This window comes from Meles meles, chromosome 15 (assembly GCF_922984935.1).
Source record: "Meles meles chromosome 15, mMelMel3.1 paternal haplotype, whole genome shotgun sequence".
Taxonomy (NCBI): Eukaryota; Metazoa; Chordata; class Mammalia; order Carnivora; family Mustelidae; genus Meles; species Meles meles.
This window is the reverse complement of record NC_060080.1, coordinates 69,103,045-69,175,133: the sequence shown is the minus strand read 5'-3', so window position 1 is coordinate 69,175,133 and position 72,089 is coordinate 69,103,045.

The window sequence follows — 72,089 nt, the reverse complement described above, 5'->3', positions numbered from 1 at the left end:
TTAGAAAGTGACTCCATGGCAAAAAAAAAAAAAAAAAGGGCGCCTGGGTGGCTCAGTGGGTTAAAGCCTCTGCCTTTGGCTCAGGTCATGATCCCAGGGTTCTGGGATCGAGCCCCATATCGGGCTCTCTGCTCCGCAGGGAGCCTGCTTCCTCCTCTCTCTCTGCCTGCCTCTTTGCCTACTTGTGATCTCTCTCTCTGTCAAATAAATAAATAAAATCTTTAAAAAAAAAAAAGAACAAGATGTATTTCCAATTAAAACAACACACTGGTCTCAAAAAAAAGTGAATTTTTTTTAAAAAATCAAGATATTAAAGAGATTTGCAGAGTGATGAACATTTAAAAATAGCAATAGCAAAATGAACAAATACCAGTATATTCATATAATGGAGTTCTACATATGCAATAAAAGAAATGGTAGATACATAGATGTATAAACATATATATGGATATATATAGAATTTTTTTAATAATGTAGAGGAAAATTATGGATACATTGTGCTATTTAAATTAAAAACCCAAAATATTAGCTACATATTCTTCATGGAATCATAAATAAGTGGATTTTTTTAATAAAATACTTTCTAAAAACGAACTTAATAGCATAGTTATCAAAAAGAGACTATGTATTATCTAACCTCATGGAATAAGTTCTTTTGGAGAGCAGATCATATAGGGAAAAGAGGAAAAGAGTTCTTCAATTTTAAAGTATTTATTTTGTTACTGAGTGGCCTGAAGCAAATTTGCAAAGTTACCTCAGGATTTGGAGGAGGATGCTCAGTGTAGGTGCTCAGAACCTTGAGGATATGATACAGAATGAGTTCTCTAAACTTCTGAGGGAGTATGCTAAGGCTCATACTAGAGGTGCTAAAATACAGACACTTGAGACTGGAAACAACTGTTGCTGATGATGTGATGCTGACAAGAGCAGCCAACAGAATGGACATCCTTTTCTTGTCCCACCTTGTAGTCTTCCTTTGGGAACTCCTCATGCCAGAATGTAACCAGAGCTTCACTGAAAAATGGGTCTGTTATATGGCTGAGTCCCAGAACCAAAAGACAGAGTATAGAAAGTGTATTTATTGCTGAGTGATAATAGATAATTGATTGGCACTGTTTTGTAACTCATGCTGTCAGGATTGAATGAGACAATGTATGCAAAGTTCTGTCTCTGGCACATAGTTGACATTAATAAATACTAGCTGGTATAAATAATAATGAAATACTTAGCAAATATCTATAATGCAAAGCACCTCAGGAAGTCCTGTGGCTGACACACAAATGGCACCTAGCCTGTGTATCTATTGCTATATAACAAACTATCCTCAAAATACAGTGGCTTATAACAACAGTCATTACATCTCATGAGTTGGTAGGTCTGGAATTTGAGCAATACCCAGACGACTGACTCTTCTGCTCTGTCACTTACCAGGGTCAGTTGATGGTATTCAGTTGGTAGGAAAGCAATAAGATGACTTCACTTATTTGGTACTTTGACAAGAGATGTTTCTAAGAGAGGAAACAGAGGATTACAAAGAACCGTGAAGAAAATTGGGGGCCTCATGGAAATACTAATTATCCTGATTGTGTTTAATTATTTTATAGGTGTATACTACTTGAAAACTGATAGCAGTTTACATGGTTATATGTTATATGGGTAGTTTATTATACTTCAGTTATTCTTCAATAAAATTTTTAAATAAAAAGCTGAGAAAACCAGACATTACAAAATCAAAAAAAAAAAAAAAAGATCAGAATCTCTATTTCTTAACTGCCTGACACATGTCACTGTTTTCACTATGTTTTTTGCCTGACAACTCTTCAATCTCCTTTTCATAGGACAATTTTGTAATACTAGCTTTTAGAAAGATAGAAAGGTGTCTGTGTTTTCTCTAGAATGGTTAGTCAAAACCAATTTTAATAGTATAAAGGAATTTCTTTTAACTTCACCACTCATTATAGAGAATCTAAAATTTTTACATTAATTGGCAAATTTGGGGAGAAATCTGAAGTGTCTTTCATCTATTCATGCAGAACTATTTACCGTTTTTAGAGCTGTTACAGTTTTGTGACCTAAAAAGCAGGAATTCTGACAAATCTATTTTGTGTGATTCTCATCAAAAAGAAAAAATACGTGGTGTATTATAATTGCTTATGTTGCAATAGTGAATAGTCGTCTTATCCTTTCGTACCTAATGGATGAAAAAATTCTCCAGAGAAGGCAATCTCCTGGGCCCATAAATTTAAAACCTTTCCTTTTGCTCCGATAACCATGTGCTTTTGGTACTAGACATTATAGGTTATCTTCATGTCCTGTCATCAGAAGGACTTCTAGCTCTGCACCTCCTGTCTGGCATCTCACAGTGCCACATGCGTTGACTCATTGACTCGTGGTATGAGTATTTCTGGAAATGGTCTATGGAAACCACAATATAACTATTAATAACTTCACAATATAAGGGAGTGACTGCAAACCACAAAAATACATTCTGTTAAAACCAAGCCAAATTTATCTCTACCACTTATTCACCTCTCTGATCACCGAATCTTAGAAATACGTATGGCAACTCCAAAGTTACCTGACACACGAGAATGGTGATGGAGAAGAGATGGAGTGAGAAGAGATAGCAGACGTAACCATGTGTGGTTAAAATAGCTTAATTTTGCAAAATTTACATATATCCTATAATCTATAAACTATGTGTGTATATAGATGTATGTAATGGGTTATTTTAAAGCTGTCTCTTCACATATACCTCTTAGACATTTTTGTTTGTTTGTTTACTTGGAGAAGTACATGTATCCTGTGCACAGCTGGTTTCAAGAGTCCTGTTGGATACAAGCTGGGTCAAATTTGAGCCATAAAAGGGAATGAAAAAGTTTGGATTTGTTTTATGTGAACAATTTATACAACAAAAGCCTTTAAAGATGCTATTTATTCTTAGAATGCCCTCTTTTTCACACCAGTCAGAATGGCTAAAATTAACAAGTCAGGAAATGACAGATGCTGGCAAGGATGTGGAGAAAGGGGAACCCTCCTACACTGTTGGTAGGAATGCAAGCTGGTGCAACCACTCTGGAAAACAGCATGGAGGTTCCTCAAAATGTTGAAAATAGAACTACCCTATGACCCAGCAATTGCACTACTGGGTATTTACCCTAAAGATACAAACATAGTGATCCAAAGGGGCACGTGCACCCGAATGTTTATAGCAGCAATGTCTACAAGAGCCAAACTATGGAAAGAACCTATATGTCCATCAACAGATCAATGGATAAAGAAGATGTGGTATATATACACAATGGAATACTATGCAGCCATCAAAAGAAATGAAATCTTGCCATTTGTGACGACGTGGATGGAACTAGAGGGTATCATGCTTAACGAAATAAGTCAATCAGAGCAAGACAACTCTCTTATGATCTCCCTGATATGAGGAAGTGGAGATACAACATGGGGGGGTTAAGGGGGTAGGAGAAGAATAAATGAAACAAGATGGGATTGGGAGGGAGACAAACCATAAGTGACTCTTAATCTCACAAAACAAACTGAGGGTTGCTGGGGGGAGGGGGGTTGGGAGAGGGGGAGGGGGGTTATGGACATTGGGGAGGGTATGTGCTATGGTGAGTGCTGTGAAGTGTGTAAACCTGGCGATTCACAGACCTGTACCCCTGGGGATAAAAATACATTATATGTTTATAAAAAATTAAAAATAAAATAAAAATTAAAAAAAAAAGAATGCCCTCTTTTTTTCTACCTTCACATATATACACCCTATTGTGAAGAGGCTCACTTGAAACTAATCTTTAATCATCAAGCTTTTATTTTTAAGCAACAAAAACTTTGGCTGACTTAAGAAGACCGTGAATTTATTGAAAGAATTGACAGAAAGGTGGATAAACCTGGCTTGGAGAATAGGGGGAATTAAGGAGTTATGCAGCAAGGTCTATAGGCGAAAAATCGTAAATCATAAAATCAGTGAATTATGAAAAGTCATAAAATCAGTGTGGTGTGCACACTGCTGCTGCGAGGCCTTGCACTCAGCTTGCAAAACTGCCATATATTGTTGCTTGACCCTAGAAACTGCCATTTCTGCCCCTGAAAACTCTTTGATGCTGCTGCTGCTCTTGCTGTCACCTGCATCAAAGTATATTCCCCATGGTGCGTTCTCCTGTTTGGTGACTATCTCCTAGTTCTAAGTTCAGAAGTAGTACATTGTAGGTCAAGTGCTCATCCCTTTGAAACAAGGGAGATTAATAAATGAGCATCTGGCATTTTCAGCATCTGTAGTTAAAGGCAGGAACTCCCTTTTCCTAAGACTCACATGTGAGGAATTCCCCAAAAGCAAGAATGGGGCTCAGATTCTGGGCAAACAAACAAACAAGATGATAAATACCATATAACCACAAAAAACAGATTGCTTCTTGCACTTCTGGCCATTTTGGCCAGTGGTGACCTGGACATTTAGCCTTTTTTTCTTTGAAACAGAAAAGATAAATAGAAGATAATCTATAAAACAAATATAATCATAGACATAATCATAGCAGAGTTTTTAAATAAAAGTTTAGAAGCTGATTCTAACATTTATATGGAAATAAATAACCAAGTAATCAAAACAATTGACAAAGAATGATTTGGTAGAACTTACAGTACCTGATTTTAAGACTTAGTGGAGAGCTACGGTAATTAAGGTGGCAGTCAGTGCGGTATTGACCTAGCGTTGAAGAGATCAGTGGAACAGAAGAGAGAATTCATAAATTGACCCACATATATACACTTTAATTAATGCTTAACAAAGCTAAAAAGTAATTTATTGGTGAAAGAGAATTTTTAACAAATGCCAAAATAATGGGATAGTCACATGGAAAAAAGATATTTCACCCCTCCCACACTCCATATAGAAAAGTTAATTTGATATGTATCATAGTCTTAAACTAAAAAGCTAAATGCCTAAATTCATTAAAGAAAACACAGACGTGGGGTGCCTGTGTGGCTCAGTGGGTTAAAGCCTCTGCCTTCAACTCGGGTCATGATCCAGGGTCCTGGGATGGAGCTCCAAGTTGGGCTTTCTGCTCAGTGGGGATCCTGCTTCCCTTCCTCTCTCTCTGCCTGCTTCTTTGCCTACTTGTGATCTCTATCTGTTAAATAAATAAAAATCTTTAAAAGGCAAAAGAAAAAGAAAACACAGAAAGGATGCTTGGGAAGCTCAGTCAGTTAAGTATCCAACTCTTGATTTTGGCTCAGGTCATGATTGCAGGGTTGTGAGATTGAGTTCCAAGTCAGGCTCTGTGCTGGGCATGGAGACTGCTTAAGATTCTCTCACTCTCTCTCCCTTTGTCCTTCTCCCCCAATATGAAGAAAAGAAAAAGAAAATGTAGAAGAATATTATTATAACTTGGAGTCAAAGATTTGAAGCAGGATTCAAAAGACAAGAACCACAAAGGAAAAAGGTGAAAGTTAGACTTCATCACAATTAGAAATGTGTGCCCATCAAAAAAACATCATTTAGAAATGAATAGACAAGACTCATCCCAGGAGAATATATTTGTAAAGCCTATATCTGTCAGAAGATCTGGTAGCCAGGATATAAAATCAGCTTCTGAAACTAAACAGTAAAAAGTTAAATAACCCAGTAAACAATAGGTAATGGCTGTAAGAAATACTTCACAGGAACACATCTGAATGTCTATATATTGAAAAAGTGCTCACCAGGATTTGACATCACAGAAATGAAACTTAATTAAATGAAAATTAGAACCAGAATAATTAGCAGTGTGTACTCACTAGAATAGTTAAAAAGGGGAACAACCCAGAAATTCCACTGTTAGAAAATTTACTAGAGAGAAATTAAAGTGTATTTCCACAAAAACACACAAGCATTTAAGAGCATTGTTTTCATAATGGCCCCAAACTGGGTGTGACGGGTATTTTTATGTGTCAACTTGACTGGGCCACAAGATACTGTATACTTGATTGAACATTTTTCTAGATATGTCCATCAGGATATTTTTGGATGAGATTAGCATTTGAATAAGTAGACTGAATAGAGCAGATTGCCATCCCTAATGCAGGTGGCCCTCACCCAGTCCACTGAAGACCTGACTAGAACAACCTCAGTAAGGGAGAATTCTCACTCTGCCTATCTTTGCACTGGGACATCAGTGGTCTCCTGCCTTTTGACTTGGATCTCGACTAGAACTTACATTGGCTCTTCTGGCTCTCAGGCCTTTCAGACTCAGACTGGAACTACATGCCATTGCTCTCCTGGGTCTCTTTCTTGCCAACTAAAGGTATGACTTCAAAATGGGAAAATCTCACCTGGGCATAAACCTAACCAAAGAAGTAAAGGACCTGTACTCGAGGAACTACAGAACACTCATGAAAGAAATTGAAGAAGACACAAAAAGATGGAAGACTGTTCCATGCTCTTGGATTGGAAGAATAAACATTGTTAAAATGTCTATACTGCCTAGAGCAATCTATACTTTTAATGCCTTTCCGATCAAAATTCCACCGATATTTTTCAAAGAGCTGGAGCAAATAATCCTAAAATTTGTATGGAGCCAGAAGAGACCCCGAATTGCTAAGGAAATGTTGAAAAACAAAAACAAAACTGGCGGCATCACGTTACCCGATTTCAAGCTTTACCACAAAGCTGTGATCACCAAGACAGCGTGGTACTGGCATAAAAACAGACACATGGACCAGTGGAACAGAGTGGAGAGCCCAGATATGGACCCTCAACTCTATGGTCAAATAATCTTCGACAAAACAGGAAAAAATATTCAATGGAAAAAAGACAGTCTCTTCCATAAATGGTGCTGGGAAAACTAGACAGCGATATGTAGAAGAATGAAACTCGACCATTCTCTTACACCGTACACAAAGATAAACTCGAAATGGATAAAAGACCTCAACGTGAGACAGGAATCTATCAGAATCCTAGAGGAGAACATAGGCAGTAACCTCTTCGATATCAGCCACAGCAACTTCTTTCAAGATATGTCTCCAAAGGCCAAGGGAACAAAAGCAAAAATGAACTTTTGGGACTTCATCAAGATCAAAAGCTTCTGCACAGCAAAGGAAACAGTCAACAAAACAAAGAGGCAACACACGGAATGGGAGAAGATATTTGCAAATGACAGTACAGAAAAAAGGTTGATATCCAGGATCTATAAAGAACTTCTCAAACTCAACACACAAAAAACAGAGAATCATATCAAAAAATGGGCAGAAGATATGAACAGACACTTCTCCAATGAAGACATACAAATGGCTATCAGACACATGAAAAAATGTTCATCATCACTAGCCATCAGGGAGATTCAAATTAAAACAACATTGAGATACCACCTAACACCAGTTAGAATGGCCAAAATTAGCAAGACAGGAAACAACGTGTGTTGGAGAGGATGTGGAGAAAGGGGAACCCTCTTACACTGTTGGTGGGAATGCAAGTTAGTACAGCCACTTTGGAGAACAGTGTGGAGATTCCTAAAGAAATTAAAAATAGAGCTTCCCTATGACCCTGCAATTGCACTGCTGGGTATTTACCCCAAAGATACAGATGTAGTGAAAAGAAGGGCCATCTGTACCCCAATGTTTATTGCAGCAATGGCTACGGTCGCCAAACTGTGGAAAGAACCAAGATGTCCTTCAACGGATGAATGGATAAGGAAGATGTGGTCCATATACACAATGGAGTATTATGTCTCCATCAGAAAGGACGAATAACCAACTTTTGTAGCAACATGGACGGGACTGGAAGAAATTATGCTGAGCGAAATAAGTCAAGCAGAGAGAGTCAAGTATCATATGGTCTCACTTATTTGTGGAGCATAACAAATAACATGGAGGACATGGGGAGATGGAGAGGAGAGGGAGTTGAGGGAAACTGGAAGGGGAGATGAACCATGAGAGACTATGGACTCTGAAAAACAACCAGAGGGTTATGATGGGGTGGCAGGGGGGTGGGGGGGGGTGGGAGGTTGAGGAACCAGGTGGTGGGTAATAGGGAGGGCACGTACTGCATGGAGCACTGGGTGTGATGCCAAAACAATGAACACTGTTATGCTGTAAATAAACAAATAAAAATAAATATTAAAAAAAAATGGGAAAATCCCAAGGGCAATCAACACCAACATAGATTGTAGTATATTCATACAATGGAATACTACTCAGCACTAAAATGAAGTAAAGTACTGATGTCACAATAATATAGATTAATTTCATAATATTATCCTGAATGAAAGAAGTTGAACATACAGAGTACAGACTGAGTGATTCCATGTATATGAAGTTCCAGAGGAGAACTTGAAAGAAAAATAGCCCTAAATTATAGTAAAAGTGATCAAAATCAGAATGTTGTTGCTTCTCTAGGGTTATTAGAGTTGACTAGGAAATAGTGTAAGTGATTAATATGTTCTGTATTTTGATAGGAATGGGGGTTATACTCAAAAGTGTATGCATTTGTCAAATATCACTGAATGTGCATTTATAATATATATATCCATTGACTAGAATATATAAATATAATTTAAGAAACAACTGTGAAAATCAATCAGTTACAAGATAAAAGAAAAGGCAGAAACACATAGTGAAACCAGAAAAGGAAAGCCAGCTATGTTCAATGATTTCTTTCCTAGAAAACTATATGAAATAACATTTGTATAGCTTTGACTGACTTAAAAAGAACTCTCATGTAACCCTTAAACAACCCTTTTATAAGTTCCCTTTTATGGATCAAATTTCAGCATTCTTAAGTACCAGAAAGCTGGAGTTCTAATTCAGGATTTGTTCATATTAATTATCATAATATTACTGAAGTCATTTTCTCTTCTTTGGCTTTAACTTGTTTGCTTGTTTTTGTTTAAAATCAGGGTTTCCCAAAATGAGTTTTAAGCAACAGAGATTTCAAGAAAATGTAGTAAGAGTGACATTTAGAAGGAGAAGGACCAGAAGAAGTAGTGTTCTGAGGTTAAACATATTTGAAGTCATGAATAAAAGAAAAATATGTTTTCATTTCATCTCAGGTTTCCTCAGAAACTTTAATTCAGCAATAAAAGTGGATCTGGTCTACTTTCTATCAGTAACTCTTCTAAGTTCTTTGCACAAGTTAGTTTATTTAATCTTTATAATAAAAGGCTTAATTGTCCCTGTGAGTATGACCTTATGAAGTTATGTCATCTTAAAAACAAGAAGGCTGAGGCAGATTGAGGCAAATAATCATCAAAGGGCAAAATTGCTAGTAAACAGAGTTGGGACTTAAAACCTAGCAGTGGGACTCAATCCTGTGCCTATAAGCACCATGTTTCACAGAAGATGTGGCAAAAGATAAGAAGAATAATTATGTATCGAATTATCGAATAGGAGAAAGGAAGAAACTTTGTCAGCCTCTTGAAAGGAAAACCAGTTTTCAAGGGGAAATGTTTTCCAAAGGTTAGACAAGTTTTCTGTTGAGGGTTGGTGATGAACAATAAATTCAGAGAAAATCTTGAAAATGTACTAAAATCCCCAGTAACCGTAGAACAAAGTGCCAGAGATCCAGATAAAGTGTTTGGGAGTGCTGTGGGGTGGCATAGGGGATTGGCTCTGATTGGGAGACATCAGAAGCCGGATATGATGTGTATCTCCTGGGTGCTTCAGTCAGTTGGACGTCTGACTCTTGATTTTGGCTCAGGTCATGCTCTCAGGGGCATGGGATCCCTCCCTCCCACCCCCACATGTTCTCTCTCTCTAAAATAAATAAATCTTACAAAAAAAAAAAAAGGGCAGGACATGTTGGATGTTTCAGGGATGATGACAACTGAGAAGCGTGGCCCCTGGGTGGTAATTGATGAAACAGGTTGAGGAAGCTTGTTGGGGGATGGTTCAGAGGATCTCTAAGAGGAACAAACTGTCACATCTGGAGTGGGGATTCAGAATCCTTTGTTCACTGAGGTGATGACAGCCAGTCCTTAGACCAAATGCAGTAGGAAAGGCCAGCTGCTCCCTCCGGCTGTGCCTGGGCGACAGAGAAGATACAGGTGATACCATTTGAGAAATACAAACTTGAGAGGGCAGAATGAAAGAATGCAAATACTTTGGCTGACATTGCAGAGCTAGTTGGGAGGGAAAACAATGTGCAGCGCTGCCTTTGGAAGCAGCAGGCTTTTCATATTCAAAGTTCTGTAAGACAGTTGCTGGAAGGGAAATGTTTTTGTGATGAACTCTGAGGGCAAACAAGGTTCTGTGGGTTTCTTTATTATTCAGAAAGTAGGGGAGAAGATGATAAACAAGAATAGGAGAAAATCCCTGATAATCCACGATAGAGTTGGAATTCTGTGAGGCTGAAACGGGAAGAGGGAAGCATAGCAACATAGCTATTGATTATTCAGACTTAAAACTGTATTCATGGGAGTTCTGAGCTTCCCAGCACTTTGGACTGACGTCAGAAAGAAAAAGGGAAGGTAAAGGCATATTGAGAGAGCTAAATGCTTGGGCACAGTTGTCTCCCCTGTCTTACTCTCTCCAGAACCAGTTTCAGTCCATAGAGATTGTGTTTTCCTCAGTCAGCTCTAGACTGGGTTCAAGATTCTTGGGCATCTGAATCAGCCTGAATTTCTCCTGAAGATCCTTTCCAGGCCTAACTTGACCTGGAGACCTCTGAAGCTCATCTCATCTTGTTATGCCCGAGTTTTCGCATCTGAGAGATCACCAAGGAGCCAAACACCGATGCAAACACATGAGGGTTTATTTGACAAGCTTAAGCTTGGGCCCAAGTATACCCGACGCAGAGGTGTAGGGACTTGGACCCCGAGGTGACATGCTTAAGCTTGGGTCCAAGTATACCCGACGCAGCGGAGTGGAGTAGGGACTTGAACCCCAAACCAGATTACAGTAGAGTTTTTAAAAGCAGAGTAGGGGTGGACTCAGCGGTGGGTGAGGACAAAGGGGATTAGAGATGGCGTAAGTCTTTAAGGAATTTGGGAAGCAAGGTCTCCAGGACCTTGAGGGGCTAGCTATTGTTGGGAGAAAGGTTATTTATTACCAATAATAAAAATCTTCTCGTGAGACCCTTTAGATGTATATCAGTGGGCCATATGCTTGGGAATGATTCTCAACATGGTCTTGGAGGTTTAGAGATAAAGGAATTGTTAAAGTAGACTTACAGGATCCTGGTCAGACCTGTTGGGGTAGGGAGTTGGTCAGGCTAGGATTGTCCTTTAGCAAAATCTCAAGGTGAGAGCAATTAAGTCCCCAGGGGAGCGCCACTCTGTCTGTTTCAAGGGCTTGTCAATACCTGAAGAATTTTAATGATTTTCTTCTGCCTCTGTTTCCCACATCAGCTAAACTTGAGGTGGGATGGCCTTAATTTTCTCGGCCTCCACAATCTCTCCAAGAGTCATCCAAACTGGAAATGTATTAAGGTTAGTGAGAACCCTTTGAAACTCCATATATTAAATTTAGATGCTCTTTATTCTGTCACCTAACCATCAAGAGTATACAAACTGAACCTTGGATTCTTATTATTATCTATTTCCTGTTTCTAAAGACCAAGATTCTAAAAAACAAGAATCGTAGGCATTGGATCGATACTGACTTTCAGAAAATTATTGCCCTAAATATGTTTCGTAGGATTTGATATCTTATAAGAAATCTGTTTTCAAAAAGTGAAACATCTTCAAAATTACTCTAAACCCCCAAGCACATTCCTTCAACTGGAAGAAATTCAAATTTTCTCAAATTGGGTTCAATCTGAATGTTAGCAGAAGAGCATAGGAAAGTAACATGATCTGATTGAAATTGATGAATAACTCTTTTATTTTTAATCTAAGGAGGCTGATAGGAAAATAGATGGATTGAGAGTGAACAGAAACAAGTTAAAAGGATAATTAGGGATGGGAAAAGAAATAAATGTCATTCAGACCAGGTTCTTACTAAGGAAAATATATTGCAAATGTATTTGAAACATACATGAAAGAAAAATAGCCCTAGTAAAATTGAAGAGTGGAGAATTAAAGAGAATTTATCAGGAAATGGGGGATTTTATATCACTATTTCCTTTTTGCATTTAATGTGAAGTCAGAAAAAAAGAGCTGCCTAGGGCATAGAGCATATTTCTTAGCATAGCTCTGGAAGAGACCATTGTAAAAAAAAGATTGGAACATCCTAAGGCAAAGCTAGTGTAAGTACTAAGTCCAAATAACTGTGATTCATGACTCTGAAAGGACAAGAAAATAGGAAGAACAAAGTCATGCTTTGAATTAATTGCTTTTGCCATATCTCAGAAGCTAGACCAGTACGCTACCTGGCTCTTTTAAAGTGGAAATGATACGAGAAAATTATTCTTAATTGGCTTATGAGAAGGGAACATGAAATTGCAGATTGGAAATGGTTTTTTTGAATTTGGTGAGGTTAGAAGGAATTTCAAGATGTTACAGAAACAAAATAAGAAACAGAATGGGGACAGGGAGAAACCAGTTGATATCTTGCTAAAAATCACATAGTTTTATAACTGGAAAATGTTTTAGAACTAACGGACTCCAATTTTCTTACTATTTATAAGAGAGAGCAGAGTTCAGAGCTCTAATCTGGTTCCTTGGACTCTCATCTCATCAGCCTCTGGCCACTGGACTTTGCTTTCCTTTCTATCTTGGGGTCTCTGCAGAGGTAAGTAATAATAGGGTTCTTTGTGCAAGAAGATGCCTAGAAATCGTTGTTAGAAACATGCGTTCCCCAAAGCCTGTCCCTCAGCCCTTTATGCTCCTACTCTTCAGGGCAAAGTTAAATTTAACTTTTTTAATTTAATTAAAATTGAACAAATCCCCAAATCCAGTGTGTTAGTCATAACAGCCACATTTCAAGAGTTCAATAGCCACGTAGGGCTAGTAGTTCCCATATTGGCTAGTACAGAAAAAGAGCATTCTTGTTGTCACAGAAAGTCCTGCTGGAATCAGACAGCATTATGCAAGCAGCTGTGTTATATTCCAGTCTGTGTGGCTTTTAGTTGTAATTTTTACCTAAAATTAAAGCACCTTTTCTATTTTCCACAGAGTTGTCCACAGGAGTCAGGAAACATAAACATTAGTTTTTCCTCTACCATAAAACAATGGACTAGTGATGTCACCTGTATTGATCTCTTCTGTTTCACCTGCCTCATCTGTAAAACAGAGAAAATGATGCTTGTTGCTCTCACAGAGCTGTTGAAAGGGCCAGCACAGAAAGCTGAAAAATATCCTGTAATAATGAAGTTTATTACCAAAGTGATGATGATGATTCAAGAGGATGTCCTGTTTTAAAAACCCATTTTAAAGAAAACACGTGGGCTTGGCTTTTCTTTACTCCACTTTCAAAAATATTTGCTAATTTTGAAGTCCAAGGTACTACTGTACCTTGTACTGTTTTTAATAATGTTAAGAGTATCTAAGAAGCGATACGAGTCTTGCACATCCATTTCTTTTCTTAATAAATATATATATAAACTAATATTTAGATTAAGGGTAAGGGCCAAACAGGGTTAGAAACTGAGATCTGATGGGAAATTTTGGAGCTGACACACCAGCTGAAATTAAAATTGAAAAGGCTCTGATCTCACAGTACCCTATTAATGACTTATATTTGTTCCTCAATCCAGCGATCTTAATTAGGGAAAAAGCACAGACAGGGATGCTCCCTTTTCCCTCTGCACGTAACTGGCTCGCGGCGTTGACAATGACGCCAACAATGCAACTGGCCAATTACCTGCAAAACACTGCGACAGTGGCCCCTGATCCGAAACATCTGGAAGCTACTGGACCCTGGAAAATTGGCTTAAAGGCAGCTTTTAGCTAAAACTACAATCAGATACTTTGAAAGATTCTCTTTCTTCTTTTCCACTCATCCATCTGACATACAGCATCTGTCAGATCACGCTGGGTCGTCTCCGTCAGCCTTCCGCTCATCTTACAAGAGAGGCAGCTTTTGAGGGTTTTTATTTCTCATGAATTTCCCCCCATGAAAATGAAGAGGGTTGCTTCCTGGTTCAACATTTCTTTCTATAGAAGATGAGGAGCGAGTGTCTATCCACAGGAGGAGTGTGACTCCCTCAGGCTAACCAATACATATGATTGATCACAGACGTACCCTACACCATCAAGGATCTGCTCAGGAGGTGTGCATTAGTGCTTCTCCAACCTGACTAGGCACGGGAATCTCCTGGGGATATTGTTGAGGTACAGATTCTGATTCAGCAGGTCTAGGGTGGGACTTCAGGTTCTGCATTTCTGTTTGACAAGTGACCCTGATGCTGCTGGGCCATGGACCATATTTTTAGTAGTAAGGGTAGAAAGTATTAGAATAAACTTAACCATTTGAAGGGATGCCACAGGGTGATTTTCATGACAAATAAAAGCAGTACTAATCATATAACTTGTTTAGTTCTTTAAAATGGGATTTTTCACGTGTTATTTCAGAACACAGTACTGTGGAATTAGAGGCTATGGCTACATACTGCTGTTCACTGACCCAAAATTTAGTGGCTAAAAATAATAACATTTACTTCATTCACTGGCTTGACATTTGAGCGGGGCTCAGTGGGCACAGCTTGTCTCAGCTCCACAAGACATCACTGGGAGCAGCTGAAATGCTAGGGAATGTAGTCATCTGAAAGCTGCTCATTCATATGTCTGATGCTTGATGCTGGAAGACAGCAGTCACCTCAGCTAGAGCTGTGTCCAGACCATCTACACATGGCCTTTCCATGTGGCTTCTCGACTTCTCCACAGTATGACAGCTGTGTTCCAAGGATGGGTATCTCATGAGAATCAGGTAGAAGCCTAATAACCTTTTTATCATTTAACCTCGGAAGTCACATAGGGTCATTTGTGTCATAGTTACAGACCTGCCCATACTCAAGGAAGGGAAAGAGAGACCACAGTCCACATTGAAAAATAGTAACAATGCTCTTTAAAAAGAGCTTGTTTTATTGTGGGATACATTGGCTTGGCCACCTTTGAGAAATGCAATATTGCGACAAGTAATATCCGATTTTACTGATGAAGATGACTCACCATTAACAGGGGGATCACTCATGTAGGGTTCAGTTGGCATAAGACAGCTTAGGAGTTTGCTTAAAAATATTACTTGGATTTTTAAAAAGTGTAGAGTAGGGGCGCCTGGGTGGCTCAGTGGGTTAAAGCCTCTGCCTTCGGCTCAGGTCATGATCTCAGGGTCCTGGGATCGAGCCCTGCATCTGGTTCTGTGCTCAGCAGGGAGCCTGCTTCCCTTCCTCTCTGTCTGCCTCTCTGCCTACCTGTGATCTCTGTTAGTCAAATGAATAAATAAAAAAATCTTTAAAAAAAAAAAAAAGTGTAGAGTGGCATACACAGGTATCTATAATGAAGTGTAGTATTTAAGAATGTGGATTTGGGCCCCAGCTTCCCTATTTCCCAACTGTGTAATTTTGGACTAGCGGCCTAACAATTATTATCTTTGCTTTCCTTGTTGGTAAAAGATAGATTTTTTTTTTTTTTTTTTTTGTCTAAAACAGTTCTCAGCAGACTTGAATGAATTAAAGTTTGTAAAGGACCAAGTCTCCTGCCTGACTGATAACAAGTGCTTAAGAAATAATAACATTTTTATTACCATTGTCATTTCTACCGCTATTACCATTAAGAGAAAATAACAAGGCTTTTGTTTTTCTTTTTCATTATGGTAAATGCATTTCTGTTTTTCCCTTGCCCTTTATCCCATTATGATTAAACGATATCACTGGAAAAAAAAAAAAAAAAACCTGACGTAGGTTACAACTATCTGTTGCAGGAAAAAAGAAAATATGACAGCTTGAATGTTCTTTAGGAGTATTTGCTACATATGGAGCTTCAGAGAAAATACAGTTTTAGAATTGACTCTAAGATGCATATCTGTGCATTAATGCCTTGATTTAATTTCTAGCTCTTGATGGTAAGGACTATTAAACTATCTATTCATTCTGCATAGCACCTGGCGAGTGATCAGCATAGGTCAGGTGATCAGTAGATATTTATACATGTATTAACTAATTTTTAATTGCCATTCATTCTTGCTTTTGACGAAGGAACTCTTTAGTAGTGTTAGATAAATAATTAATGTAAGGGTGATTTTCCAAAATCATTACAAATCTAATTCTTCATTCCAGAGTTAATATTGTCTCACAGTGGTTATCTGATATTTTAGTGGTGTTCCTGGTTTTAATATGAAAACAGTGAGTGAGGAAGGGCTCACCCAACCCTCAGAAAACAGATAATGGATTCGAGTGAGGACAATTGCTCAGTCTTTGTTCACAGGTTCTTCAGTTTCTTCCAGCGCTACTGATGGCAAATTATGTAGATTCAAAATTCCTTGAAATAAAATGGGCATTGGTGACATATGGAGAATCTGTAATATCTGTGTGTGTTAAAAAATATCTCATTTGATGGTGAATTCGCTGTGCTGCAGGCATTTCTAATATCACTGATTTTGCTCTGGTCTCTCTTATATTTTCCTATTTGCTTGTAAGCAAATTATTTTGTTCCTCAAGAAGAAAAACAGAAAATGACTTCCCTTCTCTCACAAACACATAAATACACTCATAACTGAAAGCAGAAGAAAGAGAATGTGTGAGAAACAGCCAAAATTATTGTTAGCTCCTTGTACTTATTAACATATTGGAATATTTTTTTTAAAAAAGTGCCTCTGGGCCACCCACCTTCGGGTGAGAAGTCCTGTGATACCACTGTAATGGACTGTAAATACATAGGTGTCTGGCGGCTGGGTAGGACTGTATTTGCCAATTCAGTGAAAGAGAGTATATATATATATTTTAAAAAATAGCTGTTTCTGACAAGTTGCAGGGGGCTGTGAAGGATAGATCAAGTGCTTTTGTTCCTCTTACGTCTGCTTTTTCACTGGTCTCTAGCTGAGAACAATCTACTTAAAGAGTTACTTAATTCCTGTTCAAATCTAGAAAAGCAAATCTAAAAATCCCCTAAAAGCAAAATTATTTTACTCCTCTTTGTAGCATATGTTTTCTATAGACAGCTGAGCCAAATGTCAGGGCATCCTTATATGCCCATGAAATTTGAGGGGTTTAGAAATAATGACTTCTGAATTTGGAGAAATGATTTATTCCTTACTAGAAAACCTCCGTTGTTCCCCCTTTCAGATTATTTCTTTCACCGCATCATTTTGTCTGTTTTAGAGATAGTTAAATATATATAGCCTCCAACCCATCTTCCGTTTTTTGTAATTTGTAAATCAGTTTATTTACAGATTTTATGTTTTCTTTTTTTAACCCGTCTTTCTTAAAGTATGTTCTAATGAACACAGATCCATTGTTACATTAATTCGTATTACATGGGGAAAAAAATTGTTAGTGATGTGCACAGAGCCAGGTTAAAAAATAAATGTAAGAATTTTTGCTACAGTCCTTCTTGAGACTTTGATGTCCTAGAGTGTAGTGAGAACCTCCAAGAGTCTTTATCTTACCATGGAACCTGGCCCTTGCCTCTATTGAAACTATTTTTGGGGAAGGTTCCCAACCTACCAAGTCCAGGGCATGTTTAAAGATGCCATTATTGGAATTGTATTGAATTGACATCATCTAGTACTCTTCAATATTAAAATTGTGTTTCCCTTTGGGTCCTTGATACTAAACTCTTCTGATTCTATTGTATATCTTACCATATCATGTCTTAACTATATATGTCTTACCATATCATGTATGTGTACCTACCATGTCCTAACATATGTATCTTCCTCACAGACTATCGTTTTGTCCAGCATTAACTAGACCTGTTTCTCCAGGCTATCTCCTCAGACCACTTACCCTGTTGTTCTGACAACAGCTTGCATCTTCTCATCTGCTATAATGGTTAACTATAATCTGCTATAATCTGCTATATTATAACTATAATCTGCTATAATTTCCACATCCAGCTACTGCTAACATTTTGATCTTAATTCTACATGTCTTGGTTGCATTTCACATTCATACCCATCTTCATGATCTACTATCCATGGTACACATTTACCTTAATATACTACAGAAATCTCCAACTCATCATGTCTAGAAATCAATAAGCAGTATCTCATCCTGGGTCCTATCCTTTATCCAAACCTACTGATCTCTTGATATTTTCTGTGTCAACATCAGTGTCTTCTCAGTTAATCAAGTTAGAAACCTGGAATATATTCTTGGCTTCATCCATTCACATATCTCCCACACCTTATTGAATTTCAAATTTTACTCCAATTAAATGCGGTTGATTCTGATGCAATGTGCTAAATATTATAAACTAAGAAGGCTATGATAGCTAAGAAGGCTATCTGTTACAGAGGAAAGAAAAATCATTCTACCTTTATAAGGCTTTGTCCTTCTTCTTTGCTATGTCCATCCTAGTTTAGCCCATCTGTATCTCTTACCTGAATAAGTAAAATAGTTTATTTTCCCTTATTTAACTTTGCCCCTCTCAAACATATGTCTGACCATGTCACTGCTCAGCTTCACGTCCTCCAAGTGTTTCTCATCACCTAAACCTGATCAGGAGCTCAAGGCAGTCCACCTTTCCAACCTCATCTCTAAACATCTCTTCCCCCTATGTTCTATTAAATGTGAACTGCTTGTTATTTGCCATATTCAGCACACCACTTCCCACCTTCATGGCCTTGCTCATGTTTTCTCCTTTAATTAGGGTGTTCTTTTTTCACAAAGTCTCCCCTTCATTCCTCGGGACCCATTTAGGCAATCTTTATTAGGGCCTTTTCCCATACCATCCCTCCAAAGACTTTCCAAGTAATCCCTTTTCTGTCCTTCTATGTAGCTGTATTCATACAATTATATTTCAGTCATTATTTCATAATATCTGTCCTTGATAGTAGATTAGAAGGTCTTGGAGCGCTGAGCTTGCTTTTTAGCCATTTTTCTTAGTACCTAATGTAGTTTTAAAAAAATCCATTTATTCATTCACATATTCATTCAGCCTGGGTGGCTCAGTGGGTTGGGCCGCTGCCTTCGGTTCGGGTCGTGGTCTCGGGGTCCTGGGATCGGGTCCCGCGTCGGGCTCTCTGCTCGGCGGGGAGCCTGCTTCCCTCTCTCTCTCTCTGCCTGTCTCTCTGCTACTTGTGATCTCTGTCAAATAAATAAACAAAAAAAAAATAAAATAAAATTAAAAAAAAAAAAAAAAAAAGAAGACACAAAAAGATGCAATAGAATCCTGCTTTCAAAGAGTTCACAGTCCAGTGGAGGGTCAGGAAAATATACAGGTGACTCCACCACAATGTGATAAGCACTGTAGAATGGAGCCCAAAGCTATGTAACACAGAGGGGAAGAAATAATAAAATTTTTACTAATTTTACCAGACCTGTGAGAGTACAGAAATAGTATAAAATAATAAAGTATGCAGAGACAATATAAAATAAGTGAATTTTGTATAATTCAATTATTTTTCATCTGTCATTCTCTCTTCAATCAGTTCATTTCATTTGGTTCTTAATTACAACAATTAAATAATTGGTGTTCATATGAACCAGAGAGGATGAAAGCCTGATTTATAAAGTGCTGAATATAGTCTGGCTAAATGAGTTTCTTTCTCCTAGCTAAAATTCCTGGCTTGGCCTGCTACAATGTCTTCAGTGAAGAGATGATGGCGTGGCTTTTTGTGGTAGAGCACACAAAGCTGCGCTTTAGAAGAAAGCTGTCTGTTTTCTCCTTCTACTACTCTCTATGCATTGAGGAAACAAATTGATCAGCCTTGGCTAAGTGTGATCCAAAATGGTTGCTTAACCATGAACAAATGGACACTTCGTAAATTGGCTGAAAAGTAAAATATCAGCACAAGATATTCCAAGGGACTGACCATGCCCAGCAACACTGGTGTGTGAAAGAGCAGTCTCTAATAACTGATGGCCTGTGTCTTCAATGACATAGTTTCCTGTTTGAAAGTTTATATTCGTGTCTAGTTGGGAAAACTGCATCTAAGGAGTATTTAATTTAACTCTTAAAACAGTGCCAACAGATTTGGAAAGAAAGACTTTTCTAAGCAAAGAAGAGAGAGAATGCAAATAGAAAATATGTGATGCTCTCATCACAGAACGGGCTCTACCAGCATGACTTGTTTAAGACTGTCAGGTTTGATGAGTTCCAAAATAGCACTATTAACTGTTTAATGATATTTTTCTCCTGAAGACAGAAATCAAATGCCCATCAACACATGGGTTTGAAAGTACTGTTCATTTGTAAGTAACATGTCGTGCCTATCATTTACTTTCCCCTAGTTTCTTCTCTAACACTAGAAGTATAAAAATAAGCCAGTCAAGCGGGCTTGTTCAATTAGCTGCTTTTGTATTTTCTGTCACAGGTTGAAGATTGACAATTCCATTCCTTTACCTGGTAACTTGTCAGGTTCTGAGAATTGAATGCCATCTCCTCATTTCAAAATGTTCTGAAAATAAAAAGAAATGTACCTTTACATTGCAGATATTGCTATCTTTACTGTATTTGACATATCTGTTGATTGAATACCTTATAATTCTTACAAAAAATAATTGCATATATTTATGCTTGACTAAAAGAGAGAAGAGGCCTCCAGTAATTTCTTATAATCTGTTAAATATCCTTGAGTAAATGCCTATGAATCCAGCATGTAGCATATTTCTCATTGCTTTGATTTTAATACCAGTGAATGAAGGTGTTGGGAATGCGGGAATACAACTCTTTGGTTGATAATTTGTCATGTCGAGACACTAGGTTTCCTGAAGCTAAAGAATTTGGCCAGACAAGTGTGTTTATACCAAATCCAACAAACCTTTTTGTTCAGGGATTTTTTTATTACAATTTTTATAATTTCTCTGTAAACATAATAGCCATAATTTTCTCATCACCACTTACTTGATTGATTCCTATCCAGGCACCATTATTTAAAACATCTCCTCAAATTTTCCATTGACTATTTCCATGTAACACAATAAAAAATTAAAGTTCAAAAGAAAATAAAGTTCCATGATCAAATAAATTTGAAGTATTCTGTGAATACATACTATACCTTTGAAAATTCATAAAGCATACTGCCATATTGTATATTCTAACAAGTTTTATAATAAACTTTTTAACCTTATTAAGTCTCAAATTTTCCAAAATAATTTGACAATAGAGTGTTTACTAGCGTATCCTGGGGAGATAGTGATTAGTGAAACATATTATGAAAGACAGTGTTGTATCATATATAAGAGATAGTTTTAATTGTCACCAGAATTAAAAATTTGCTTAGCATCAAAGCTTTTGAATTTCTCATTTTAGTGGTCTCCTTTGGTAGAGATTGAGTTGACAAAAATGTATACTGATCCCTAATTAACAGCATATACTGATTTCAGAGGAATCAAATCCAGTCTTTCAAGGTGCCATTTCATAGCTGATGCCATGACTAGACCTTTTTTTTTTTTTAAGATTTTATTTATTTATTTGACAGATAGAGATCACAAGTAGGGAGAGAGGCAGGCAGAGAGAGAGAGAGGAGGAAGCAGGCTCCCTGCCAAGCAAAGAGCCCAATGCGGGGCTCGATCCCAGGACCCTGGGATCATGACCTGAGCGAAAGGCAGAGGCTTTAACCCACTGAGCCACCCAGGTGCCCCATGACTAGACCTTCTATAAGCCATTTCCATTTTTCATAAGGGCTATGATGTCTGAATGATTGAATATATGTTAAGATCTGTGAATGCCATGAGGATAAACCTACTCTTTACTTCCTTTCCTATTGAATTCCCTGGCCAGCTGTAGGATGCTATTTGAATACCTTAACACTGCAGAATCATTGCTGGCAGAGCATAATAGTCAAGGAAAGTGTACACATATCCATAATAAATATCTGGTCCAGGAAGAACAAATTTCTTAATAGAGTCAAAAAGTAATGAACATAAGACTAGGTTCCCTTGAGTCTTGAGGCCATGTTGGACTCTACATGGATTTGGTAGTGGGCATTGAACAGTAACAGTAGTCCGATCAGCTATGTTGTGCACAAGTCCATTTTATTGAGCACTTGTGAAACTTAGATTTCAGTCATCATGACCACTTTGTTTATGAGCTTTTGAATAAGGACAGGAGTGTCCATGTACAGAGATTTACATCCAGCTGTCAGTCACATATCTACCTGACTACTGACAGTCTCTTCTGCAGCTGGTACTCTTTGATGAACATTCGCATGGAATACAGATATCCTTATATTCTATACCCATTCTGAGAATCTTATCTACAAGTGTCTTTTGAAGAATCTTTTCCAACGCTTCAATCTCATTATTTCCAAGTCACTGACCAATCTTTAGCAAAGAAGACAATCTTCTGTGATGCAGTCCTCCACTTCAGGCGGGGGCCAGAATATCATATGGAACCATTTTTAAACCAGGTTCGTATACACTCTTCCTAGTTAACTGGTTTTAAGGGACTTCGTGGAGGAAGAAGTGACAATGACGTAGGAGTAGGTGCACTGGTGGTATTAATGACCTGTTCATAACACCTGCTGATGCCCTCTTGAGGCCTTAACTGAACCTGACTGGGTATGCACCACAAACATTTGCTGATGGGGTAGGGTTGAACATGTCTTAGCATTTGGAGAATCAAATAACACACTTTATGTCTGAGAACTCAGGTCTTATGAGCATTTGGAGTTCCAAGAGCAGACATGGGGTTTCTATCAGGATCTGATTGTAATAATAATAGAAAATATGAATATGGTATATACTATTTGTCGGACACTTTCACAAGCATTATACACACACACACACATACACATATGTGTATATATATATATATATATGTTATTACTTAAATCATCACAGTGACACTGTGAAGTTGGTGCTATTATTTTCTCTGTTATTCAGACAGAAAATAGGGCACGGTTTAAGTTTCATGCCCATGGTCACACAGCTATTAAGGGAGAGATCTAGGATTCAAACTCAGAGAATCTGGCTCCAAGAATTATGCACTTAACTCCTCACTGCACTGTGAAGACTCACTTCTAAGCCAGGAGTGATCTATTGAAAGCAAATAGTTACTTGAAGAAGCAGGTATGACTTTGCTTTAAAACCTCAAGGTTACTCTTGTGGTTGTCTTTTTCAGGCCTGCCACAGTTTCTCTACAGTATTCCCTTCTGTCACAGTCACTTTGAGCTAGGTCATAAAGTCCAAGTGCCATTAAATTCCAAGTATCTGGGATTCTTATGATCTCCCAGGCAACTCTTAAAAATTTACAAATCAAGTATTTAACCTAAATAACACTATATCAAAATAACATTGTTATATAAGCTCTCACTACATATATTTCCTTTAGACTGTTGTCTCTTTTTTTTTTCTGTAATCGCTTATTTATTAACCAGCCAAACCAAGGTCTTGATTTCATTAACTGTAGACTGCCATTCTTATTTCTTTGCCTCCGAATGGATAATAAAATGCAAAAAAATCAGTCTTATCACAGGAAGATCTTCTTTCTTATCTTTTCTATTTAAGATACTGTTCTTTAGTCTGCATTACGATGTCAATAACTGACAAATGCCACATACAAATATGGACTCTTCTTAAATCTTGGGGACATTATACTCGGAAGGAAGATGAGTATTCTGTTCTATTTTTTGTCCCTTTGTCTTTAAAATATACCCCATTCAAACTTCCATAAACAGGACAAAAATAAGACGATTTCTTTAACTTATGCCAGTTACTTAAAGCCCTTTCCTTTAAGATCCAGAACAAACTTGATTTTTTTGAATTTTGAGAACAAGGTCTGACCTTTCAAAATGTTTTCAAGAAGTTTAACTTTTGGGTTTTTTGTTGTTGTTGTTTTTTGGTTTTTGGTTTTTTTTTTACTTCACAGCTTTTAGCAGTTTAATTTCAATCAGAATACAAGTATGGAACATCACAGCCAAAATTACAAATTTGTTGGATTATCTCAGCAGAGCCTTCTCATATTGACTTGACTATCAGTTCATCACCCTCACGATTTTTCCCACCATGGCCAGTTGATGCTAAGGCATTGCACCCACCCTCAGCCCTGCCTTGATCATTGAATCAGTCCTAGATAGTATTTTACAGTCTGGGGAACCAAATCATGAGACAGTTAATCTCAAAAACTGATCACATTGTATTACAGATGGTTGTGTGCCTGCCTTTTTCACTGTATTTTAAGTTATGTGAAAGTGGAATCATGCCCTAGTCCCCTTTGAAATTCCTAAAGTTTCAGATGTGTTAGAACATCATAGAAATACAATTAATGTTTATTGAATTAAGAGAGACCTGGCAGCAAAACCCATACCTTTATATGTTACTTAATCAGCAATAATAGGGGTAGTGATTCGGTCTAGTGTTGGTGTCATTTGTAGAGACCTCAGAACCTTCCCTGGGCAGTTTCCTTATTGCCATATTATCAGGCAGGCTCATGTAGGGATAAATTGTGCTTACTTGGTAATTTGATGTTGAAAATGTGAGTGAGGTCTTATAATTTTTCATCAGAGTTTGATTTGCAATTGCCTTGGAAAACCGCTTACAGAATGTCAGTTAATATGCATATAAAGCTTGGGGCGCCTGGGTGACTCAGTGGGTTAAAGCCTCTGCCTTCGGCTCAGGTCATGACCCTGGGATCGAGCCCCCCATCGGGCTCTCTGCTCAGCAGGAAGCCTGCTTCCTCCTCTCTCTCTGCCTGCCTCTCTGCCTGCCTCTCTGCCTAGCTGTGATTTCTCTCTGTCAAATAAATTAAAAAATAAAAAATTTTTTTAAAAAAAGCTGCATATAAAGCTTTTCTAGTATAGCGTCTTCTAATTTTGTTGATCTGTTCTATGACCTGTTGTCATACCAAAAAAAGGAAGACAGATGATCCTTCATGCCTTTTCTGATACTTACTCTTCTAGTTAAGCTTATATTAAACCTTGGGAAAAAATTAATTTTTCTAAGATCAATTATTCCTTAACTTATACATCTACTCTTTAATGGGCACTAATAGGTGATAGGTGCTAAAAGGGCAGGATAGAAGTAAAAATATTAATAATATAAAAATTTCTTCTTTCTTTATCATCTCCAAGAAGCTTTTGCTTTAGTAAGTGATGGAGTATGAACTCTGGTTCTTACTGCTCCAGTTATACCAATAATTCTTGGATTGGATTTATCTTTGGGGGAGGGGGTGCTGTATTTTAGTGGAATACTTGTGAACTCATCTGACCTATGTAGAATTAGTGGGAAATGAATGGTAGAAATAGATTTGTACAGAATTGTACCAAATTGTTCTATTGCAGAAAGTCTTTGTCAATATGTCACAAACCAGACTAGTGCCTTGCATCCTTATTTTTATCATGGTAGGTTATCAGAATAATAAAATACAAACTATAGACTAATTGAATTTGATGTCCAAATTAAATGGTCACGTAGTCAGAATTATATAGTATTTATTAACAAAATGCCATTCTCATCAGAAAATTTGCTTCAGTGAATATGTAATTCTCATTTATTCTAAGTTTGATACATGCTCATTCTACCTTATTATTTGTACCACTGGGGAAATGCTAGTTGTTTTTGATCTTACATTGCTAAATTATATATCTACTGTATTACCACATCTCCTATAACATATCTGAACTCCTTCTGAGTATTTGAAAAGTTGTTTCTGACATTGGGACTACTACTGAGCCACTTTTTCATCATTTCTTATCCTGTAATACATGCCAAATCATGGATTTTACACAGGTAATCTTTATTGTAAGATAGTAATAAAAAGATAACCAAGGCTGTGAGTTGTCACAAGAACATATCAAGGTTGAAATTTCGTGTCAGTAAAACATTCCATTTTTATATGATATGATGGGTTTTATAGATAGTATTCCTTATATATTTTAGTCTCATTATATACAAAGTTTATTATTTATGAAAATAAAACAGTTTGACAGGTTTAAAAAATACAATATGGATCCACCAGCCAATTATATTTTATATGATCAGGCCTAATAATAACAGAGCAGGATTATAATTGAGGGAAGGAAAATATATTGTCCCCGTAAGTTCGCCCATCTGATTTTCGTAAAGCACTATAAAAGGAGATGAGGGCATGAGTAACTTGAAAGAGAACTTCAGTCCAAGTTGAAAGAAGAATAAGACAAATAGAATCTAATGGTATAATCCACTTAACAGTTATTAATCTAGCTTGTACTAAATAATAATCTAGTTTATACTAAAAGGTTCTGTGAGGTGTACATAAAATCTCTATCAACAAATAGTTCATGATTTAATTGAAAAATACATTTAAAACAATTTAAAAACGAACTATGTAAGACAATCTATGCTCAAGGGTATCTGCCAGGGATGCTGGAATTCAAAAGAGAAAAATCACAAAGAGAGGGAAATGTTCTTTTTCTTTTAGAAGATTTTTACATTTTAGTGGAAATAGGAAGATGGTAGAGAACATTTAGGTTGATTAGAAATCACCCATAGGGATGAAATATTTCAGGCTTTGTGGTAAAAATGAAATGATCACTTCACTCAGTATCCATACAAACAGTACATTCCTTTGGCACTGTTAAATTGAGTTGTCGTCTAAACTGCCCATACCAGAAACATAATCCTTCACCTGGATGGCTAATGCTCTGATTACATTTAATTCCAATTCTACCTCCTTCAAGTCATATGCCTTCTGAAGAACATCTCACAGACATTATTGAATTATAGAAATAACAATAAAGGGGATTTATGTAGAGAGGAGAATTAAAGTGAAAACAAAATGGGATAAAAAGGCAGAAATCTGGGCTAGTGAAAATTTCTCACACCTGGCTACTGGGAGTGAGGGTGTTTTATTTTGGGTGTGGTTTTTTAGGGGGTTTTTTGTTTGTTTGTTTGTTTTGTTTTGTTTTTTTTTCTCATTTTATTTATTTTTTCAGCGTAACAGTATTCATTCTTTTTGCACAACACCCAGTGCTCCATGCAAAACGTGCCCTCTCCATTACCCACCACCTGTTCCCCCAACCTCCCACCCCTGACCCTTCAAAACCCTCAGGTTGCCCCAACCTCCCACCCCTGACCCTTCAAAACCCTCAGGTTGTTTTTCAGAGTCCATAGTCTCTTATGGTTCGCTTCCCCTCCCCAATGTCCATAGCCCGCTCCCCCTCCCCCAATCCCACCTCCCCGCAGCAACCCCCAGTTTGTTTTGTGAGATTAAGAGTCATTTATGGTTTGTCTCCCTCCCAATCCCATCTTGTTTCATTTATTCTTCTCCTATCTCCTACCCCCCCATGTTGCTTCTCCATGTCCTCATATCAGGGAGATCATATGATAGTTGTCTTTCTCCGATTGACTTATTTCACTAAGCATGATACGCTCTAGTTCCATCCCCGTCATCGCAAATGGCAAGATTTCATTTCTTTTGATGGCTGCATAGTATTCCATTGTGTATATATACCACATCTTCTTTATCCATTCATCTGTTGATGGACATCTAGGTTCTTTCCATAGTCTGGCTATTGTAGACATTGCTGCTATAAACATTCGGGTACACGTGCCCCTTCGGATCACTATGTTTGTATCTTTAGGGTAAATACCCAGTAGTGCAATTGCTGGGTCATAGGGTAGTTCTATTTTCAACATTTTGAGGAACCTCCATGCTGTTTTCCAGAGTGGTTGCACCAGCTTGCATTCCCACCAACAGTGGAGGAGGGTTCCCCTTTCTCCACATCCTCTCCAGCATCTGTCATTTCCTGACTTGTTCATTTTAGCCATTCTGACTGGTGTGAGGTGATATCTCATTGTGGTTTTGATTTGTATTTCCCTGATGCCGAGTGACGTGGAGCACTTTTTCATGTGTCTGTTGGCCATCTGGATGTCTTCTTTGCAGAAATGTCTGTTCATGTCCTCTGCCCATTTCTTGATTGGATTGTTTGTTCTTTGGGTGTTGAGTTTGCTAAGTTCCTTATAGATTTTGGATACTAGCCCTTTATCTGATATGTCGTTTGCAAATATCTTCTCCCATTCTGTCAGTTGTCTTTTGGTTTTGTTAACTGTTTCCTTTGCTGTGCAAAAGCTTTTGATCTTGATGAAATCCCAACAGTTCATTTTTGCCCTTGCTTCCCTTGCCTTTGCCATTGTTCCTAGGAAGATGTTGCTACGGCTGAGGTCGAAGAGGTTGCTGCCTGCATTCTCCTCAAGGATTTTGATGGATTCCTTTCTCACATTGAGGTCCTTCATCCATTTGGAGTCTATTTTTGTGTGTGGTGTAAGGAAGTGGTCCAATTTCATTTTTCTGCATGTGGCTGTCCAATTTTCCCAGCACCATTTATTGAAGAGGCTGTCTTTTTTCCATTGGACATTCTTTCCTGCTTTGTCGAAGATTAGTTGACCATAGAGTTGAGGGTCTATTTCTGGGCTCTCTATTCTGTTCCACTGATCTATGTGTCTGTTTTTGTGCCAGTACCATGCTGTCTTTGAAGAACTTTGGCTTTGTTCTTCAATATTCCTTTGGCTATTCGAGGTCTTTTCTGGTTCCATATAAATTTTAGGATTATTTGTTCCATTTCTTTGAAAAAAATGGATGGTATTTTGATAGGGATTGCATTAAATGTGTAGATTGCTTTAGGTAGCATAGACATTTTCACAATATTTATTCTTCCAATCCAGGAGCATGGAACATTTTTCCATTTTTTTGTGTCTTCCTCAATTTCTTTCATGAGTACTTTATAATTTTCTGTGTATAGATTCTTAGTCTCTTTGGTTAGGTTTATTCCTAGGTATCTTATAGTTTTGGGTACAATTGTAAATGGGATTGACTCCTTAATTTCTCTTTCTTCAGTCTTGTTGTTGGTGTACAGAAATGCAACTGATTTCTGTGCATTGATTTTATATCCTGACACTTTACTGAATTCCTGAACAAGTTCTAGCAGTTTTGGAGTGGAGTCTTTTGGGTTTTCCACATATAGTATCATATCATCTGCGAAGAGTGATAGTTTGACTTCTTCTTTGCCAATTTGGATGCCTTTAATTTCTTTTTGTTGTCTGATTGCTGAGGCTAGGACTTCTAGTACTATGTTGAATAGCAGTGGTGATAATGGACATCCCTGCCGTGTTCCTGACCTTAACGGAAAAGCTTTCAGTTTTTCTCCATTGAGAATGATATTTGCGGTGGGTTTTTCATAGATGGCTTTGATAATATTGAGGTATGTGCCCTCTATCCCTACACTTTGAAGAGTTTTGATCAGGAAGGGATGCTGTACTTTGTCAAATGCTTTTTCAGCATCTATTGAGAGTATCATATGGTTCTTGTTCTTTCTTTTATTAATGTGTTCTATCACATTGATTGATTTGCGGATGTTGAACCAACCCTGCAGCCCTGGAATAAATCCCACTTGATCGTGGTGAATAATCCTTTTAATGTACTGTTGAATCCTATTGGCTAGTATTTTGGCGAGAATTTTTGCGTCTGTGTTCATCAAGGATATTGGTCTGTAGTTCTCTTTTTTGGTGGGATCCTTGTCTGGTTTTGGGATCAAGGTGATGCTGGCCTCATAAAATGAGTTTGGAAGTTTTCCTTCCATTTCTATTTTTTGGAACAGTTTCAGGAGAATAGGAATGAGTTCTTCTTTAAATGTTTGGTAGAATTCCCCTGGGAAGCCGTCTGGCCCTGGGCTTTTGTTTGTTTGGAGATTTTTGATGACTGTTTCAATCTCCTTACTGGTTATGGGCCTGTTCAGGTTTTCTATTTCTTCCTGGTTCAGTTGTGGTAGTTTATATGTCTCTAGGAATGCATCCATTTCTTCCAGATTGTCCAATTTGTTGGCGTAGAGTTGCTCATAGTATGTTCTTATAATTGTCTGTATTTCTTTGGTGTTAGTTGTGATCTCTCCTCTTTCATTCATGATTTTATTGATTTGGGTCCTTTCTCTTTTCTTTTTGATGAGTCTGGCCAGGGGTTTATCAATCTTATTGATTCTTTCAAAGAACCAGCTCCTAGTTTCATTGATTTTTTCTATTGTTTTTTTGGTTTCTATTTCATTGATTTCTGCTCTGATCTTTATGATTTCTCTTCTCCTGCTGGGTTTAGGGTTTCTTTCTTGTTCTTTCTCCAGCTCCTTTACGTGTAGGGTTAGGTTGTGTACTTGAGACCTTTCTTGTTTCTTGAGAAAGGCTTGTACCGCTATATATTTTCCTCTCAGGACTGCCTTTGCTGTGTCCCACAGATTTTGAACTGTTGTGTTTTCATTATCCAGATGGACATCACAGATATATTCAGAACATTTCATCCCAAAGCAACAGAATACACATTCTTCTCTAGTGCACATGGAACCTTCTCCAGAATAGATCACATCCTGGGTCACAAATCAGGTCTCAACCGGTATCAAAAGATTAGGATCATTCCCTGCATATTTTCAGACCACAATGCTCTGAAGCTAGAACTCAATCACAAGAGGAAAGCTGGAAAGAACCCAAATACATGGAGACTAAACAGCATCCTTCTAAAGAATGAATGGGTTAACCAGGAAATTAAAGAAGAATTGAAAAAATTCATGGAAACAAATGATAATGAAAACACAACAGTTTGTTTTGTTTTTTAAACAGAAAGTGAAGAATTGAAGGTAAAGAGTCTCCAGAGAAGAGAAAGTCCTGAAATCAGTTCCAGAAATCCAGCTTTATGCATGCGCCTTTATACCACTAAAAGCTCTTGACCTTAAGCTGCTTTTATGTTTTTTCCTCTGAAATATAAAATTGGTTTTGTCCTTCTCTTCTGTCCATCAGCCAAGTGCTGGAATTGCATTTCCCCACAGACTTTATGTATATACATATATATTGAGTCTGAGTTATAGTGTGTTTAGCAGCTGAAAAATACACTTGGAACAACCACATCTCCATGCTCTCACAGGATCTCTTCTGAGGCAGCTAGTTCTTTCATCTCATTTGGATAGCCAAATTGAGGGAGAAAATTGCTAGCATTGGCTAAATTTTCTTAAATATTATCTCTGAAAACAAGTTACTTCCTGAACTGCAGACTTCACATTGAAGTGGAAAGTCAGCATTGTGCCTTTTGTGTATCTTTTCATGACTTATCCCGTGAGGAATGTAGAGAGTTACTCGAATCTTTCATTACCATCATTATTCTCATGGAGACTAGGTAGGAAATGGCACAGGTTTAAGTGCACAGGAATCTGGTCCAGCCTTTTTGTGGAAGCACTACGGCCAAATGTTCCACTCAGACTAATCTGTGACGTTACAATGGATGGGTAAATCAAAATAGAATACCTTGTGATAAATTGACGACCTAGGGGTGAGAGTGTTATCCTTACAATCAAAGGAAAAACCAGATTCTGGCCATTCATCTTCCTGGTTCAGGATGGCCTTGTAGCATAGCATTGCAGGGGTCTCCCATAACCTGAATGTAACGCTAAGTAAAGATGCAATCACAGACATGAATATCTTAATCCAGAAAATCTGTACTGGTGTAACAGTAAGGGATATACTTTGGTTTAATTGTTTGGGGAATGATTTTCTGAGTGATCTCAATAACAGAACAGCCTATGACTTGAGTTTCCAGTCTAAGCTTCTAGAAACAGAACGTAAGAAACGGATAGCTCATTTGTGTTTCTCACATCTTCTGTATCTCTTTAATGTTGTAAAATGATCCACAAGTTGAAATAAAAGCAATTAAAAGTAAAATTTTTTGTTGCTTTGCGCAGTTAATGTGTGTATATATGAAAAACTATTGCTGTTTTGTGGCATTGCCTCATACCCCTAACTAGCCATTCCTCCCAAAAGCCCTGTTCTGTATGAAACACAGTCACTGAGCATATTTATTCATGTATAGACGGTTTTACAGAATATGAAACTATGAAGGAAAACACCAACTACTGAGTACTAGCCAAGTGCCTAGATCTCATATGTACTTTATTTGCTTTTTCTGCTTGATCAGTTTGTAACTTTACTGTATGAAATATATTTATCTTTGACAAATTAATTTTATTTCTCAAATGTGTATGTGATCTATTCCCTATTTTTTTTAAGTTTTAGATCTTTACATATGTTTGGTTTCAATTTTGATGTGATGTTAGTAATTGGAAGATTCTGAGTATAACCAGCAGCCAAATTGTCATGACCTCAGCGAGAGGCTCTATCGTGAGAAATTAGAAGCTTCAATATTCTAAAGCAAAACTGAGGAAGGTAGTAAAGTTCTTTTTCCTTGTCTTCTTCTTCAAGCTTCCAGACATGTTCGCTCAATTTATATGTGCTCATTGTATTTTTTAGAATTTTGTCTGGAGGAAAAGAGATGATTATGCTACCTCTCAACATCTCATTCTGATGAAAACATAAAGTGCTAAAGAGAAACTTGATAATATTGTAAATACTAGCTTTAAATACTTCAGAATTTTCTCAAAAAGTATTCTAATCTACACAAATTTGATTTCATTTTGTGATTTATGCCTGTCTTTATAATTCAGCTGATATGGCATTCGTAGAATTTCATTATGTAATAAACATTTATTTTGATAAAGAAAATAATTACATTTAATTTCAACCAAATATTAGATTGTATACTGGTATTTTCCCTGTTGGATGTTAATATAAACAAAATCTCTCCTAGTTTTGTGATCTGAATAATATACATAATGAAATCATAATAAAAGGGAAAAAGGATATAAGTGTGGATGGCTCAGTCAGTTAAGTGACCAACTCTTGATTTTGGCTCAGATCATGATCTCAGGGTCCTGAGATCAAGCCCCCTGTAGGGCTCCATGTTGGGTGTGGAACTTGCTTAAGATGATCTCTTTTCCTTTCCCTCTGCCCACCACCCCATCTCATTCTCTCTTTCTCTAAAAAGGAAAGAGAGCATGGAGGCTCTTGAATAGGGATGATAAGAAAATGCAGGTGACTTCTTTCACGATTTTTGATACCAGTTAAGAAAAATTTCTTAATTTCCAGGAAAAATAGAGGATCAAGGCTGATGACATGCTTGACCTTCATGAATACATAGCATTAAGTTTCTAAAAGACTTTTGTTGATCAGATGTATACTTCTCTCAGGACAATTCTATGGGGGCGTGTTCCTTCAGTTATATGGCTGTAGTAGAACTATAGGCCAAGAATAACTACATCTCATTTCATCTCTACTAAAATAAGGGTAATAGGCAAGTTCTCACAAATGTTCTGTCTCTAATATTCTACAATATGCATAGCTCCCTGGCTGAGCAGATTTTAGCACTAAAAAAAATGGCAGAGTTTAAGGCAACTCCAACTAGCAAATACTGTCTATACTATGTGCAAAACTTTGTTACAGGCACTAAAGATAATATGGCAAATAAGAGGATGAGATCTGGGCACCTGGGTGGCTCAGTGGGTTAAGCGTCTGCCTTCGGCTCAGGTCATGATCTCAGGGTCCTGGGATGGAGCCCTGCATCGGGCTCCCTGCTCAGCGGGGAGCCTGCTTCCCTCCCCCACCTCTGCCTGCCTTTCTCCCTACTTGTGATCTCTCTCTCTGTCAAATAGATAAATTTTTAAAATCTTAAAAAAAGAAAAAAAAAAAAAGGATGAGATCCCTGATCATTAAGGTAACATTTTAGTGGGGAATAAGTAGAATGGACATGTAAATACATAATAAGCAAACTAATTATTGATTTTCTTAAGTCCATGAAGTGAACGGAGCAACAAGTAAAAAAACTGGAGTAAATTGCTTTAGATAAGGTCAGTGAGAATGCATCTCACAGAATGAGCCTCTTAATTTGGGATCTGAGGGATGTGAATAAGTTGAAGGAAGAAAATTTCAAGCAGAGGAAGTAAGTGCAGAGTCTCAAAGGCTTAAGTGCACCTGCATGTCTGAGAAACAGAAGGAGCCATGCCCCACAGGTAGAATGAATCAGGAAATAGAAATGAAGAAGCAGGTAGAAGAAATATGGCCAGGCTTCTGGGTTGTAGTAGGGACTTAGGCTGCTCCTCTAAGAGCAGTGGGATGCATTGGCCGTCATGGAGGGATTTTAAGCATGGCAGTAATGCGCCCGGTTTTCACTTTTTTAAAGATCATACTGTTTTCTCTGTAGGGAATGTCTTCCTCAAATTTTGTTACACTGCTTTAAGCCCAATCACTTACAGAGATTTTAGTAAAAAACTCTTAAAGTTAGTACTTTAAGCCCTTTATTTGCCCTTAGATATAGAAATAATTGAGTAAATTCCACAAAAACCTAATATAAGAAGAGTCAATAAAACAAATTTGATGACGCTTGAGGTCTCTATGTGTGTTGGAGAAACTTTCTCTGCCACAGCCTCTCTTCTTTTCTAAAAGGAGGACGCAGAGGGGCTCAGTAATTTCAGCAAGATCAAGGAGCATCTTCATCTCAGTTTTGATTATTAAACTGGAATGAAAATGACTGTACTTCATTAATGTCTTTCAGTGCAACAGATCAGCATTAGGCTTCCTCAACCTTGCACGCACTCTCCGTCTCGCTCACACCTTCAGCATCAATTTTGCATGGGTGCTTCCTCAATGCCTAAGTTGTGAAGCTCTTCCAATCTCTTCTGAATTGGTAGTGACCCCAGTGCACCTAGGTTCACCCAATACAGAAGGCTTTCTCACACACAAACCCCCATACACACAAAAACATGCACTCATAACTACTCTTTATCCCCCAAATTTTGAAAGTCAAGCTGGGTTTCTAACCATTCCTGCAAGCTCACACCACTCCCAGTTTCCTGCACTCTACCAACCCTGCCTCTAATTGCTTCTGGGCACCCTGCAGAGATGGAGGTGTTTTTGTGTTTTTTTATTGTTGTTGTTTTTCCCTTTACTGGCCTCAAGAGAGACCTTTTTACTACATTTCAGAGTGGTTTTACTGATCAATATTTGACAAATATTAAAACTCTTAGAAACAATTGTCCATTCAGTGCTTCTCAAATTATGTAATGAATCAACGGACATGAGATTTGATTAATAAAAGTTCTACTTAGCATTTTATTGCATCTGGCAATTGATGATAATTACTGTTATTTTAATATTTAATCTCAAGCTTACAACATTTTATCAGAGATGAATTGGTAAGGTTTCAAATCTTCACATTTCACAGATTTCAGAACTGGAGGATTTAAGTGAATTTTCCAAGGCCACAGAGAAGTGTTTTGGAGAGCCCAGGCCCCCTGCTGTTAGAACTGTGCTCCTGTGACCACACGTCACAAAATAAAACTGCTTCTAAATTGGTTTTCTTCTCATCGAGAGGTTCAGAGTGACTGGGACTTAGGAAATTATTATTTATCATACATTCTGACAGCATGTTGCTGCCATTCTTATGATTTACTATGGGACGGAGAAAACATTGCCAACCAAGCATGTCAAAGCCACATCTCATTATACATTCCATTTGCTCTTCAGAGCATGGCTCTTAGTGTAGGTGTACATGTGCAATTTCTATTGTAGCAATAAAATAAAATAAGCCAATTTGGCTCTTTTACCTATTGAAGGCCTTCAAATGTATGCGACCTCTGGGATACATCAAATGTTTCCCTGGACATTTGGATTATAGACATTCTTTGGATTACAGGATCCTCAGATATTGACAAGGAAATAAAGAGACACAAAATAAGGAATCGTTCCTTATTGGTGCTTTAGTCTCACTGTCTCTCCAGAGTCTCCGATTCATCTGATGCCTGTCTTTGGAGTTGAATTATATCCCATTTTCTTGGGAGACTTTGGCCACCGAAAAGCTTAAAAGATCACCACTAGCGGTGTTGTTTCAACCCTCTATGTTTTGCAAGTGCAATGCTAGGGTAGGAGTTTTCCTTTATTATTTTTTAATTCTACCTTATCTTTTTGCTTGGCAAAAATATGCTCTTGAGGGCACCTGGGTGGCTCAGTGGTTTAGGCCGCTGCCTTCGGCTCAGGTCATGATCTCAGGGTCCTGGGATCAAGTCCCACATCGGGCTCTCTGTTCGGCAGGGAGCCTGCTTCCCTCTCACTCTCTCTGCCTGCCTCTCTGCCTGCTTCTGATCTCTCTCTGTCAGATAAATAAATAAAATCTTTAAAAATATGCTCTTGATACAGGAGACTATTTGGGAACAATATTCCATATTCGAAAACAATAAAAGTTAGGAAATTTATCTCAACAAATACTCCATTCTGGCCTTAGATGTCAGCTACTGACTATGAAAATAAAAGTATTGTGATGGATGCAGCAGCCGTTCTTCAGGGTATTTGGCTCAAAAGGCTTTTGTGCAGAGGGACAGAGAGCAAAGCTTGCCATCACCGTGACTTCATTTTACACTCACTACCCATGATTCAGCGGACAACGTGGCTTCGCCTTTTACTGTTTTATTGCTATGCTATGGAGCATATTATGCATTAGCACTTCAGCAGGGAAATTTAAAGAGTGTTATTCTATTTATTTTAAGTGTCATATAATTATGAATTGATTTACTAGCCATTGTAATCCTACAAATGGTAATTAATTTATTTGCATAATATGTAGTTTCATAGAAGTTCAATTATAATAAAGCATTTGTTAAATGCACCATGAAAATAGTGTTTCCAGAGAGAGTGAGAATCTGAGGCTGAAATCTCTTTAGTCAGTATGGGGTTGTCAACATGGGCAATCCCTTCATTTCAAGATGGAAGGAAGATTTTCTTAGCCCCGTGGCTCACTTTCTAAATTATTTTCCTTTTTTAACATACGGCATTCAAGATCTTTGAGATATAATAATAAGCAATAGGAAGTAATATGAAGTTCAGGATATTGATTCAGTTAATAGCCGAAATCTCTTCAGCCAAAATTAGGATGGACATATGCAATTAGTTACCATTCTACCTGAGCAACGAGCTAGCAGGTTGCAGTCCTGGACGTTGTACCCATATCTGTTTCCCATTACTTCATGGCTCCCTTCTTCAGATAAGCCATGGGGGAATGGAAGGTGGGTGACTATAATCCCCACTCTCTGGAAACATGGAACCAGCACTAAGAAAGTGTTCCAAGTACAAGTTCCTGATCCCAGACAATAACTAAACAGGTGGCACACAAAGCCGGTCTCTGAGATCAACGGGTTCTGAATATTCTTCCACTAAAAATGATGCTTTTACCACACCCACAAAAGGAAGAATGCAAGCCGGGGCGGTGGGGGGAGGAATCCTTCTCTTGGTATATAGATGTGTCTTGTATGTCAGGCAGACTACCTTGGCCCCAGACTGCCTCTCTGGGAAGAAGGAAAGATGAAGGAAAAGTCAGTGCTTTTCTTGTTTTACCAACAAAATCTTGTTAGTATTTCCTATCTGGAAAAAAAAAAAAAAAAATCTCTTCCTCAAACATGTGCCAGAGTAGAAAATGTCCTGAACTATGGTAAAAGACCATTGTGACCCAGATCAAGGCCTCCAAGGAAATTACCTGATAGGTTAATTTATTATTATATTTATTGTTTGTCTCCACCTCCTGCCTTCAAAGCTCCATGTGGCAGAAATCATTTCACTGACTCTCATAAGTGTGGTATATTGCCTTTTTATTTTCATTCATCTCAAAGTCTTATCTAATTTTTCTAGTGATTCCCTCTTGATCCAGTGGTTATTGAGGAGTGTGCACAACCTAATTAAAATGGAGTTACTTCTGTCAGGAACAAAATAGAAATGGTCAAAGCAGGAGCATAAATGGAACAAATCTTTCCTTATGAAAATTTATAGCCCTTCTTAGAAATCAGCATAGGGTACTAGCCAATCCCCAAATGCCGAGGCTATTCATGCCATCTCTGGACTTCCTTGCTCCCTTGACTCAGTGACCCTGATCCAAATGAGAAAGGAGACCCCTACTCAACCAATCAGCTGAAAAAGTAAAATGACTTCCCTATTTGTTCCGTAAAAATCCTCTAGTCTGTGAGTAACTGGGAGTTCAATGTTCCCATAGCCTTGAGTTTCCCTGTGAGCTTGCAGATCAAATGCCTTGCATTAAACTCATCTTTTTGCTTTGTTTTATTCAGTATGCTGAGTTTGGTTTTTCACAAGTGTATTACTTAATTTCCATATATTTGTGACTTGTCCAAATTTCCTTTTATTATTGACTTCTAATTTATATTTTGGTCAGAGAACATACTTTGTATGATTTCAATTCTTTTAAACATATTAAGATTTGTTTCATGGGATAATATATGGTTTATTTTGGACCACATTTCATGTATACTTTAGAATATGTATATTGCTATTGTTATGTGGAGTGTTGTGTAGACGTCTGCTAAATCTAGCTGGTTTATAGTGTTCAGGTTGTTGACCCTCTGGCTCGTATTATAGCCAGACCCTCTATTAGTGAAAATGAGATATTGACACTACCAACTACTGAATCATGTTTTCTCTTTACAATTCTGTCAGATATTACCCCATGTATTTTGAAACAGTGTTGTTAGTTTCATATATGCTTGTACATGTTAGGTCTTTTTGATGGATTGATGCTTTAATCATTAGGAAATGTTTTTTCTTTATCTCTAGTAGCATTTTTCTGTCTTAAACTTGATGTATGGTATTAGCCTAGCCACTCTAAATCTCCTCATTTATTGTTTGTTTGGTAGATAGGTTTCATGCTTTTACACTTGTGTTTTTTTAATCCATTCTTTTAATCTCTGCCTTTGGATTGCAGTGTTTAATCCATTTCCATTTAAAGGAATTGCTGATAAGGCATGATTTACATCATCCATTTTGCTATTTGTTGCCTATATGTCTTAGAGATTTTTGTTTCTGTATTCCTCTATTAATGTCTTAGTGATATGAAAGAGATGAATTTCATTGCATTTTTTTAAATTTTCTTGTTTTTCATTTGCTGTATTTTAAGAATTATTTTCTTTGTGAGTGCCAGAGGATTAATACCTAGTGTATACCAATTTAGTTTAAAATTTAAATATATATATATATATATATATATATATTTTATAATCCTTGTTTCTCCTATCTAATTTAAAGGACAACTATATAAGGCAATAATTATAAATCTCTGTAGATGGGCACACAATTTATATAGATAGAATTTGTGACAGTAACAGCATAGAAGAAGGAGCGGTCAGAGCTCTACAGGCACTCTGTGTGATGGCTGGGGTATGCCTTCTTCACTCTACCAGTCATTTGACAGTCAGCCTTGGTTTCACTGCCTGCTCACAGAGCCTCAACATTAGCCAGAGTTGAGAGTTCAGGGCCTTTTTAGGTGTTTCTAGGGCATACGCTTAGCCCAGACCATGTGAGGGACTTCTAGATTCCCAAATATGTGCCAGAGCTTTTTTTTTTTTTTTTTTACCATTTTATTTATTTTTTCAGCGTAACAGTATTCATTGTTTTTGCACAACACCCAGTGCTCCATGCAAAACGTGCCCTCCCTATTACCCACCACCTGTTCCCCCAACCTCCCACCCCCGACCCTTCAAAACCCTCATCAGGTTGTTTTTCAGAGTCCATAGTCTCTTATGGTTCACCTCCCCTTCCAAATTTTTTTTTTTTTAATAAACATATAATGTATTTTTATCCCCAGGGGCACAGGTCTGTGAATCGCCAGGTTTACACACTTCACAGCACTCACGATAGCACATACCCTCCCCAATGTCCATAACCCCCTCCCCCTCTCCCAATCCCACCTCCCCCCAGCAACCCCCCAGTTTGTTTTGTGAGATTAAGAGTCATTTATGGTTTGTCTCCCTCCCAATCCCATCTTGTTTCATTTATTCTTCTCCTATCCCCCTAACCCCCCATGTTGCTTCTCCATGTCCTCATATCAGGGAGATCATATGATTGTTGTCTTTCTCCGATTGACTTATTTCACTAAGCATGATACCCTCTAGTTCCATCCACGTCGTCGCAAATGTGTGCCAGAGCTTTTAAACCACTTTATGAACACCTTTATCTCCAGATAATTGTGACAATTTTTCTAGTGTTCTCATGACTTTACAGAGAAGTTTTCAGTCACCTTTACCCCACCATACCTGTTGAAATTCTGACATCCAATATTTTAATGTATAACCAAATGATTATGTGCCATGTAATGTCTTTCTTCTTTCTCCTCCCTTCCACTAAATGGCAATGTAACTTGAATGACTATTTCTTATAGTTCAACTAAGATACATGCTATATCTTAACATCTAAGCTCAAAGTAAATAATGGTTGAGTGTACCCAGGCTTTTACAGAGATATTTCTGTAATGTAGAACCTACATTCTGATTAATCTTTAAGTTCCTTCATGTGCTTATTGATACCAATGGGCTTGCTTAATGCTCAAAGTCTTTAATTCTGTTTATTACAAGAGCTAATTTGTGCACATGATGACCTTGCATTTGATTGACGGCTGCTTCACGTGTTCTCTTTAGAGGAAATTTCCCATGTATGAGAAATGCTCTGAGTAGTTGAATTCTGCCATCATTAACTTAGGTTTAGTTGTTCTCTGTAAGTGAGATTTTTCCAGTTAAATCTTCATTGTCCTCAGGAAAGATTCCATCAGTCTCTTAACATGTAACTCTGTTCAGTGAGTTAGAAATAAATTAATGTATTTTCATCAAAAGAAAGTATTGTATGGTTACCTTGATGATCGTTGCGCGTGACCTGCGTTCAGAAACGTTGTTATGGCAGAAGACTAACACAGCTGATCCTGCTTAATTTGTTTGATTTGTCACCATTCACTTTATTTTGTGACGGGAGTCTGTGCAACAAAATTTATGAAGTTGAACTTCATTCCCAATCCAATAAATCTCTTTTAAGTAAGTGGGATATAGCTCATTTCTTCCAAGGAAGTTGGGGTACACCGAAAATATGTGAAGTGGCCCCCTTAATAGTTTATATTCCATGTGGTAGTGGCAACTGAGAAAGGGAGTCATTACTGATTAAATATTTACTGGCTATCTATATATTGTTTCCATAAATGATAAAATGGCTCTATTTACTACAGGACTACCATTACCCTACAGACAGGCTCCATCTGGCGACATAGTCAGTGCGATAATAAACTTGAGGCAGCACAGAATGGAGATTAAGAGCAAGGTAATATTTATCACAGTCTTCCTGAGATATCTCAATTTACACTTACTGTCCCCGTGTAGTTGCTACTAGGGCCCCCTTTAACTCTCAAAATTACCTGAATTGGGGTGACAAATTATATACAGTCACCCTAATTAAAAAGCAGTCTCTGAAACTGGCCTCTGTGAGTTCAAATTCATATTCCTTCATAGCCTGCATATGTGATAAAACAGTTTACCTTTTCTATACCTCAATTTCCTAGTTCATTAAAAGGGGATGGCCATAGCATCTGTCTAGTAGGGTTATGTTAATTCAATGTATGCAAAGCTCTTGGAATAGTACCTGGCCTCAACAAGTGCCGTTTATCTAATAAAGAACGCCCTATACCACATGCAGCAAATATAACTTTTAGGCCACATTCATTAAAAAGGTTTCTATTGTCCCAGGAAATTGACTTATTCCAAATTAGCTTTTAAAGAGAGAATAAAAACCCAGTGTCCACTGACTGATGAATGGGTGAGGAAGATGCGGTATATGACTCAGTCATAAAAAAAAAAGAATGAAATCATACCATTTCTGGTAGAGCCAGACAGCATTATGCCAAGTGAAATAAGTCAGTCAGAGAAAGACAAATACCATATGATTTCACTCATATGAGGAATTTAAGAACCAAGACAAATGAGCAAAGAGAAAAGAGAGGGAGAGGCAAGCCAAGGAAACATACTGATAACTACAGAGAACCAACTGATGGTTACCAAACGGGAGGCGGGTGGTGGGATGGGTTAAACAGGTGATGGGGACTAAGCAGTGCACTTGTGATGAGCACGCCGAGAGGTATGGAAGTGTTGAATCACTCAGCTGTACACTTAAAACTAATATTATGCTTTATGTTACCTAGAATTTAAATAAAAACTTTTAAAAAATAGAGAATAAAGACAGAGAAGGAAACAGGGCTAACAAAATACAATAAAATGTGACTGGATTTGCTAAAAGGAGTAAGATGTATTTTTGTGAGCAGTGCTAACTATATTTTCCCCTCCAGGATAAAAACGCTTTATATTAAAAATCAAAGCAATATCCCAATAATTTTCTTATTAATTCACAAGTTTATATCTATCTGAATCAGGTGCTATCACAGGCTCTCCCAAATTTGCCATAATATTACCTGAAAACCTTAGGAAGTGAATAGTGCTATTCCTTTACTTAGAAACCTCTGAAGTTAGAATTGTGCCTTCTGGTCCCTGGAGTACACAATTTGCATTCTACTGATTATAGTAACACCATTGTACTTAAAGCTTCTCCCTTTGGGTGAATGTAAATCTCTGTCTATTTGATCCCTTGCAGGGAGCTTTTCATTTCAATAGAAAATATAAAAACAGTCTTTCACCTAAAACACACATACTTGGAATAAGTTAACACAGAACTTGGAGGAATGTAATACAAGAGCCTTATTGCCTTGCCTGATCATAAGTGAAACAATACCAGATTGTATTTTTTATTAACTTGTATTGGAGAGATTTTTTTCCTCATTCATATATTCAGCTCACATTCTAAAGATGCAGAAGTGCCTGCAACAAGGCTTCAGTAACTTCTCTAATACATCAATGCCAGTCAAGAATGTAGCAGCAGGCAACAGCTAAGTTAACTCTGAATTGCAAATTGACAATATGATTTTGTCCTTTCAGAAGTAAAAAGGGAGCTCAGTATTCTAATTAAAGACACAGCTGATATGTTCATTGAGTGAAAGGTCATTTTTAAGGTGAAGTGACAGATAGAGCTCTAATTCACTAATTTACCTCGATTAAGAATTCATACATGACGTAGGCATTAGTGCTAGCTCAAGAGAAATGGAGGAGGTAAAATTAAACAGCTTTATAGTGGCTTGATTATTTCCTTGCCCAGTCTACGTGAATTCTTCAATTCCTTTTGTCAATAAGACAAAAGCTGTTTATCTTTCTAATCTTTGTGAATCCAGAGTAAAATGGCTACCTAAGAATAGTAAAGATAGCTACAACTGGCCTCACCAGAGACACGTATGGCAAATCGGACATGAGGTGATGATGGATGTCCTCACTGACAAGACTTTGCACTTTGGGTAAATAGTGTCAGAGGAAGCTTGGGGGTTCTGTTGTTGCTTAAGCCGAGTGAAGTCCTGGGCTCCACTCTGTCCTTTGCAATGATGGCAACAGTGACCAGTACAAATATGCCAAGCAATATGTGTACTAAGGAGTATCATATAATAAAAGTGTCTAGCATACTGCTTCTTAAATTAACTGCTATTTGAAGAGAATTAAACTATTTAAAACAAAAACAATTATCTGGCATGACTCTGGGAGCTCCTATAGAAGACATTAAGACAACAATTCATAAATTAAAGCTATCTGTTAGATGTCCTGGGACAGCAGTGGGCAGTGGGCAAATAAAGGACTCTCTAAATGTGAACAGCCCTATCTCCAGCGAGATAATGATATATTTACTTTCTCCATCAGTGAACTGGTTGCCTGAGCACATTATATATTATGTCTATGGTGTTCACTGAACATTAAAGAAGCAGACAATAGTCAAAGACAGCGAGGAAAAGATCTTAGAAAAAAACGACCATGTAGAGTTGGTTCTATTCAACCTGCAGAGACAAAAATGGTGGTCTTAGAGAAGTAATTCCATTTCTTCTCTCGCTTAAGACAATGATCAACTGATTGTCATAGTTGTTTGGTATTATACATAAAAGGATGACCCTTGGATTTGAGCTGTCCAGATTTATGTTCCACCTCCATTTTTAGCTTTTTTTAAAATTTTTTTATTTTAATTCCAGGGTAGTTAACATACGGTATTATATTAGTTTCATGTGTATAAAATAGTGATTCAACAATCATACCTTGCTCAGTGCTCATCGTGATAGGTGTACTCCTAATCCCCTTCACCTATTTCACCCATCCTCCCTACCTGCCTCCCCTCTGCTATGTTTTATTTTATTTTAAAGACTTTATTTATTTATTTGACAGAGATCACAAGCAAGCAGAGAGGCAGGCAGAGAGAGAGAGAGGAGGAAGCAGGTTCCCTGCTAAGCAGGGAGCCCAATGCAGGACTCGATCCTAGGACCCTGAGATCATGACCTGAGACGAAGGCAGAGGCTTAACCCACTTCACCCAGCATTGCCCAACAATGTTTTATTTTAAATAAGTACCCTCAATTAAAGTTACTATTTTTTTCAACAAGAACATTTTTATTTGATGTGTACTTTAGAATACATGGTTCCTAAAGGCATATGTAAAACATTCCATCCAAGAAAAATAAAACACACATTTTCTTCAAGTACACAAAGAAGAATCCTCTGGTTAAATCACATTAAAGAGACATAACAAATATTACAAATTTAAGAAGACTGAGGGGCGCCTGGGTGGCTCAGTGTGTTAAGCCGCTGCCTTCGGCTCGGGTCATGATCTCGGGGTCCTGGGATCGAGCCCCGCATCGGGCTCTCTGCTCTGGGGGGAGCCTGCTTCCTCCTCTCTCTCTGCCTGCCTCTCTGCCTACTTGTGATCTCTCTCTCTCTCTGTCGAATAAATAAATAAAATCTTTAAAAAAAAAAAAAAAAAAGAAGACTGAAATCATACCAAGGGTATTTTCCAACCACAGTGATAAAAAAACTAAAGATCAACAATAAAACAAAGCTAGAAAATCTGAAATGTAAATATTAAATATTTGCTATGTAAAAATTAAACAACACACTACTTTGCAAGCAATGAGCCAAATAAGAAATCAAACAGCAAGTCTCCTTGTGGTATCATGTTGTTTATTTGAACTTTTTTTCTTAATACAGGCATTTGTAGCATAAATTTCACTCTAACATCTGCTTTTGCTGAATCCCATAGGTTTTGGAATATTGTGTTTTCTTTTTGTTTTGAAACCAGATTTTGATTCACCCTTAGCAGCTGTTTGATCAGGAAGTTGCTTCAACTCACTGTACCTCAGGTTCCTTACCTATAAAATGCAAATAACCTTAACTACAAAGAAGTACAAACATTTAATCTTGAGTATTACATTAGATAATCCATGTAAAACACTTAGAAACTTCCAGGACATATTACGAAATCTCTAAAAATTAGCTTTTGATATTTTGATCAAGCTGGTTATAGACTATGCATAACCAGAATTTACCAGTATTGCTTGTCGGTATGTACAATTAGGTCACAGTATCCTAGGGTCAATGTTTCCAGTCCCCAAATCCTTATGGTACTGGCAGGCTGGGTCGAAGGACCTGGAGAGGAGTCCCACAGGATCAGCCAAGAGGGTCCTTGGCTTTACACAGAATAGAAATCAAATGTGAGCCAGAGAAAGTGAAAGAGTTTATTGAATAGTGTGAGTGACAGAGAACAGCAGTTGGAGTGTCTGGGACACTCAGAAAGGAAAGGAGAATGAGTCTTGCTGTCATCACCAGAGATTAGGGGTTTATGTTGGAAAGGGGTCTAGGGTATGTGTCCCTTTAGGAAACCAGGGTAGGGTACTACTGAGGGTGAGTGTCAGGTAAATAGCAGGTGTCATACCATCAGTCACTGAGCGCACTACAGAATGTTGAAGCAAGCATCAGCCAAGGTTTGTTCAAAGCTAACATCCTGGAACACGTTTGGGATCTGGCTCTTCTTAGACGGTATCAGGTGTTTGGAGCCTAGGACAAAACTCACAGAATGATTAACTTTTGTTTGCTTTCCCCTTGAAGTGGGAACATAGCTTATTTTGTCCTAGTCAGAGGCAAAATGTAGAACATGAGTAAATGGCAGAAAGCAGCAGAGATGGAGCCTTTCTGAAATGGAGTCCCTTCAGCTTTCTTATACCTCCCTTACATCCACAGGATAGCATTTAAGTGATTTCTGTTTGAGAGAATACTGAGAATCATACATACATAATTGTACAACTCTAATACTAAAGGTTTTTTCAAGGGTGTAGGATGTAGTCAGAGCTCTCTGTGGGGTACCAAGCCTACTGCCTCTGCCCATCCCTGCCTGCCTTTCCTTGACTCCTGAACACAGCATCTTTCCCTAATTTCCTAGGACTGAACATCTCTTCACCTGCCCTTTTTAAGAGTATTCTGATAGGGTAGCTGTTGAATCCTAATGGAAGCTCCTTCCTTTATGGCAAAGGCCTTTTCCCCCAGAGACCACACGCCGAGGGTTGGTTGAATATGGCCCAACCTCATAATGTATGTGGAACTCTCCCGGCTCCCTCTGACTAATAATCTGTCTGGCCCACTCTATCATGCTATTTTTTTCCTTTGCTTTAGTCCAAGGAACTCTTGTGTATTTTCTTTCAGTGTAGTCTCCTTTGGGGTCCTTCCACTCATCAAACTAGTCTGTGCTTCTCTAAAACCATTTATGGACCAGTCTCAAAGTCTTTCCAACTGATCTCCTAGGACCCCTGACGTGTATTTCAGGGTCCCTTACCATTTCATAATGCTGGGAAGTAACCTAAAGATTCTAGCAATTAGGAGGTTAGTCAACATAGAGGATACAGAATACTTTTAAGTAAGTGCCTAACTCCACTTGTCTCACACAGTCTAACCTTTGGCTCAATCCAAATATTTGGTATAAATGAAGGGTGTTCCCTGAGTTTTCATCAGTACAAATAGCTGTACGTCATGTGTTATCCAAAATGACTGAAGAGAACTGACTGGGCCAGTGAAGACCAAACACTCACAGTTGGATGTGACTGTCTCCTGGTGTACACACGAGCCTAAAGAGAGATGTCAGGAACCCGGTGGTGATGCACCCTCTAGTAGATAGCAAGGATGGAATATGGACGACTACTGGAAAGGAGGACACTGAGGAGGACTAATGACAAAGAAATGGTGAATGTGTGAGGACAAGCAGCTAACTACCAAGAGCTATGGACTATCTATCTCTCTTTCCATGAGTAGAGACACTTTGTTGCATAGTCATGTAATGGTAACATTAAATGTATGGATGCAAGATATATGCATATTTATAAGCTATAATCTGTATCTTCTTATATATAGTTCACTGAAATTAATACATGTTTAAGTGAGGATATCATGTTTTGTTTTTTTCTTTTTCATCATCTCCCTCTCAAAAATAGAATTTAGTCATTTCAGTGGCTATAGCAAATGATTAACCAAATATCCTAAAGGGAAACTCCTAACTTTTATCTGGGAAATCCCTGAAGAAATTCAAGATTTGTTTGTGCTAATGAAATTTATATAATAGGAATTTTTAAAATAATGAAAAATGCTGCCTTGTCACACTTTTAAAACATGATGGTGATATTAATAATGATAATAACATCCTTTTAAGGAATAGATAATAAATATTAGTTTATAAAAAGTTAAGACGGATAATACTTTTGATAGATATTATTCTATTATTTTTTCCTGGGCTTTTTATGAACCTCTCACATTTATTTAATTCTAATATAAATAATACATTTGATAATTTAAGAATATCAATCATCCAGCTGACATCACAGAAATAAGTTAGAACCACAACAGATCTAGAAAGTTTAGTCCAATTCCTCCATTTTCTAGATAAAGAAATAAGCTGAGGGAGAATAAGACTTGATTAGGGTAATCCTGTGAGTCTGTACATTCCCCCTCATTTCAAAAAAGTTCACTCATTGGGAGTTAAGAAAAAAGCCTGAATATTCTGATTCATGGTCATTTACTATAAACTGATTTTTCTTTTAATCTTCACCGCTTCCAGATTGTCCCATTTTAAAGATTAACATAACTGAAAACTATGTCTAAAAATAAAATAATTCTCCCAACAAATCAGGCCAGGAATAATTTCCACTTGATACAAATACCTGAGTATTCCCACCTTTTTGAGCTGTGCATCTAGGGAAATTAAATGTAATCAGTTTTTCCCTGGTTTTAGGGGGGTTTTTTCTATGTAGTTGATTGCCAGTGATAATTTAATTACCACTTATCACAGGGGAGGTTGAGGGTTTGCTTTTCTGCTCTGGTTTTGCTTTTTCCCAATCTCACTATACATTTAGGGAGTAAGAGCTTGAGGTCTTTCCATTCTTCCTTCAGTTATCCTACTGAAATCTAACTTTAAAATGTTAAGGGTACTGATTCAGGCGATCAAGATTTGTTTTATACCTATTATACACTAGTTTCAGAATCATCTTTGATATAATACATCTCTCTCTATTGCTTTTTATGTCCATAATTCAAATACCACTGAGGGTCCTTTGAAAAACACTTTTTGGTAAATTTCCTCTCCATTTCTATTATCCTTACCCTGAACTGGTTTATTTGTTTGTTTTAATCACAACTAGTGATTTCCACACTTGTTTTCCTGATTCCCAGGTATTACATCAGACTTAGTGGATCTGAATATCCAGGAGCTAAGCCTCATCATCTCTTCTTCTGACAATGTCTTCGTGCCATTTTGACAGAGCATATTCAAGTAAAAGCATGTAATTATTAAAGTGTTCTCCAGATTTGCTCAAAATCAACTCATTCTTTCCTTTCTATCAGAAATACTGGAAAAATCTCTGATGACCAAAAGCTCTCAACATGCTTTTTCATGTCCAACAATTTTAGAATGGCTCCATAGTAGATCATCAGTTATGAATTCCATAGCTGAAGCACTTTGTTCCTTAGTAATGCCACATCTTTTTCATCCAGACTTTTGCCCCACTACTCTCCAGCATGCATTTTTAATATACTCATACTTACTTTATGTATTTGCTCCATGTGTTGTCCCTATTGGTGCTCCTTACCACTTCTCACTTCAGCTCTGTGTATATCTCCTTCTTCCAGCAAGACATGAATCATTTTTTATCCTTTGAGGATAGGAATAATATTTTATGCCTTCTTTATCCCCACCATTTTGAGAACCGTGTTATGGTCCAGTAAATCCTTGTTAAATGGTAATGAGGATGCTCTCAGGTCAAAAGTGTGGACAGGTCAAAACATGTGGATTTGACTAATTAATGAGTACTTTTATATTATTCTCAATTTCTCAAATACTGATTTAATTCTTCCTTTGTCTTGGTACTCATTAAATCTGTACCCATCTGAGTACCCACTGGAATATAGGGGATTATTGGAAAGGAAGACACTGAATAGGACAAATTGTGGTTCATCAACAGATAATTGATGAAATCTGTGTTAATTATATAATGTGATATGCAATTTTCTGTAAGTATGAACAGTTGCTAAATGAATTCTAAAAAGATATCATTCTAACAAAGGTGAGGGTAAAAATCCTGTATTTACTGCTTACTTTTTTATTTTTTAATGAGGCATTATACCCAGGAAAGAATTGATTAATCAGTAGTGGGCAAAATAATAAAATGTTATTTTTAAAACGGTGCCAACAGGAATTAAGGTCTTCGATATGAGATGAACCCTCAGTAAAATGGTCAAGCTAGTTGATGAAATAAGCAAGTAAAAGTATTCTATTGTTCTTGTGTTCTGGGGTTTGGGGCAGAGCCAAAGCCCAAGTGTTTGCTAGGACGATCATAAAAGAGACCCTTGATATCAGGACTTTCTCTCTCTGATTAATAGGAACATTCCTTCACATAAAGACATAAGGAGAAAGGTAATTAGTGAGGAATAAGGAAAATCCCTAAAGAATGCAACTGAGTCAAAAATCAGATTGCTTTAATCCAGAGTCAGCGTTACTAGGAACCAGGAAGTAATCACACTGTTTGGGTACATTCTGTCACACTGATGACTTTTATCTATTCCCCTGCTGTGTCAGTACTCACTCCAGGGATTTTAAAGATCACATATTCTCTGACCCTTTCTCCTTAAAGGCACTGTCTTAAATTCTCTAACGGGTTTTTTTGGAGTTTCCTGGAAGCAGAGCAGCTAGAAGAGGGCAAAGATGCTGAAAAATTGGGGGCGCCTGGGTGGCTCAGTGGGTTAAGCCGCTGCCTTCAGCTCAGGTCATGATCTCAGGGTCCTGGGATCGAGTCCCGCATCTGGCTCTCTGCTCAGCTGAGAGCCTGCTTCCCTTCCTCTCTCTCTGCCTGCCTCTCTTGTGATTTCTCTCCGTCAAATAAATAAATAAAATCTTAAAAAAAAAAAAAAAAGATGCTGAAAAATTGAATAGGCGTTTGCTACTTTGGAATGCAAAGCCAAAAGCTAGATTTTAACCATGACGGCTAATAAGTTGTTGCGACTGGAAATATTTGGTATTGGTCTGAGGGGAGGACAATTTTGAATTTCAGGATAAAAACTGGTTTGTAGATACCAATTGTGTGGACCTGAAACTTCTGATTACAGCAGAATAAAGAATTTGGAGCAGTTATTCAAATTAGGATAAATTAAAACACCAGAGTCGTCTTTTAAAAGCAAGGAATTGGATGCAGTGGTGGCTGAGCCCGTTATGTCCCACTCTTGATTTCAGCTGATCTCGGGGTCATGAAATAGAGCCCCATGTCAGGTACAGAGGGATTCTGCTTGAGATTCTCTCCTTCTCTCTGCCCCTCACCCTACTCATGTGTTCTCTCTCTCTTTCTCTCTCTCAAATAAATATATAAATCTTTAAAAAAAAAAGGCAAGAAATTAATAGGTCAAAATCCTGGAATAGATGAGAAACCAGAGAGCAAGTTCAAGTGACCTTTCTCCAAGGACATTTTTCCATTTGGGGGGTAAAAAAAAGGCTAAGAAATTGAGGTTTTTTTGGTTGTTGTTGGTGGTGGTCTAATCAGAATAAAAGGACCTAACTTGAAATGGAAGGTCTTTTAGGTGGAGAGTCCATCATGATATGTTAGGCTTCTGAGAAACTTAAACTGGAAATAAACTTAAACGAACTTGACGCCCACAGGCTCATACTCTGGATAAACTAGGAAATGTCCGTACCTTGGTAGGGAGCCCAAGGCAGATGACAGAAGTAAACAGTAACAGTGGAGCTTCTCAGTAACAGTGGAGCTTTATTATAAGCCTCAATGTATTCCTATGAATAATTTTTTCAAATAATAATTTACTGAGCACCTGAGCATATACAGAAACAAAAAGCAAGAAAAACAGTGATAAAAAGAGAAATAGGTTGAAATGATTAGACAAATATCAAAAACAAATGATAATACTGTCTTTAAAGAAATCAAAGACACACTTCAAAATATTTGCAAGAAGTTATAAAAACTAAAATAGGTTTGAGAAATAATGAAATATAAGTTCTGTATCAAAAAATCACAATAAATCAAATGAAGAACTTAATTAGTGGATTTAGTTCCAAATTAAACACTGCTGAAAAAAGAATTAGCGTTTAGCCTGGGTGGCTCAGTGGATTAAGCCGCTGCCTTAGGCTCAGGTCATGATCTCAGGGTCCTGGGATTGAGAGAGCCTGCTTCCCTCTCTCTCTCTGCCTGCCTCTCTGCCTACTTGTGATCTCTCTCTCTGTCAAATAAATAAATAAAATCTTTAAAAAAAAAAAAAAAAGAAAGATAGGTCAGAAAAAGTTATGTAGAACCTTGCTGTCCTGGGTATAGGTTAGAGGCATTATTTAAGATGAATATGGCTGAAATTTTACAAAAGAAATGAAAGACACCATTCCAAGGCTTCAATAACTCCATAGAATCCTAATCAGGATAAGTAAACAAATTCCTACCTAAGTATATCATAACACAGATCTGCAGAAAACCAAAGACAAAGAATATAATCTTAAAGTAAGCCAGAAAATCAAAGATAACAGAAATAAGAGGTAACAAAGAGTTGACTCAGATACATAATTATCATTCTACCACACATGGTTTTGATTATTTATATGGTTTATTTTGAAGACAACATACGGGCTCTGAAAAGTTGGCTATTAACATAAGAACTGGAGTCAGAGTGCCGAAGTTCAAAGCCTTGTTTACAACAAAATAACTGCATAACCTTGAGAATTTACTTAGCCTTTTACTATTACCAGTACATTCCTCAGAGGCTTATGTGATCGTTTAGATGTGGCAACACAAATCAAACACTTATCTCAATGTCTGGCATACAGAAACTACTCAATAAATGCTAAGTATTATCATGAGTATTATTTTTTTAAAGATTTTTTTTAAAGATTTTATTTATTTATTTGACAGAGAGAGATCACAAGTAGACAGAGAGGCAGGCAGAGAGAGAGAGAGAGAGGGAAGCAGGTTCCCTGCTGAGCAGAGAGCCTGATGTGGGACTCGATCCCAGGACCCTGAGATCATGACCTGAGCCGAAGGCAGCGGCTTAACCCACTGAGCCACCCAGGCGCCCCATGAGTATTATTTTGTAATGTATTTTAAACAGTATTCATTTACATTTTATAGTACATAGATTTTTTTTACAGGTGGTTCTTTAAAAAGGGTAAGGGACCTAAGTTTTTTTTAATTTGTACATTAATGAAATATTTTATTTATGAAGAATATTAACATGCTAAATATATCCCTGGTGGACATGTGAAAAGTACTCTGAAAACCAAGTCACCATGAAAATCCTAGTTTTAATTTGATTTATGCTATATAAAAATTGTGTGTGTGGTAAGAATTAATCTGATCATTACACCAATAATCATAACAAATGCTTACAATATGCTCACCATGTGCCAAGTTCTGTCTGTTCTAAGCACGATAAATGTATTATTTCACAACAAACTTATGATATAGGTACAGTTATCATCTCCATCTTACAGAACATGAAACTGAAGCTCAGAAAGGAGTCCATCCACATTAGAGCTGGGAGTTAATCCTTGACTGACTGGCTTGAAAGGTTTTGCACCTTACCTGGAATGAATAAACTAAGCTCTGGAGAGTCTTCCTAGGAGGTAGTGAATTGGGATTTAATGTCTGTGTTTTCAGTGTTCCAGGAGTACTCCATTACATTGTTCATCTAAAGGTTTATAGGGGTCACAGTGAGCCTATGTGGCTTATGCAAAAAATTATTACATAAAATAATTCTAAATTAGCCATTCAAAACCCTTCAGTTGTTTTATACTTGCTTCTTCCCCTTTTTTGTTTCCCAAATTATGTTTTAGTTCAGAATTTGAATAGGCCCTGATAAAATGTGTCTGCAAAGAGTTATGAATTAGATAGGGTAGTATTTCACAGTGATATCTGAGTATTGAAACAATGCTGCCTTTTCAAGCTTGATGGAATTTCTGTGTAAAACAAAGTCATTTTAGATCATTGGGTACAAAACTTAAGGCATCCCAAATCTTCCTTAGTCCCTTGTTTGGAACACTACTACACATATGTATGCAATTATGAATTGTATATGGGCAGGGGAAGTTGGATTTAAAAGAATTAGAATGAATGAGGGCGCCTGGGTGGCTCAGTGGGTTAAGCCGCTGCCTTCGGCTCAGGTCATGATCTCAGGGTCCTGGGATCGAGTCCCGCATCGGGCTCTCTGCTCAGCAGCGAGCCTGCTTCCCTCTCTCTCTCTCTCTGCCTGCCTCTCTGTCTACTTGTGATCTCTCTCTGTCAAATAAATAAATAAAATCTTTAAAAAAAAAAAAAAAAAGAATTAGAATGAATGAGAACATGATGGAAGTGGTCAAAAGAAGAAACTTATTGAAATAAGAGGCATCAGGAAGAAGCACTAGGAAAATAGCCAGAATACAACAAAAGGACAAAAAAAAAAAATCAAGTTAGATGTATTTTAATGGCATGAAATGCTACTAAAGCTTTCTTCTTGCTTATGATTGCTAGCTTTACTATTCATTAAGTAAGTTCTTATTTCTGACAGAGTATGATGATTCATTATCTTCAAATGGCAGGGATGGCATCAAGCCTGACATGTCCTGGGCAGTAAGAAAGCTGTCATTTCTAAAAAGCTAGTTAGTCCCTCCCAGGCAGTCACCAGGCCATTAGACAGCGGGAAAAGCAATACTTTCTGCTCTGCTTGGCCTCTATTTTGCTTATTCTGAAAGGAAAAATGTTAGCAAAATTATAATCTGACTTGGCCTTCATTTAACATTAGGGGGCGGTAACAGTGGCTTCAGTGGTAAAAACAACTGATAGATCTGTTAACTGTTTCAGCGGTAGTTTTTTCTCTAAGTCATTAGTGAGTGAGAGCCCCGAGGAGAAAATACTAGGGTATAAATTTAAAGTGGCAATGATTCATAAAATTTCTTTCTCGTAAAAAGGCCGTGGTTTTGTGGAGCCCTCATTTTGCTTTCACTTATGCCTAGTTAGGAAACAAACCATTACTGAAATATTATTTTGAAAGCAAGCGCTCGTAGTATCAAAACCCTTAAGTATGGCAAAAAGAGGAGAGTGACACCTTGTCCTTCTTGTCATGGGGTCTAAATTCTTAAGACAAGAAAGAAAAAGATGATTAACGGATACTCCAAAGATTCACTTATTCATCCAACTTCTTCAATCGTGTATATTTACCTCAGTGAACATCTATTATGTGCCATGCCCTTTGTTACATACTGAGGTGACAATGACAAATGAGGTATGTGATACATAATAAAAGAGAACTCACAGATGCACAGATGAAGAGTGAAGCTGCGGTGTAAAAGCAAGCTACTGGGGTATAGTATGATCTCGTATGTGATACGTGCTCCAGCCGTGATGGCCAAAGGAAGAAGTAATCTACTCTCCCTGAGGAATAGGGAGGGTAGGGATGACTTGAGAGAGAAGAAGTTCTCCTCTACTGCTTCCCTGAAAGATGACTTGGAAGGTGTTTCCCAGACAGACAAGGTGAAGTGGGGAACTATTTGAAGCACAAAGAAAAAGCTAGTCGAGGCAGGAGAGAACATCTGGAGTTCAAGGCAGAACGAGCAGTGCAGTATAGCAGGAGCAGAGGAACTCAGGGAAAACAGTAGGCGGGCTATTGGAGAAATCACAGAGGGTGACCTTGAAAACCTATCTGCTTTTGAAAAATAGATGGCAGACATGTTTATTTTTTAAAATGGTGTTCAAGGGGCACCTGGGTGGCTCAGTGGGTTCAAGCCTCTGCCTTCAGCTCAGGTCATGATCTCAGGGTCCTGGGATCGAGTCCCACATCGGGCTCTCTGCTTGGCAGGGAGCCTGCTTCCTCCTCTCTCTGTCTCTCTCTGCTTGCCTCTCTGCCTACTTGTGATCTCTGTCTGTCAAATAAATAAAATCTTTAAAAAAAATGGTGTTCAAGAGAAAACATGAATCAAGGTAGATACAGGATATTTTAAAATGATAATGAATTTTTCCTTTTAGAAAAGAAAAGATTATTTTCATACATTCTCTTGAACACTATTCTGTCCTAATATTCCCTAACCCTGGACTCGGACTCCTACAGTGTTCTAACTATCCCAGCTCACACTTTGCTCTCTTCTCTGAACCATTAATTGTCTGAGACAATCCTTTGATACTTCAGCATCCTAGTACTTTTAAACAAGCTTCTAAATTTACAGATCAAGAAGATAAAGCCTAGAGAGATGAAATCACTTGCTGAGAGTTTTCAATATTCTGCTTTACATTTCAAGTTAACATTTTACATGTGTAAATCTTGTCTCTCCAACCAAAGTATAAACAATAAGGGGCTGACTTCCATTGTATTAGTCTCTACTTTCCCTTCTACAATCTTGACTAATTACCCAGATTATAGGTTGTCAATATGAGTTTGCAGGTTGTTGGACAGAGGGACTTACTTTCTGGAATACATTTCTCATAAAAGTGAGGAAGGGGGGCTTTGGGCACTCAGAAAAATAACTTAATATTTACTATTAAAGAAATGAAACTCGGGACAGCTGTGTGACTCAATTGGTTAAGCCTCTGCCTTGGGCTCAGATCATGATCGCAGGGTCTGGGGATACAGTCCCATGTCATGCTCCCTGCTCAGTGGGGCACCTGCTTCTCCCTCTGCCTGCTGCTCTCCCTGCTTGTGCTTTTAAAAAAATGAAATTCACCAAACTTTAGTCTGCCTCTCTGCCTTTAGAACCTCCTTGTCTTTGTTCCTACAGTAAGCAGAAATCATTGTCTTTTGGAGGGAAAAGATGGGGACTTATGCAGGAATCCATTAACCAGAAGATTATTGTTGCCCTTCCCCAGCTTACCTCTGCTATGAGACATCAAGAACACAAACACGATTTCAAGACTATTCATTATCTGTCTGGAAAGTGTCAGGTTTGCGATCCTATACTTTCACACACACTGCATTTCATCTGATTATTTCTACACCTCACCATTTCTGAACTGCCCAGAGTATCTTCTGAGTTTCTCGTATCACTCTTCTTGACTGAAATCTCCTCTAAAAACCTTGACTCACCTTTATATCTACATCCTTCTCAAAAGTATCTTTTCCATGAAACTAGCTCCCCCCATCTGTATTTTACCATAGGTATTACAGCAGCTCTGCTTTATGAGTTGTGCATATGTAGTTGTCTGGTTCATTAGATTTTGAACCCCTTGGAACAAGAAATTATCAAGTTCGGGGCACCTGGGTGGCTCAGTGGGTTAAAGCCTCTGCCTTCGGCTCGGGTCGTGATCCCGGGGTCCTGGGATCGAGCCCCGCATCGGGCTCTCTGCTCCGCAGGGAGCCTGCTTCCTCCTCTCTCTCTCTCTCTCTGCCTGCTTCTCTGCCTACTTGTGATCTCTGTCTGTCACATAAATAGATAAAATATTAAAAAAAAAAAAAAGAAATTATCAAGTTCACTAAAACTACTATATACTAGTATTCAGGGAATGATTTTCTTTGGGTTTTAACTTCAATCATTATGTCATTTATTTTATTATATGTCTATTTTCCTAAGTAAGCTTGCTACTGAGAGGTTAGTTAACATTTTTTCCATCCCTGCAGGTATAGACTTGGAATTCAAATCATTTTGTCTTGCTGGGTATTAAGATTTCTTCTATTTCCTTGAACATGAACATATTTTTCTTGATAAAGAGCTTTTATTTTTAAGAGTTAATACTCAAATATGGATGGATGCTTTAAAAAATTTAACTAAAAGTTGTCTCTAGGAGGAACTAACTAGATGAAATTTCTGAAAAAGGTCTCCCTTTGCTACACTGACCTGACTCTAGATTTTAGATTGACAGACCGAGAGACCTGATATTGTCATTCACCAAGAGTACCTCATATCTCAGGGGCAGACTTAAATTAAACAAGCTCACAGACAGATGCATAAAACCAGAATGGCTATTTATTGATTTACAATGAGAAAAATAGCTGTTACATGGACTAGAATACTAATGCCAACATTCTCTTCCGGAAAACCATATAACAATTCCTACTTGGGAAGCTAAATTATAACATGAAGATTGCTTGGTGAGTATGAGATCAGAACAGGGCAAGACTAGGACCTTTTGAGGCCATATGCATTTTAACAAGCCTTCCCACTTCCCTTATATTATTCAAAATATAAACAATACAAAACTGCAAAAATGTGAAATGTCCAACAAAGTTTTGATCTATCCCATGAGGAATACTTTCATACTCTCATTGAAACATCAAATATCATATTTTTTCAAGACTAATATGTTTGTGATCTTGGTTCGTTATTGTCCTCAAATACACAATTGGTCTGCTGGGCCTCAGAACAGAGGAGCGAGTTCTAGTACTTGGAGTTTTGATTGCAACAAGGCTGGATGCAGCAAACCAAAACTCTCTGTTCTGGATACTGCTTAGGTAGATGCTGCTAAAGTTTGCAAAGTGACTCTTCTCTATGCTTCCATAACCTGATTCATCTTTTTCTGATCGACACATTCTTTAAGTATGTTAATGTATTCAATCAATTTATAGTCAAGGAAGGCTGATCTGAGAATATTCTGTCTAAGAAGAGTTCGCATATCTCTAATCTGCTCTATTGTGCATGGATTTCATAATGTAGAGCACATTCAAAGGGCAGGAAATTCCCCACCACCCATAACAATCACTACTGAAAAGGGAGAAAATAAACTATATCCCCATAGCACGCTGAGCCAAAAGGCCTGTTTAGGGTAACTACTCTTATATACAGATATTATGCAGGGTAGAATCAAATTTATATTAGCCTGTGCAAAAACACAGTTGACATCACAAATGATCAGCAGCCAGAAGGCAGGATTTTATGAAGATTGTGTGTTTTTTTTTTTTAATTTTTTCAGCATGACAGTATTCATTGTTTTTGCACAACACCCAGTGCTCCATGCAGTACGTGCCCTCCCTATTACCCACCACCTGGTTCCCCCAACCTCCCACCCCCGCCCCTTCAAAACCCTCAGGCTGTTTTTCAGAGTCCACAGTCTCCCATGGTTCGCCTCCCCTTCCAATTTCCCTCAACTTCCTTCTCCTCTCCATCTCCCCATGTCCTCCATGTTATTTGTTATGCTCCACAAATAAGTGAAACCATATGATACTTGACTCTCTCTGCTTGACTTATTTCACTCAGCATAATCACTTCCAGTCCTGTCCATGTTGCTACAAAAGTTGGGTATTCATCCTTTCTTTTTTTTTTTTTTTATAAACAAGTAGTGAGAGCTTCCATTTTTGATTGCACCTCATTAATAGCTTTTTTGATTTCAACTTGGTTAGATTTTAGTTCTAACTAAAATCCTCCAGAAAGGGCTTTTATATCTCCAGAGAGCGTTTCTCTAATATCTTCCATGCCTTTTTCGAGCCCGGCTAGAACCTTCAGAATCGTCACTTCTGAACTCTAGATCTGACATATTACCAATGTCTGTGTTGATTAGGTCCCTAGCCTTCGGTACTGCCTCTTGTTCTTTTGTTTGTGGTGATTCTTCCGCCTTGTCATTTTGTCCAGATAAGAGGATATGAAGGATCAAATAAAATACTAAAAGGGTGGCAAAGACCTCAGAAAATGCGCTGTAACCAAATCAGAAGAGACCCCAAATTGTGGGGGGGAGAAAGGGGATAAAAAGAGGTTCAGAAAAAAAAAAGAAAAAAATTTTAAAAATAAAACAAATAAAGAAAAAATATAAAAAAGAAAGAAAAAATATATACTTTAGAAAAACTAGTCAAAAAACGTTAAAAAAGAAAACGGTAAAAGTTTTAAAAAAACTTAGTAGAAGAAAAAAAAAATTGAAAACAAAATTGAATTAGCCGCAAGACTAAAGAATCATGGGGAGAAAGCCATGAGTTCCGTGCTTTGCTTTCTCCTCCTCTGGAATTCCGCTGCTGTCTTAGGAATTGAACCTGCTTTCTTTGATAGATGAACTTTGTCCTGGCTGGATATTTTGTTGATCTTCTGGGGGAGGGGCCTGTTGTAGTGACTCTCAAGTGTCTTTGCCCGAGACAGAATTGCACCGCCCTTACCGGGGGCCGGACTAAGTAATCCGCTTTTTGGGGGGGGGGGGGGATTCACTTTTGGGAGCTTCTGTTCCCTGAATGCTTTCCATAGAGTTCTGGCAGACAGGAATTAAAGTGGCAGCCTCCTAGTCTCCGGCCCGGAGGAGCCGAGAACCCGGGTCCCCACTCCTCAGTGCACTCCCAGGGAACAGCACCCAATCACTCCCTTATCCCAAGCCTCCAGCCGCACTCCAAGCTCAGGTAACCCTGAGCTGAGAGTTCAGTCTGCGGCTCTGTCTCTGTAGCCGGCTTCTCTGTTCTAACACCTGCGAGCTCTGCGACACTGCAACACCCCCGATCCTTCTGTGATCTGGGACCTGGGACCCTGGGGCCACGCTGACCCCGCGTGGGCTTCACCCCGGTTTAGCCTCTGGAGCAATGTCCCTCAGTGGAACAGACTTTTAAAAGTCCTGATTTTGTGCTCCGTTGCTCCGCCATTTGCCAGGAGCCGGCCCCTCCCCCTCCAGTCTATCTTCCCGTCGTTTTGGATTCACTTCTCCGCCAGTCCTACCTTTCTGAAAGTGGTTGATTTTCTGTTTCTAGAGTTGCTGTTCTTCTTCTCTTCGATCTCCTGTTGGATTTGTAGGTGTTTGCAATGTTTAGATAAGCTATCGAGCTGATCTCCTGCTACCAGATGTAGTCTCAGCCTGCTACTTCTCCGCCATCTTGACTCCAAGATTCCATTTTCTGTTTGTTTTTTTGTTTCTTTGTTCATTTTGCTTTTAGGATCCACATATAAGTAAAATCATGTTATTTGACTCCTTTCTCTGTCTGACTACTTAGTGTAATACTCTCTAGATCCACCCATGTTGTCTCTAATGGCAAATCTTAACTCTTTTTCACAGCTGAATAATATTCCATCGTATATATAATGGATATTATGGAGATATATAGATATAGATGATATAGATATACATACACATACCTCCTCTTAATCCATTCCTCAATCAGTGGACACTTGGGTTGCTTCCATATCTTTGATATTATAAATAATGCTGCATTAAACATAAGGGTGCATGTATCTTATATTAGTGTTTTGGGTTTTCTTGGGTAAATGACCAATTGGGAAATTACTGGATCATATATTGTTTTCTTTCTTTCTTCCTTCCTTCCTTCCTTTCTTTTTTAAGGAAACTCAACACTGTTTTCCACGGTCCCTATACCAATTTACATTCCTACCAAGACACTTGTAATTTCTTATCTTTTTGCTACTAGTCATTTTGACAGGTCTAAGTTGATATCTCATTGTGGTTTTGATTTGCATTTCTCTGATGATTAGTGATGTTGATGACCTTTGCATGTGTCTATGGCTACCTGTATGTCTTCTTTGGGAAAACTCTATTCAGATCCTTCACCCATTTTTTAAATGGTTTGGGTTTTGGTATGGAGTTGCCTAAGTTTTTGTTGTTGTTGTATTATGGATATTAACCCCTTATTAAATATATCATTTGCAAATATCTTCTCCCATTCAGTAGGCTGCCTTTGTTTTGTTGATACTTTCTTCCACTGTACAAGTGCTTTTTATTTTGATGTAGTCCCACTAGCTTATTTTTGCTTTTGTTACCCTTGCCTGAGGAGCTGTATCTTTTTTGTTTTATATTGTTTTCAAGATTTTTTTAATTTTTAATTTTTTAATTTCTTTTCAGTGTACCAGAATTCATTGTTTATGCACCACACCCAGTGCTCCATGCAATATGTGCCCGCCATAATCCCCACCACCAGGCTCACCCAACTTCCCACCCCCTGCCCCTTCAAAACCCTCAGATTGTTGGACTCTGAAAAACAATCTGAGGAGATAGATCTTAAAAAATTGTTGCTAAGACATTTGTCCAAGAAATTACTGCCTTTGTTTCTTCTAGGAATTTTATGGTTTCAGATCTCACACTTAGGTCTTTGAACCATTTGGAGTTTATTTTTGTGGTGTAAGGAAGTACTCTAGTTTCATTCTGTTGCATGTAGCTGTCCAGTTTTCCCAGCACCATTCAGTGAAGAGATTATCTTTTCCCCATTGTATAGTCTTCCCTCCTTTGTCATAGATTAATTGAAAATATGTATGTGCATTTATTTCAGGGCTTTCTATTCTGTTCTATTATTTATGGTGTCTATCTTTGTAACAGCACCATACCTTGTGATTACTACAGTTTTATGGTATATCTTAAAATCTGGGACTGTGCTACTTCCAGCTTTGTTGTTCTTTCTTAAAATGGCTTTTTAACAATTTGGGGTGTTCTGTCATTCCATTCAAATTTTAGGATTATTTGTTCTAGTTCTGTGAAAAATGTATTTGGTATTTTTATGGAGATTATACTAAATATATAAATTGCTTTGACTAATATGGACAATTTAACAATATTTTTCTAATCCATGAACACAATTCATTTCTATTTGTTTGTGTCATCCTCAATTTCATCAATGCTTATTTTCAGGGTATGGGTCTTTGAACTCCTTGTTTAATTTCATTCCTAGTTATATTATTCTACTTGGTACAGTTGTAAATGAAATTGTTTTCTTAATTTCTCTTTCTGCTATTTCATTATTAGCGTATAGAAATGCAACAGATGTTTTTTGTTTTTGTTTTTTAGTGCAACAGACTTCTTTTTCAATTTTGTATCCTCTTTAGGATTTTTTATGTATAGTGTTGTCATCTACATATAATGGCAGTGTTTCTTCTTGCTTACCAGTTTAGATGCCTTTTATTTCTCTTTCTTGTCTGATTATTATGGCTAGGACTTCCAGTACTATGTTGAATAAGAGTGGTGAGAGTGGACATTCTTATCTTTTTCCTAAATCTTATAGGAAAAATTTTTGGCTTTTCACCACTGATTATGTCAGCTATAGGTTTGTCATATATGACCTCTATTCCACTGAGGTATATTATCACTAAACCCACTTTGTGGAGCATTTTTATCATGAATGGATGTTGTGTTTTTATGAAATGCTTTTTCTGCATCTATTAGATGATCTTAAGATTTTATCCTTCTCTTGTTAATGTGAGGCATCACATTGATTTGCAAATAATGAACTATCCTTGAATCCTTGAATAAATCCTACTTGATCATGGTGAATGATTTTTTTAATGTATTGCTAAATTTGTTTTGTTAATATTTTACTGAGGATCTTTGCATCTGTGTTCATCAGGGATACTGGTGTGTAGTTGTTTTTGTAATGTCTTTCGTTTTGCCAACAGGGTAATGTTGACCTCCTAGAATAAACTTAGAAATTTCCCTTCCTCATCTTTTTTTCTTAATAGTTTGAGAAGCAGAGATATTAACTCTACTTGGGTAGAATTCACTTGTGAAGACTTCTGGTCCTGGACTTTTGTTTGGTGAGAGTTTTTGATGACTGGTTCCATTTTATTACTAGTAATCACTCTGTTCAAATTTTCTGCCTATTCCTGGTTAATTTTTCAAAGACTATCTTTCTAGGAATTTGCCTATTTCCTATAGTTTGTTTAATTTTTTAATGCAATTTTCATTATATTCTCTTAATACTTTGAACTTCTGTGGTGGAAGTTGTTTCTCCTTGATCATTTCTGATTGTATTCGAGTATTTTTGATGAGTCTGGCTAAATGTTTATCAGTTTTATCTTTCAAAAAAACCAGCATTGGTTTTATTGATCTTTTCTCTTTTTCTTTTGGTCTGTATTACATTTATTTCTGCTCTAATCGTTATTACTTCTTTTCTTTTACTCACTTTGGGCTGTGTCTATTCTTTTTCTAGCTCTTTTAGGTACAACATTAGTTGTTTTAGGTTCTTTTTGTTTCTTGAGATAGTCCTACATTGATATAACTGTCCCTCTGAGAACTGCTTTACCTGTGTCTCAAAGGTTTTTGGACCATTCTGTTCTCACTTGTCTCCAGTATTTATTTCCTCTTTAATTTGATTGACCCATTCATTGTTTAGTAACATGTTGTTTAGACTCCATGTATTTCCTTCCAGACTTTTTTTTTTTTTAATATAATTGATTTGTAATTTCATACTGCTGTGGTCAGGAAAAATAGTTGGTATGATTTCATTCTTTAATTTATTGAGTGAGACTTGTTTGTGACCTAATGTGATATATTCTGGAGAATGTTCCATATGCTCTTGAAAAGAATGTTTATTTTGCTTCTTGGGGACAGAATGTTCTGTACGTATGCATTAGGTCTATGTGGTCTATTATGCTGTTCAAAGCCACTCCTTCATTGTTGTTTTCTATCTGGATTGTCTACCCTTGATGTAAGTCAGGGGTTATAAAGTCCTCAAATATTGTTGTATTACTGTCCATTTCTCCCTTTATTCCTTTAATACTTGCTCTACATATTTAAGTATTGCTGTGTTGTGTGCACATTTATGGTTAGTTATATATGCCTGTTGGATTATTCCCTTTACAATTATGTAACATTCTTCTCTGTCTCTTGCTATAGTCTTTGTTTTAAAGTCTATTTGACTGATACAAATTATGCTTTGCCAGCCTTTCACTTTAAGTCTCCACGTCTGTAGGTCTGATGTGAGTCCCTCCTGGGCAGCATATAGGTGGGTCTTGGTGGGGGTTTTTTTGTTTTGTTTTGTTTTTTGGTTTCTTTTTTTAATCCATTCAGTCACCTTATGTCTTTTTATTGGAGCATTCACACCATTTACAATAATTATTGGTAGGTATGCACTTATTTTGTTGTTTTCTGTTTGTGTATTTCTTTCTTCCTTTCTTCTCTTGCTTTCCTGTGGTTTGATGGCTTTCTTTAGTGTTATGCTTGGATTCCTTTCTCCTTATTTCTTGTATATCCATCATAGGGTTTTGGCTTGTGGTGACCATGAGCTTCATATATAACATCCTATGTGTATAGCAGTCTATATTAAACTGATTGTCACTTAAGTTTAAACACACTGTAAAGGTACTAAATTTTTATTCCCCCTTTCATGTTCTGTATATGTGATGTCATATTTTACCTTCTTTTGTGTATCCATTAACTGGTTTTTATAGATACTTTTTTTTTTACTACTTTTGTGCTTTATAAGTGTTTTTGGCTTTATAAGTGATTAATCAGTCTGCGACCTGTACTATATGTTTGCTTTTACCTGTGAAATTTTTTTCTTTCATAATTTTCTTACTTCTAGTTATAGGCATTTCTTTCCTCTCAAAGAATTTTCTTTAAATCCTGAAATTACAGAGTAGTCACACATATTTATTAATAATTTTGGCACTTAGTATAATCTTTTAATCTAGAGAAGAATGTTTTCTCTTTCATTATTTCTGTGATATAATTCTCCTCTGTTTTTCTTTACTGGAATCTCTATTAGCTAGAAATGTTTATGCTTCTTTATGCCTTTATTCAAAACCCTATCTCCATATTTTTTACTTTCCCAGATATACTTCTTTTCTTGTTTATGTCAGATGGCAGCAAGATCTTAATACTATATGGATAAAATGTCTTCTTGGATCACTCTGTTCTGCAATTAATATTTTAATACCTAAGTTCTCTATATTCCTTGATATATTTCTGCTTTATGGGGTCATTTTTCCTTTTTTATTTATGTTAAATCTTTTTTACCGTGTAGGCTTTCATCAAATATCAGGGATACCTGCTTATCTGTTCATATTTAGGAAGGAGACAATGAAAAAGAAGCTGACTGGGGGATCTGTATGCATTTATGGGCATGCCTTAGATTATATAGACAAGAAGCTATTCATGATGTTGTGAAAACCTACAATGCTCTATTATAGAGGTTTTTTCTTTCCCCCCTAGGACTGAAATTTCTTAGAGGGTTTCTTGTTTGTTTTGCCTTGGTAGAAAATAGCTGTGATAAATTATCCTGGAAGGTTCAACAATTTAACTGTGGTTAAATTAATATCTGCCCTATCTTCAGTATCATTTCTCACTCCAGCCTTCCATAGTACCTTACACTTAGGAGTGCCAATGATCTCCACGGTTTTAGCAGTCTGATTTTTCTCTCTCACTGGGTGAGTCTTCCTCTGGAAATTGTCTAGACTTCAGTTTCCTCTACTTCCTTTAGTCACTACCTTTCTCCCTTTTAATCTTTAATTTATGTAAATGCGTGTTGAAATTTCTTTTCATTAATAGCTCCCGTTTCATTGTTTATATCATTGTTATAACATGTGTGTCCCTTTGCTATCAACGATTCTCATTTAATAAAGTTTAAAAGTGGCAGGGAGGTGCCTATCACAACTGTGTAAAATCTTGCCCTTCTAGCTGATAATGAAAAGCAGTAGTTTGTTACAGAGTATCTGAATTACAGGGAGAATTAGACTTGATTGTAAAAACAAACAAAACAAATAGTGGTAGCTAACCAAAAGCAGTGATTCTTAAACTTTTATTTGCATTAGGATCATCTAGAGGAGTTTTCAAAAAACCAAAGCCCAGACCAAATTCCATATCTAGTAAGAAAGAATGTCCAAGGTCCTGGTCTTTTTTATGCTCACCTTAAAATGTCAAATACAATATAGTCACCAAAATTTGTTTGCAAAGTATAATCTGCTAACTCCTTAGGCACATGCTTACTGTGCTTGGCTCAGTGCAAACAGAGGTACTTGAAGATGCAAGAGGGAGGTGACGTCTTCGACGTTTGACCAAATAAAACATGAGCAGATAGAGAAGTCAGTATTATTTTACATGTTACCAAACGTAATTGTTCAACGAGGAATGCAATGGTCTTTATTTTTTAATTTATCTTCAAAAGTCTCTCCAAGGGTATGAACCCAAAAGGAACTCATCTCTTAAACTCACTTGGATTTTTGCCCTTCAAGTGCCAGGGGGAATACTCTCTCTCTGAAACCATAATGCATCCTGACCTCTATGTCCAGCCACAACAGGCTAGGGTGCCAGTATGAATACAGAGATTGATAAAGGACCTCTGTCAGGAAAGATGATAAAAGGAATGCAAAACTCAGGAGTATAAAATATAAAACTAATGATTTTCAAATATAAAAAGAGTTCTTGTCTAGGATCAGGTCAATTGTTTTTGTCCTTCTTTAAGAAAGGACTAGTTATAGGGAGATATGTGATGTTAAAAGCTCTTAAGTTGAAAAATATTATTTGCATAGCACTTCATAATGAAAGATTTTTATAGAAGCACCTAATTTAACCATTAAAAAGCACTCTGAGGGGTGCCTGCATGGTATAATTAAGCATCCAACTCTTGGTTTTGGTTCACGTTGTGATCTTCCACGCTCAGCATGGAATCTACTTAGAGTTTCTCTCCCCCTCTCTCTCTGCCCCTCCACCCTCTCTAAAATAATAAATCTTTTTTTTTTAACCACTTTGACATAATAAGGACAAATTTTTAAATAACTTTTTATTCCACAGATCTGGAAACCAAAGCTCACATTTTTTTTTCTAAGATTATATACATTTTGGAAGGATAATATCATAACTCAAAGTCTAGTGTTCTATCTTTAAATGCAATACTTTTTTTGTCATGTAACATTGACTTCTATCAGTTCCTCACCAGTTCTGATGATCTTCCCAATTATCCTGCTGGAATGATCCAGGTTATAATCTGTCATGGAGGCACCACGTTATTAAGCAAGCATTTTTTTCCCTAAATTTCCAAACATGTTGAAGCTTAGAGGATCAACTTCATAATTAAGTATAGAAGTTGTGGAGGGTCAGCTCATCTGTTTAAAATGCCTGGCTAATACTCTGCAGATTCAATTTCTACAAAGGTCTTAGTAATAGTTTTCAAATCCTATTTGGAATCCCAAGTTTCAAAGCATCAAATTAGGCAATTACAGACAAGTTAGACCACCACAATACAGTTAAGCTCAGGGCTCTGTGACTAAGTGAAGTTGTAGGTTGTCTTTATCTTTGCTCAAAATTCTCTAAAATTAGGAGCAGGCACTCTATACTTAGAATATTATTCTAAAGTATTCTATACTTTAGAATAATACTATCAGGAGTCATGGATTATAATAGACAATGTTCATTAAATATTACCTCTTAGGAGTAAGGAGGGAAGAGTATTTTCAATATCACAATAGAATTAGACTTTCTAGATCTATATAATTTTCAGATTATTAAAATAGCTCTCATTTTATACAGAAAAAAAACGATTTTGCTATCAAGTAGATTTTGGCTCAATAAAAGAAAAAAAAACACTCAATAATGACAATGGCTGCCTTAGTGAAATAGAGAACGTCTCATCACTTCAGATATTCTCTGAAAAAGCTTTAGAAAGGTTAGGTCCTCATGTGAAGATTTTGGTTAGATCTTTTCAACTCTATGACATGTGTTACTAATATTGTTCCCTTCATGCTAAGTAATCTTAATAACCGAGAAAACTGTTACGCCCCTTCTACCTTCCCTTCTGACAAATAATTACTGATATATAGTTGGTTATAATAATTACCTATGTGTAAGAAAAATGCTTCTCAATATCTGATTATTTTTAATATCAATGGATAAGAGTGATTTTAGAGCCTTTCTTCAATGAGATGATCTAAGTTTGGGAAAATGGGACAGTTGTCATTCTCATCTTTATTTCATTGCCTCCTACTTTAACTTCTACTCTAATCAGAATGTCCTATGTAACTAAATCTTTTCTTGTAATTTATTGTAGGAACCCCCCCTTCCATTAACTGCATATATTTATGAGAAACAGAAGTATCAGATAGGAAATACTGCAGTCCCATTGAACCTGGTGCATTGTTCTCTCAGTGCCCATCACTTTAATGGGGTATTTAAAAATATAGCAAGGTCTTTCTCCCTCTACTAACTGCTATTTGGTGTTATGCTGATGATATTTGTTGCTTGTAGAGTTTGACTTTTGAACTGAGTTTTAAAATTTCAAGCTATTGAAGACTTCTTTTGCATACTTCTGTCAGTGGGGCCTTACAATCCGGAGATAGACAGTATGAAGGGTGGTTGTCTTCATTTGGGATTTTCCAATAGCAGACATTGTGACAAGGGTTATAATATAACAGCTGACTTGAGAGGTGATTCCAGAAAACACCACTGGGGAGTAAGTAAGTAAAAAAGAACATAAGGTGACATCATTCTTCACCCACAAAGTTATTACTCAGGACAAATGGCATTTAAGACATCTCACAGGGGAATTCTGGGGATCCGTGCGGAATATGCCTCAGAGTTATCTCCTCTAAAGTTATCTACCCTAAAGCTGAACATTTATCCACCAAATTCCCTTCTGTCCTTAGTCTTTAGCTGTTTCCAGGGGCATTAACTCTTGCCACTTCAGACTTCTTTATGCTTATAGGTCTGATTCCATAGCTGGAAAAAAGCCTTCAGGTAGAGAGGCTGAGTTGTTCCTGGCAAGTAATGAGTGCCAAGGCACTGAATGTGTCTGCCCCAATTGCATATCCTTCTGCCCAAAGATTGGTTTAAATCAGAATTAGAAATCTTATAAAAGAGACACCAACTTGGGAGTCAACAACCGGATGATACTCAAGAGATGATCCATGTTCCTCAAAGAATGGTTTGTGGGAAACTAGGATGAAGAATAACGACAGCAGTACATGGGAGAAAAAAAGAAAAATCAGTCAGACAGGTTAGTCTAACTTAGCTAAACCATCTCAACCAGCTTTGAAGACTGTGTCCTGATAAACTATAGATTTCCAAAAACAGGTTTTCTTCCTAAATTACTTGATATGCAGCGATTATAAAACTAACTTAACCACAGAACTCTTTTTCTGTAGCCCATCTCTAGGGGCTAATGTTCCATGGAACACACTTTGAAAAATGTTGATCAAGCATAGTCCTCTCATGCAACTAGAGATCAGAGGCCTTGTCTGGTCAAGGTCATATAGATGATTAGTGATTAAGCTGGGCCCTGGTCCAGTGCTTTTCATTCTACCCTGCTGTCTTATTTCAGTTCAAGTGAGCCATATCTCCTATTTCCTGAGCTGTTTTCAGAAAAGCTTCTTCGGGGGCGAGAGGGGGTCAGGGATTGATTGCTTCTGGTTTTCAAGCCCTCCCGTGAAAATAAATTCATGAAGCCTACCTAGTGAGCTCCTCGAGATAAAGAACTGTACACATCTGGGATTAGTCAACAGCCATACTTACTTGTAGGGTTGTTTAAAGTGATATATTTTCCTGACATTCTGCTCTAGAAAGAAAGGCAATAATATAAAGTACGAATTAGAATAATTTGATGCAAAGTAGGAGTGGGTACCCACTGGCAGATGCCACTGTGGCCTATACTCTGGACCTGATCTGCCTCTTGCTTCAAAGTGCAGGCCCAAAGGGACCCAGGTATTGCTTGGTCTTGTGCAATAAGGATGTACAGGCCAGTACAGATGTTCCCAGTATTTTCTCAGGGGCCATAACTTACCCCAGATAGAAATTTTTAGGGAATGAGAAGCTTTCCACTGCTCCTCTTCTCCTTTACTAACAGTAAGAGCTGTCATATATTGGGACACATGCTTGTGGTAGGGTTTGTACTTGGCACTTTCTTTAATTTAGCTTATTTAATCTTAACAACAACAATATGAAGAATGTACGATTGTTCTTTTTTTGTTTCTAATGAAAACAAACTGAGGCTCAGAGAATTTGTTTAACCTGCCCATGGCCCCCAGCAGGGAACGAGAAATTCTATTGCAGAAATGGAAACCCATCGGTGAGTGTTAGGCCATGTGCTCTTCTACCTAGGGAACAGAATTGGTCTGTACTCATTAGTGTTACATCCTCAATAAGAAGAATAAATCAAGAGAAAATGAAGCAAATCCAGTTGGTAAACTTGAGAGTGATTAATAGTGGTTAATAACATGAACAAGTTACTCTTGGTAAGAGAGTCAAACATCTATTCCCCAACTTACTCGATGGTGCCCCTAAGACATTGCAGTTTAATTTGCCTGATGGAAAAGTATAATGCCTGCACTGTGTTCTCCTTTACATAGGTAAATGGAACCTTTTAACTTAAGGAGCATGTATATCTTCTGCTTATTGTCCTAGAGAATAGCAATGCAAGGATGCAGCCTTTTTATAGCTCTTCTTTAAAAATAAAAACCCAACCTGCACCCATACAAGCTTTAACCTGCACAGGTACATTTAATAATACTGAAACATGAAGCCATATGTTTGGAGACTAGAGAAATAAGAGGACAATAAGTCAGACTTTCAGGCTTGCACAGATAGCTGAAGGGTGAAGCATTTGGTATTGACTATGTTCCTTAGATGCCCTGATTGTGCTGGGTGCAGTTACAATCAGTGAATAAGAGATAGAGAGTGGACACAACGATAAAAAGGGTTGCAGCGGCGGGGGGGGGGGGGGGGGGGGGGGATATTTTTTAAAGAGTCTAACAATTCCACAACACTCCAAGAAAGAATGAGAGGTCTTAGTGAAAGGGTAAGATAAATGGCAACTTTGGGGTATTCTTAACCATAAATGATACTCTCCTCCAAACTGAGGACAGAACTGGGCTCAATAAATGCCAAGACAATATATAACTTTTCCCTGGTTCTTCAGCTACCTAGGGAGCAAATGACTCAATGTGAGATATTCTCTAAAGATTCCCACAGTTCCTTGTGTCTAATAGATTCCATAGATAAAGTTGAAGTTTTTGATGGCTGGAAACTGGGCCCAAGATGGTTGGCTAGAATGGACATTCCCCAGGACATTCACATTTCAGAGATGAGGAAAGAGATTCTGATTAGCAGGCAGGTGGTGATGCTGGGCCATGCTGTCCAGAGTATAGGGGACGAATGGTATTGGAAATGCATTTCAAATCCTGACTTTGCGGATAACTGAAAGGCATTGCATATGGTAAATGGTCTATGCAGGGGGCCCTGAGGTCAGCCAGCAACAGCTGAGGAAGGGGTTTCAGACTAGAGAACAGTGACTGAAATGGAACAGATGGAGGCTATATTAGGCACTGAGGTCACACCAGCCCCCAAGGAAAGGAGTTGGCATGACTTATGTTGCCACATTGTAAGTGCAAATATGTGATTGCTTAGCAAATTAAAGAGGTAATGAATGAAGGATGGATTGGAAGGTGACAAGTTGAAGATGCCAGAGTTATCGTATGTCATTTAATCACACTGACATTTCACAGGAAAGAAGAAAACAGAATCAAGAGACAGCATACATGAGTTCAAAGTGCAAATGAAGTGAAGCACAACTGACAGTTTACTCCATAGTAACTATGAAATGGGCAAACGATTTATTGCTCTGTGTTTTTTCCTCTCCTTCCTAAGTAATGATGTTTTAGAGCCCCAAATATAAGGCAAAGGGTCAAAAATAGAGGATTACTCTAAACTCAGTCTAGTTGTTACCAACGAAATCAATAATTCCAAGCAGTTTTTCTCAAATGGAATTGTTTTTAAGGAATGAGAAGTGAATCATACTAACAGTGTGTAAGATGTAGTAACACTATGCGGAAGTTATAGCAATGGTGAGATTGACTGGAAAGAAAGCAGAGGTTAAGGGCCTGAATTTTGAATTCAGATTTGTGTTAAATCCAAGTTTTTCACTCACTAGCTGTGTGATGTTGATGTACATCTACCTCTTATGGCTCTTAGTTTTCTTAGCTGTAAAATGAAAATGATGAGCATTTTGTCAGTGGTTGTGGATATTAAGTTAGATAGTATCTCCTAGTACACGGCAGACACATAGCACTCAGTGCATGGTAGAGTTGTACCTTTCTTATGACTCAGTTTCACAAGTACAGGTGTAGGGGAGAGGAGAAGAAATGACCCGAGGTAGATAGACTGTGAAGTACAAAACAGAACCATCTACTGGCACAGTAACCAGAAAACCAAGACACAGAGCAACCAGCAGAGAAAGTATGAGCATCAGGCTCATACTGGAGTCATAGCATGAGAACACAATTGGACCCATGAGAGCAAGCATCAGACCTGTGCTCATCTCTTACATTTCTCTTTGAGAGGAAGGAAGTTTGAGGCTGGTCTGTAAAGATAGGAACCCACATCTGGAATACTGTTTCACAAGTCTGTCCAGGAACCGAAGAGTTCAAATTTTCTCCTAAAATATTCCCTAATACCTCTCACTTCCTGGTATTCACATTGTCTGTAACCCTCT